The 68,053-nt window shown below is 35.2% G+C and overlaps 11 protein-coding genes across 20 annotated transcripts in view; 6 read left to right on the top strand and 5 right to left on the bottom strand.

Moving 5' to 3' along the window:
• The window catches only part of LOC133670054 (zinc finger protein GAI-ASSOCIATED FACTOR 1-like), a 3,594-nt gene extending 2,864 nt beyond the window's left edge, over positions 1-730 (top strand). The window contains exon 3 of the mRNA XM_062090472.1: positions 1-730. This exon is cut by the window's left edge and continues 468 nt beyond it. Coding sequence (XP_061946456.1) covers positions 1-493 — 493 coding nt within the window. The 3' untranslated portion in view covers positions 494-730.
• Positions 731-2,944: 2,214 nt separating this feature from the next.
• Positions 2,945-9,787, bottom strand: LOC133669744 (E3 ubiquitin-protein ligase JMJ24-like). Of its 6 annotated transcripts, none has more exons than XM_062089998.1 (14): positions 9,536-9,787; positions 8,296-8,922; positions 8,046-8,188; positions 7,871-7,964; positions 7,611-7,743; positions 7,460-7,514; positions 6,580-7,270; positions 6,125-6,454; positions 5,229-5,693; positions 5,055-5,127; positions 4,541-4,626; positions 3,752-3,871; positions 3,526-3,596; positions 2,945-3,240 (listed from the first exon to the last, which is right to left on the bottom strand). In XM_062089998.1, exons 2-14 carry the CDS (start codon positions 8,848-8,850, stop codon positions 3,141-3,143), a joined length of 2,916 nt encoding a protein of 971 aa, XP_061945982.1. In that variant the 5' UTR covers positions 8,851-8,922; positions 9,536-9,787; the 3' UTR covers positions 2,945-3,140. The 6 variants fall into 6 exon arrangements, with proteins under 6 accessions (XP_061945982.1, XP_061945981.1, XP_061945983.1 ...); XM_062089997.1 differs by having other exon boundaries at positions 7,865-7,964; positions 9,536-9,786; XM_062089999.1 differs by having other exon boundaries at positions 7,865-7,964; positions 8,314-8,922; positions 9,536-9,786.
• A 3,089-nt stretch (positions 9,788-12,876) lies between these two features.
• On the top strand, positions 12,877-20,594 carry LOC133669797 (acyl-CoA-binding domain-containing protein 4-like). Of its 3 annotated transcripts, none has more exons than XM_062090086.1 (18): positions 12,877-13,204; positions 13,639-13,709; positions 14,326-14,389; positions 14,477-14,557; positions 15,513-15,707; positions 15,820-15,897; positions 16,177-16,287; positions 16,435-16,501; positions 16,582-16,643; positions 16,865-17,004; positions 17,365-17,491; positions 17,572-17,686; positions 18,011-18,099; positions 18,680-18,763; positions 18,847-19,056; positions 19,146-19,295; positions 19,482-19,541; positions 19,996-20,073. In XM_062090086.1, the coding sequence occupies exons 1-18, from the start codon at positions 13,046-13,048 to the stop codon at positions 20,002-20,004; spliced, it is 1,872 nt and encodes a 623-aa protein (XP_061946070.1). In that variant the 5' UTR covers positions 12,877-13,045; the 3' UTR covers positions 20,005-20,073. The 3 variants fall into 3 exon arrangements, with proteins under 3 accessions (XP_061946070.1, XP_061946066.1, XP_061946067.1); XM_062090082.1 differs by lacking the exon at positions 19,996-20,073 and adding an exon at positions 20,088-20,594 and having other exon boundaries at positions 12,878-13,204; XM_062090083.1 differs by lacking the exon at positions 19,996-20,073 and adding an exon at positions 20,088-20,594 and having other exon boundaries at positions 12,879-13,204; positions 18,847-19,035.
• Positions 20,595-21,227: 633 nt separating this feature from the next.
• LOC133669796 (PWWP domain-containing protein 1-like) lies at positions 21,228-26,368 on the top strand. The gene is made up of 2 exons (XM_062090081.1): positions 21,228-22,468; positions 23,639-26,368. Exons 1-2 carry the CDS (start codon positions 21,499-21,501, stop codon positions 26,002-26,004), a joined length of 3,336 nt encoding a protein of 1,111 aa, XP_061946065.1. The 5' UTR covers positions 21,228-21,498; the 3' UTR covers positions 26,005-26,368.
• A 1,470-nt stretch (positions 26,369-27,838) lies between these two features.
• Positions 27,839-29,019, top strand: LOC133670157 (protein SRC2 homolog). The gene has a single exon (XM_062090651.1). The coding sequence runs from the start codon at positions 28,048-28,050 to the stop codon at positions 28,909-28,911; it is 864 nt and encodes a 287-aa protein (XP_061946635.1). The 5' UTR covers positions 27,839-28,047; the 3' UTR covers positions 28,912-29,019.
• A 6,909-nt stretch (positions 29,020-35,928) lies between these two features.
• Positions 35,929-38,958, top strand: LOC133669319 (autophagy-related protein 18a-like). The gene is made up of 4 exons (XM_062089411.1): positions 35,929-36,705; positions 37,328-37,535; positions 37,873-37,999; positions 38,700-38,958. The coding sequence occupies exons 1-4, from the start codon at positions 35,983-35,985 to the stop codon at positions 38,785-38,787; spliced, it is 1,146 nt and encodes a 381-aa protein (XP_061945395.1). The 5' UTR covers positions 35,929-35,982; the 3' UTR covers positions 38,788-38,958.
• A 984-nt stretch (positions 38,959-39,942) lies between these two features.
• Positions 39,943-44,292, bottom strand: LOC133669421 (putative protease Do-like 14). 2 transcript variants are annotated; one of them, XM_062089546.1, is made up of 11 exons: positions 44,160-44,292; positions 43,951-44,065; positions 43,768-43,869; positions 43,487-43,675; positions 43,190-43,317; positions 42,264-42,475; positions 41,992-42,073; positions 41,650-41,792; positions 41,163-41,283; positions 40,561-40,653; positions 39,943-40,286 (listed from the first exon to the last, which is right to left on the bottom strand). In XM_062089546.1, the coding sequence occupies exons 1-11, from the start codon at positions 44,172-44,174 to the stop codon at positions 40,170-40,172; spliced, it is 1,317 nt and encodes a 438-aa protein (XP_061945530.1). In that variant the 5' UTR covers positions 44,175-44,292; the 3' UTR covers positions 39,943-40,169. The 2 variants fall into 2 exon arrangements, with proteins under 2 accessions (XP_061945530.1, XP_061945531.1); XM_062089547.1 differs by having other exon boundaries at positions 43,487-43,666; positions 44,160-44,291.
• A 433-nt stretch (positions 44,293-44,725) lies between these two features.
• LOC133669591 (probable histone H2A.5) lies at positions 44,726-45,801 on the bottom strand. Its single transcript, XM_062089790.1, has 2 exons — positions 45,493-45,801; positions 44,726-45,162 (listed from the first exon to the last, which is right to left on the bottom strand). Exons 1-2 carry the CDS (start codon positions 45,697-45,699, stop codon positions 44,932-44,934), a joined length of 438 nt encoding a protein of 145 aa, XP_061945774.1. The 5' UTR covers positions 45,700-45,801; the 3' UTR covers positions 44,726-44,931.
• A 4,176-nt stretch (positions 45,802-49,977) lies between these two features.
• LOC133669249 (agamous-like MADS-box protein AGL80) lies at positions 49,978-50,673 on the top strand. Its single transcript, XM_062089311.1, has one exon. It carries the CDS (start codon positions 49,978-49,980, stop codon positions 50,671-50,673), a length of 696 nt encoding a protein of 231 aa, XP_061945295.1.
• A 6,453-nt stretch (positions 50,674-57,126) lies between these two features.
• On the bottom strand, positions 57,127-60,555 carry LOC133669655 (luminal-binding protein 4-like). The gene is made up of 7 exons (XM_062089877.1): positions 60,429-60,555; positions 59,755-60,025; positions 59,431-59,642; positions 58,620-59,342; positions 58,353-58,507; positions 58,189-58,271; positions 57,127-57,745 (listed from the first exon to the last, which is right to left on the bottom strand). The coding sequence occupies exons 1-7, from the start codon at positions 60,478-60,480 to the stop codon at positions 57,259-57,261; spliced, it is 1,983 nt and encodes a 660-aa protein (XP_061945861.1). The 5' UTR covers positions 60,481-60,555; the 3' UTR covers positions 57,127-57,258.
• Positions 60,556-61,841: 1,286 nt separating this feature from the next.
• LOC133669388 (formin-like protein 11) lies at positions 61,842-66,200 on the bottom strand. 2 transcript variants are annotated; one of them, XM_062089497.1, is made up of 5 exons: positions 64,164-66,200; positions 63,920-64,115; positions 63,653-63,843; positions 62,890-63,125; positions 61,842-62,795 (listed from the first exon to the last, which is right to left on the bottom strand). In XM_062089497.1, exons 1-5 carry the CDS (start codon positions 65,662-65,664, stop codon positions 62,067-62,069), a joined length of 2,853 nt encoding a protein of 950 aa, XP_061945481.1. In that variant the 5' UTR covers positions 65,665-66,200; the 3' UTR covers positions 61,842-62,066. The 2 variants fall into 2 exon arrangements, with proteins under 2 accessions (XP_061945481.1, XP_061945480.1); XM_062089496.1 differs by having other exon boundaries at positions 63,920-66,200.
• Between the last annotated feature and the right edge of the window lie 1,853 nt (positions 66,201-68,053).

Genomic DNA, 68,053 nt, shown 5'->3' with positions numbered 1-68,053 from the left:
AAAGAGCTTTGTCACAAGCATGGCACCCCCAACTTTTGGTACGATGCATACCCAAAATGACCAATCTCATGTGATAGGTGGTGACGATGGATATGCTAACCAGTTTTTCAGTGCGAATGGTGGGGTTGAGAACTCAGTATTGAATGACATGGGGATTTTCAGTGCAGTTTTAGATCAAAACAATTCATTATTTAAGACTATGGAGCATGCTAGTAGCAACAATGAGAATGTTTTTCAAGGTGCAAATTCAAATCCTGGTTTAAGTAGTCCAACAAGTACTGGAGCTAATCCAAGTGGTTTATCAAGATTTAGTACTGGGGATGTAATGACTGTTGATTTCTTGGGGTTGGGAGGATCTAGACAAAGGAATCTGCATCAACAGCATAATCATCAAGAAATGGAGTTTACTAGAGGAATTAGTCATCCAAGAATGCAAGGGCTGAACCACTTTGAGCAAGCAACAGCACTAAAGAAACCCATGTGGGATGTTTGAAAAAGAATAAACAAAATTTCTTTTTCTCCTACAGGCTACATCTAGGTACTACTTGTAATGATTTCTATCTTCACTTCTTTAATTAGCTCTCTCTCTCTCTCTCTTCAAGTTACTGCTTCAAGCAAGGGAAGAACCTCAAGTGTTTCGCTAAAGAGCAAGCAAAGGTGTTGAGGATTTTTGGCCCAACATTAGCAACTTTGATATGAGTAGAAGATCAAATAGATTTTCTTTCCAAAACTCTTATTTATCCTGTGAATTCTGTAGGTTACTGAAATTAATGCCTGGCCTAATTATTATATTTATACTCTAAACATTATTATATTAACAAGGTATAGTAGGTACGTAGGTGCTCCTAACAAAAATAGATATGAATTGGTCTAATCATGGACGTCTAGCTAGAAGAATAAGAAAATTTTTGTTCGGTTCTGAAAATTGAGCTGTAGACACCCACCAATATATTGGCCTCTGAAATCCCCAATTACCTGTTCATCACATTTTCATATACACATTCTTTTTTGGATTTAGGAATCACAGAGTCAAAAGTGAAGAATTTGTTTATTTTTAGCCATTAGATTTGAAACTCAAGCTGTTAGCAAGAAGAAAAAAATGAAATCCAGTGGCTAAAAAAACTATAGATGTGTATACAAAAAGGTGGTGATTTTAGTCAAATCCTCGAAGGTAAGGCATCCAATCCAATTGGATAGTTGAAAAGGTCAGCAGAACTGGAGTGTGAGCCCAGATCAACTTTTAGACCATCAAATATTCAAATTAAGGGAGCCCACAAAAGGGTTTCAGCTTTTTTCCATGACCAGAATAGGTATACTTTATGCATGGACCAGTGCGCCACCACAGGTCCATACCCATAGCATTTCCACACATTAGAGGCTGGACTGGGAAATTTGTATGGCTCTGGAGTATTTCCTTGTAAGCATGCAAAATGGAAACCACCAAAAATTTAATGGCATCATCACTGTCAACGGGCAAGTCTTCCTTCCTCTCCCACTCTCTCCAAGTCTCAACTTGCACTACTCCCAATCAAACAATACCTGGTACGCCCAAAAAGGTGATGGGAACAACCTTAAAAGTTAATGAGCTAGCTACGGTGCTGCACAGCTGGAATAGCATAGACAATGGCATTGGAGCGTTACTTTCTAGCATGCAAAAAGATCTCCATCCTCAAGATTTACATGACTCGAACATCTGGGGATAGGAAAGAGAGTGTTTTCGAGGGGTGCCTAGGCCTCCAGCCAATTTACACATTTGGCATTGACATCTCAGAGGCCGCTACTAGTTGATGTTGGTTCAGCTTCTCTGGTAGCAGTTGGTGCAAATTTTGGTGGGATTACAAGTTTTCTTCTCGGATCATCATTGCCGCAATGTGGTCGAACTCTTGCTTTGCTTTATCAATTGGAGGGTATAACCGATGGATCGAAAAAAATGAAGGATTTGGTTGGGAGGTTCTGTTATATGAATTTGTCACTGAAGTTTTTTTGTTTAACATGATTTCTCGCTTACCTGTAAAATTGATGTGTTCTTCTAACACTATGAATGATTTTTTTAAAAGTAATTCATATACCCAGAAACTTAGGTTGGAGATCAAAGGCTACTTTATCGAGCAGCTGAGGAAACGAGAATATGAGAGAGATCATTTGATCCACCTCCACTGATTAGTGGGAAATCTGGTGATTGTCAGCGCAAGAATGTGAATGCACCGGTTGGGCCCCCGGGTTCATGAGGTGAAGTCAATGTTGTCATTGTTTCACCGGCCCCTCTGGGCTGTTCAACCTATAGACAAGTGATGCTAATATCCAAGCTTTCAAAATTAGAGGTCGCATATCATGCTTTCTAGCGAGCAATAACCTCAATCAGTGTGCAAGGAAGATTCGTCTTTGATTGTGTAGGATTGAAGCATTTGGAGGGCCAAAGGAGGTGGGAGAAGCTGTTGTTCGGACAATCACAGGACCACACCCAGATATGAAAGGAACTTTGACAGAATCAAGTTTACGAGAGGATTCTATCAAGGCAGGTTAATTACTACAGGCTGGAATTCAGAGTTGAGAGCCCCACATTTTGGCGGCATAAAGTAGCAGTTCGTTGTGCTCGTGATGGTAGAGTATACACCCTAAATGCACAAACACCAGAATCAGCATGGCCAATTGTGAAAACAGACTCCTATAGGATCGCAGATTCATTTCAAGGCAGCTAGTCCAGGAGCATTATCAAACGTATTAACAGAGGAACATGAGGTCATCCTTTGTGCGATTGGCTTCAAAAGTACACAGGCTATTCTACATTACTGTGGCAACAAGTTAAAGCTTTTGTTTATACTGAATTCATCTGCTGGTTCGGTAAAGAAAAGGAGGAAAACGCTAAGACCAGAGGAACTTGAATTTCAAGATCATTTATTGAAAAGAGTGAACAGCTTGCAATTCAACATCAATCAAACAGAAATGACTTAAAACTAGTTAGCTTTCACTCAAACTTTGCATATTACAACTGCCATGATATGTCAAACACTGAGGCACTAATCATAATGACTAAGATTACATACAAATACATTTATGCATTTAAATTCCCTTAGGCAGCATGTCGGCCACCTAAACAAAATAATTTTTCTATATCTAAATTACAAGTAATGTACACCAATTTAAGAACAGCTTATCTGTCTTGGCTTAGCACCTTTCTCCAAGTTCTCAGCAACTGCTGCAGTTAAATTGCGATCCTCGAATCCAATTTCAGCACCAAGTCTGCAAAAAAACTTGTATGATTCTTAACGTTCAAAGTAAAGAGAAAAGGATGGGACAAGGCAGCCATTCTATAAATGTCCAAGAAACTCCAGAAAAATACAGCAAGAATCATGTATGATTAATATTAGGGAAAATTTGAGCACACTCCACTGTCTTGTCTCAAACCTTGCTCCAAATGTCAACCCACAAATGGTAATTTCACTTTCATTTGTCTTCAGAAAGATATGAAATTTCAAAACAATGACAATAAGCAATAAATATAAAAATTTAAGCTGTTTTGCTTACTTAGGATCAAGCACCAATTTCTGGACTTCTTTAATGGCTGAACTAGCAGCATAGAGTGACATCTTACCCACCTGTATGAAAACCCAATAGAAGATTAAGAAATTCACTGACAGGAAAACCAAAGAATTGGTGGCTGGATGACAAAAGAACAAGAAAAAAAATAGTGAAAGAATTTCAAGGAAAAAAAAGCATTGAATGTTATTGAAGAAAGATTCCAGAGCCTGACCTCCAAAACTTGAAGTTTTGCTTCATGGTCATTTGGAAGACAGCGAATTTCTTCTGCCAATCTAGCAGACACCCCCAGACTTTCAGGAGATAAGAAATCAAGGCCCAACTGAACATTGGACTGCAAATTTACAAGAAGAAAAAAAAAGAAACAATTATAATGCATAATTTTACTTAATTCAAGCAAGTAATTTTCGAACCACTCTAAATATAAATATCTTTGGTTCAGGAAACTTTTAGTTTTATAAAATTTTGAAAATCAGCAACACTTAAGACTTCAAAAATTGGGGAAGAAAGAACGAAAGAAAACCAACTATATTACTGGCTATTGGCGGGTGTTGTTTTTTCTAGCATGTGCCTTTCCCCCAAACTACTAAAGCACCCTTTTTATCACATTGTTCGATGATAAATATATCCCTAACCTGAAGAGGGCCTAAAACATTCCTTTGTAGAGGAAAGAAGCAGCCCTATTGCAACAACATTAGTTGGAACCCACAATTAAAATCATCTCCTCAAGGAAGAACTTTTTTTTCCTTTTTGAGTTTCAATGGATAAGGATGAATTTATTGCAACTTTGGAGTGTTAATGAAACTTGATCTAATTAGGGCAAAATCATAGACCATACATTCACACTATCAGTTAACATCCCAACCATTTGAAAATCAAATTAAAAAAAAAAACATGTTTTCATCATTGTAGTCTAAATGTTTTAACATTGTCTTTACAATTAGAAGTTCTGGAGACATGTATTTATCCAACTTTGAAATCTAATTAATCACAACAAGTTTACCTGAAGATTCCTCGCTTGGAAAGGGCATCCAGCTGGGACGAATACAGCTTGCCCCAAATGTTGTTCAAATGACCATGGTTCAACTCCTGAGGAGAAATATAATTTTCATCTTAAAAATGCATATAAGGAAAGCATAAAAAAGGAAATATACAAATTAAGTGCACTCCCCACCAAAGCAGTATTCCTGGTGTCTCTTGGGGTATGCAAAAGGGGATAAGATCAAATACAGTCAGAGAGAACTAATTATTGGCCGTTAAGACTTTTCAACAGTGCAATTCATGGTATTCACCCATTCACAGCATATGAATACACATGCAAATCAAGGAGGAAAGTCGAATACACCATACATTAACAAAATAAACAGTAGAAAGGTCTATGAAGACAAAAAAAAATGGTTAGAAGCTCAGATGCCTCACTATGTTAACAGAAAAACCATAAACATGCAGGAAGATCAAAGAGCTGACTCCTAAATCTGTTCTATTTTAAAAACTAAAGAAATGCTAATGTTACTCACCAAACTCTTCCTTCAATTGTCTCTTATGAAACGCATTTAGGAAAACTGTTCCGTCATAAAGGGGATCTGTGACCTGAGATCCCAATAATAAGATCAGCAGCATGCAAGTTACATAAGCCATTTGGCTTAACTAAAATACAAGGTAGATTTCCAAAGCTCAGTAGGTGAACTTACAAAATCATTCACCATGTTGTCAGGCTTCCAAAGGTCCTTATAGCATGTTCTCAAATAATCAATTAACTTTGGAATATCCTGCCGACGAAAGACATCCCAACTAACTCCTGGACAAATCTCTACAGGGATATCTTCACTATCTTTCTTAAACTGCTGATCCTCCATTCCCTCAACCTCTTCCACTCTGGTGGTTTCCAATCTTTCAACCTCTTGAACACCTGTGGTTCTTTCAGCCCCATGATCCTCAATTCTGTCAATGTCTTCAATACTAGTGGTATTAGCAACCTCTTGATCCTCCATTTTCTCATCCTTATCTGCAGCTGTCTTCACTTCATCCTGTATATCATGTCCATCGAGTGATATATCAGGCAACCTTCCATCATCCAAGCTTTTTTCTGGGTCAATTGAGCTACTCTCCTGGCTACCTTTTGTCTTTGCTTCGCATGTATGCACCAATAGATACACCTGCATGTGCCTCAGCAATGTCAATCCATATTAATTCCTGTCACCTTGGACAAGTGAAATTGCAGAGAATATAACAAACAACCACTAAATAATCCATGTGGGCTCTCTATACAAGGCATGGCCACAGCAGCACTTGGGCACTCAAAACCAGCTGAATTTGTAAAATAATTGCTTCGAAAAAATGTTAGAAATACAAATAATTTATTTGTGAACCATAAATATTAAATTTAGGATATCAATGAGATTAAGAAGATATCTGTTCTAAAGACACCTCACATGCAATATTTTAATTCAAAGCTTGAATACCATAAATGCTAAATTACAAAAGAGGAGCCAGATTTTAAATCTCCAATATGAATTTCAAGAAGGAACAGTAGTACCATGCAAGTTGAAAGTGTTACAATACCTATTTAATAACAAATAAAACTTACCATGTCACGCGTTTTGAAATGAAGTTTGATTACAGAATCACCCCCACCGAGCTCCTCATGGCTCCCATAAGATATACAAATCTTGGGTCCTACATCATTCTGCAAAGAGTAATGAGGCAACTTTGCAGCAACATTTAGAACACCCACCCTTGAATGGATAAATTCAAGGAAAGGCAGTTTACTGATAGATTCAGGTCTCTGGTATAATAAGAACTCTTCAGAAGCACTGGGGGAAGGCCAATCCTTCAACTTCAACATCTCTGGTGAACCATTTTCCCTGATTCGTCCCTCTGAGTATCCTCGGATAAACTGATCAAGATCAATATCAACCTGTCACACAGAAAACCACTTGTCAAGACAATCAAAGAGATTAACACAACATCAAATTATTTACTGACGTTAAGAAGAAAGAAGAGCCATACACCTGATATAAGCAAAAGTTAAGGAAAACACACCTCAGACCAGTGTAAGCAATCTATGGCCTTCACTGTTCGGTTTTCACCTTTCTTTTTCTCATCTGATGTTTCCCGGATCCCCCTCCAAATAGCCACTGGATCCCAGCTTGATATGGATGAGCTGTCAAATACCTGCTTCACAATAACAGGTTCACCCCGAACCCAGTGTTTTCTAAACTTGTTTATCCCATCAGCTTTTACATCTTCAGATAAGGGGCAATATAAGAAATTATCATCACTGTCCTCTCTGTGAGCATACTGGCAGAGTGTGGAATCATTCAACCTGGATTTCTGTGGGGTGCCAGCATCATAAACCTTACAGCCACTGACCATTTCCTCCACATTTTTCACAAGTTTTGCTGCCCAATTCATCTTGAAAATACGGCTTAGGTTCAATGATGAGTAATTACAACCACCGTGCTCCTTCGGAGGGCATGGAATACTGCCATCATTGTTTGCCTTCCAGCCTTGGTACTTATCTGATAACTTTAGTCTTACTTGTGGTTCTCTCACTGGTTCTAATGGAGTCTCATTGTCTTGACTTCTCCCATCAATCTGATTATCATCCATTTCATTTTCAACACCTTGTTTAGATGCTCCTCGAAGATCTTGACAGCAATGAAGGCACAGATCATAAGAGCAATTTGCACAATGCCGATGATAATCAATAATGGGTATCCTACATATATTGCTGCAAAAGGACAAATAAATTACAATGAACAACAATTCTTGAAATGAAGAAGCGTGTGTTGTGGCTCATCAAATTGTAAGACTTGTTTTTAAAACAAATAAAGACCAAGGTCCTGACTTCATTTCATATACAAAGTAAAGAAGAAAGTGACAGAAACTGGTTAAGCAGAGCATAAGTTTTCTACGATACCAGCACATCTGTTCATCTGCATTCAATTTGGCCCGGACAAGATCTATATCAGTTCCTGGATAATTAATATCCCAATTAGTCACAGAACAGGGAAAAAGTCATACAGAAAGTTTAAATTCCGGATGCCACTAAATCATCAAAAGCATCTTACCACGCAGCCTTTGTTCAAGCTCTACTTCAAAGCATTGTTCTTGATGGATCTGCTTAACTATAGGAAGCACTGAAGATAATAGGCAGTGGAGATATTGCAACTTGTCAAGAACAGGTATTTCCCGTATTCTTACCTAAAAACATAGGGGGGAAATCATCATTGAATAAGGCAATCCCAACACAATTTGTTCATGAAACATAAGAAACTTAACAGTGTAACAAAAACAAGGTCCCTTCAATCCATGAGTGAAATACCTTTACCATATTATCTCCTCGTAAGCAGCCCCTGCAATTGCAGATCCCGCGACATGCAGGACAAACCTTCTCAATTTCTTCTAATGGAATGTCTGAGTACCTAGAAGTAAAGAATACATCATTGACTAAGCTTATAAGTTGGAAATATAACTGCACTTTCCCCACAGAGCTCAGCCCTCACCATTCTGAGATACAGCTATCACAAAAACCTCTCTTGTCACATTTGAGACACCAAGTAACACTATTTCTGTCATTCCTCCGGCACTGATGACAAGTTTGCCCACCAGTGTCTTCAGAAGCATCGGTGCTTGCATCTGAGTATTCCTGAAAACAAGGTGTTCTTTTCAATATCTACATATTGAAGCAGAAGAGAAAGCAACCATACAAAATATAACTGAACAATATAGTAATAGCAACAACACTTCACGTACTGTGACAGTTTCACTCACTGTCATAGCACTGGCATCAAAACTCCTTTGTGATCTACTCCTGGATGATTCCATTGCTGAACGAGGTGTCGTCTTATATGACCTCCAATTCTCTTCAAACTCGAAATCTCTTTGGGAATCATCGTTTAGTTTTAGAGAATTCTGACCACGCAAGCTCCTTATAAGTGTTTCTGGAGAATAGCGAGACTGACTTTTAGGTACTTTCTCCTTGTACCTCTTTGATGAGACCGAAAGTGGCTGATCCTCCTCAACTTTCATGTTCCTGAGTGGCATGTCAAAATCATCACTCTTACTCTCCAAGTAGATATCGCTTTCACCTATTGATTTCCTTTTGGCTTTCTTCAGACTGGCTCTTAACGCAGAATTAGCTGCCCTCTTCTTTGCCTGGATATAATGCTTCTCACAAACAGTTTTATCTGGCATAGACATGGCAGTACATCTCCACTGCTTCCCATCCGACCTCTTGCAGCGCAAGTCATCAGGAATCCCACCACCATTTTCCTCACCAATCGCTGAGGATGATCTTAGGTGATCCATTATAGTTGTGTCACAGAGAAATTCAACAGGAACAAGACACTCAACTCACAAGCATATGCTCATAACACCAATCTGGAATAGGACATTACAAACCAAAAGATCCACAAAAAGTCAACAACATATCACCATAAAGTCATTGAAAATACACAGGTTGTGATGCTCCAGCACATGACATTCATATGCAATCCACATGTGGAAACCCTAACACAGTACAACAGAGCATTACACTGGATGTACTAAAAATTATAAAGTTTTCCCATAAAAGATATGCCAAAAAAACTACAATGCTCAGTATCAAAATTTAACTTAATTAATCAAATAAATTGCAAGACGCGGAAAAAATAGTCAATAAATCGACATCCCATGAGCCAAACTTTCAATCCAAACACAAACAACACATTGAAGAAACACAGCAACAATAATAACATAAACGCTTACAAGTGAGAAATTGTTAACAGGAAGAGAAAGTAAAATTCAATAAAAGAATCAGAAACCACAATTAAGTTAAGAAAGGAAAACATAATACACTATTATAAAAATAAAAACAATTCAAGAATTGGGTAGTTCTTAGAGAAAAAACAAGCCAGGGAATCACACATTGCAAGCAAACCCAGATCAGCAAAAACGATCAGGAACCCATGTCAAGAGAAAAAAAAAAGCGAGTGAGGGGGAGAGGAAAGGGTACCTGAGGGAGACTAGGGTTTTTGGTGGGGAAATAATAATGTATTGAAAGACAGGAAAAGCAAGTTAGAAGTCGTAGAAGTACTGGTCCTGGTCTTCATGTTTTTTTTTTTATTATTTTAGGAATTATAGTAAAAGGCTAAGGAAGAGTTAGTATAGCAGATTTTAATGGACGGCCTGTGTTGCTCTGTTTTTAATAGTTTTGCTTTCACAGTCCAGACCAGACACAACAGTGCCACTGTTTTGCCTTGCTGGTTTTTTTTTTCCCCTCTCTTTCTGGTTCTGTTTTTAAGGTTCAGACAACTGTGTTTGTGAAGTTTACCAGAACTGGAACTCAAACCGGTTACGCGTTAACTCTGATATTGACTTTTTTTAAGACTTTTTTAATTGCATTTTTTAATAAATAAATAGATTTTTTTATAATATAATTACTTTTCGAATTTTTATTTTACATGCTGTCGATCTTTTTTCCTGTTCGACCATGATTTTGGTGTAGAAAAAAAAAAAGAGATAGGAATGATAGTGTGAATCATAGTTCACACCGACGTGGATTAATGAGTTATTTAGTCAACTCTTATATTATTAAGTTTGTTCAAATTAATTAATTGTATTAAAATAATATTATTTTATTATCTTTTAAAAATATTCTTGAAATTAATTAACTCAATCAATTTAACTTAATCATTATAAATTTAATTAAACTAAATTTTACAATTCAATATTTAAAAAAAAAAACTAAAACCCTAATGTCCGTTTCAACATGATTAATTTTTTTTATTGAATGAATCCCATTGGTTTTTTATTTTCATTTTTTCACTTGATATAAAAAAATTGTTATTCGACAATTTGTTTGGAAGAAATACACAGCACATGAAACCTTCAGATGGTGGTAGTTTTTACATTTTAGGTGAAATTCATTTTAATTAATTTCTTACAAAAATTTTGCAAAAAAAACAAGTCTTGTAATGGATTGCAGTGATATATATTATTAATAAGAAATAAATAATTTATATATTGATCATTTTCGGATTAATGTGGTTGTTAATTATTAGTCTTGGTAAATATAAGACGCCACAACTCAAAATCGAATCCTAATTTATAAGTTAAATAAATAAATTCAATAAAATGTCGCAAATTATATGGTACTTGGTCGGTAATCGGATCGGACCCATGCTTAGGCCTGTATTTTTGTTGTCTCCAGTACGGGCTAAATGCCCATGATGTCCAGCCATAGACGATGAATATGGGCCTTGTACCCATTTATCTCCTATAATTTTCAATCTGGGCCTCGGGCCTCTTTTTTATTCGCTTTTGCTTGCGAGTCGTTTGATTTTGTTGAAACCTCTTTTTACAGGGTAAGCAAATTTACAGAATTATTACAAATGTGTATAAAAATCAATTTGAAAATAATTAAATTGAATTATTTTTTTAGTTAATTGAATAATTTCAATTAAAAAAATGATTCAATTTTTTTAAATATTTTATAAACTAAAATTACAACCCCAACAGAAAATCAAACCAAACCAAATTAAAAAAAAAACTTATTATAAACTAAAGATTCATTAAATCAAAGTTTGTTAAAAATAACCGGCATGATAATTCAAATTAAACTCATTTAATTTTAACAAGTGTAAAACTAAGTTGATTGATTTAGTTTTTTTTATTCGGATCAATTTAGTTTAATTTTTTAAAAACAAAATTGAATTGGCTCGATTTTTTTTTCCTAAACCTAGCCATTTGAACGCTCTTACTCTCTTGAAAAGATTGAAGTCAACAATCATCACAATCCATAACACTGGAATTCTCTTTAAAAAATCGATTTGCAAATCATTTTCTTAATCTTCTATGTTGATGATATCCCACTTGCAACTAATGATAGAGATATGCTATATGACACTAAGCAATTTATTTCAAAGAACTTTGAAATAAAGGATTTGAATGAAACCTTTTGTATTATTGACATAAAGATTTACAGAGACAGGTCTCAAGAAATATTAGGATTGTTTCATAAAGCTTATATTGAAAAAGTTTTAAAAAAATTCAAGACAAATAAATGTAAAGTAAATGCAACGCTTATGTTGAGGAATGACATTCAATTTAAGTCAATGTTCAAAATATATCTTAAAAATAAAAAAAAAAATTGAAAAACATTCATTTTGCATTTGCAATTGGTAGTTTGATGCATGTTCAGGTTTATAATAGGCTTGACATAACATTTACCGTATGAATTCTTGATAGATATTAAATTAATTCAAGGATTAATTATTAGAAAGTCACCAAAAAGGTTATGAGATATCTATAAGAAATCAAGAATTATATTCTATATTATACGCATGTTGACAATCTAGGAGTAGTTGAATATTCAAATTCAAATCTTTTTAGATGTCAAGATTTAAGAAAATCTACTTTAAAATATGTCTTTATGCTAGCTAATGATGTGAGAGTATATGCATAATTTGAAGTAACTTCATATGTGAGATGATTAAAGAATTCACCACATAGCTCCAAGTTATAAATTCACCAGATATGCGAGATGGTTTTTTATGATTAAAAAATTCAATTTTTTTAAAAAAATTATTTTTGACATCAGCACATCAAAACAATTCAAAATATAAAAATTATATTAAACTTTAACCAAAAAAATTTAATTTTTTGAGAATGCGATTTGCACCGCGTTCCCAAACGCATTCCTGATCTGAATTTCTTAATTTATATAATAAGGTGTCATGTGAGTTAGATGAAAGAATGTTAATGTTGATTCACATTCTACATGAGTTTTTTTTATTTAAATATATTAAATAATATAAATATTAATCTTGTTTAAAATTATCAAGTTACATCCACTTTAATAAAAGGAAAGTGATTAAAATTTTATGAGTAGATATGGATTGTTACTGGAATATTTGGTTAAGGCAAAATGTATTTTTCTTAAAAAAAATAGAAAAACAATCTCTAAAAACTATAGTTGTGAAACCTAGGGTAAGGTGTAGATTATAATTTGAAAGGTTGCCTTTCATTTTAATTTAATTAAAAACAATTAAAATGATATTATTTTAATATATATTTTAAAAAAATCAACGAATTAAAAACTTAGATTTTGACATAGTCAAGCCTGAATCAACCTAAATAATAGATTAATCTGAGTTTTTAACTGGTCAATTAAGTTTTTTTTTTCATTTTTTTTTGAATTTAGATTGATTAAAAACCTAATTTAGCTGTATCTTAGGTAGAGTGTGGCTGAATTTTACAACTATAATCGATACATTAAAAAAATAAAAAAAGCACATCAAGTAATCCGAAACAAGATAAAAAAATAAAACCACATTATTACAAAACCCCACCAAACATGCCTATTACACTACAAGCACTCCCCCTCCAAAACCGATCCCAAACATTTTTTTTTTCCTCCTTTCTTAATATTTCTCTCATTCATTCATTCCCTTCCAATCTCACTCAAAATAAATTCAAATTTTACAACAACACACACACACGCAGAGAGTAATTATCGTAAGAAATGGCGATGGCGAGGGCAAGCTCTGGCCCCGCATACCCCGAGCGATTCTATGCGGCTGCAGCATACGCTGGATTTGATGGATCTCACAATTCCACCAGTACCGTCTCTTCTAAATTCCAAAACGACACCGCTTTGCTCCTCTACGCTCTCTACCAGCAGGTTCCCTCTCCAATTCTCCATTTCCATTCCCCGATCCAATGCCTTTCTTTCTAATTGAATTGAATTCACCATATTATTCTCCCTGATTCGTGGCTGCATTGTTCTGGCGCCAATTTTAATTTCATTTTCCATTATTTTTATTAATTGTTAGGCTCAATTTTGCATTATAATTTGTGTGCGTGACTTGTTTCTATGCGATTTATGAGTTTTCTAGTGCTAATTTTTCTGTCTTTGGAGATGTAGTGCGTTTTGTGTGTGTAATTTTGGTGGATCTAGCGTGAGTTTGAAATATTGAAGGTGATTTAAGTAGATACTGTATTTTTGCCATGCTAATTTTGTACTGCAATTTTTCTTATGATGACTATGACCGTCAAGCGGATCGTGACGGTGTAAATATGTTAGTGAATTTATTTTTCTTTGGAATGTGATTGCAGGCGACAGTTGGACCGTGTAATGTGCCGAAACCTAGCAGTTGGAAGGCTGTAGAACAAAGCAAATGGAAAAGGTTTGTTTGGTTATCATCGGCCTTACCTTTTCTTTTCGATCCTTCTCTCATGTGATTGTCTATGTATTTAATCCAGCCTCGGTGCATCATTGATGAAATATGAAGTTTTGTGAACTTGGAGCAAATGATGTGAAGAAATTGGGAATGAAACTTGTTAGGATAAAGCAACGTGTAACACGGAGAATCTTACTGTGTTGGTGGAGATCAGGATAGATTTAGAATTTAGGAGGAATGTAGAGGAACGTTTTTGGTTTATTGCATAATGAGGAGGATAGTGTTCAGTTCCTGAACTCCTATATGATTGATCCACCTTGCGGGGTAGGATACTACTATAGTATATATGCTTGTTCCGAACATGTGATATGGAGAGCCGGGCAATATTGTTTTGTTTTGTGTTGTGTATACATGTTTGTATATGTGTCTAGATTGGTTTCTTTTCATTTTCTTGTTTCAAGCAAGAAGCTTCCAGAGTCCCAAAAGCAATGCCGTTGGATGATATAGATAGTGCATTGTCTTCATTTTATTACTCAGTTGCTAGTTATGTATTCTATTTTTATTATCATAAATCTGCTTAAATGAATGGATGGAACCGCTCTTCTATTTTTTTTTTGTGCAGCTGGCAGGGGCTTGGAAATATGGCCTCTACAGAAGCAATGCGTCTCTTTGTGAAAATATTGGAGGTAATTGCAATGGGATTTTCAGGTTCATGTTTCATGAATGATTTTTAAGTTGAGTTAATTATTATTATTTTTTATTCTCTTGGGCAGGAAGATGATCCAAGTTGGTACTATAGAGCATCTAACTCTATCTCAGAAATCTCAGAGTCTGTTGTAGACACACAAGTGAATGTGAGTCCATTAAGAATTATAGGGTGGAGTTTATTTTCATTTCTTCCACGCCGCATCTTTTATCTTCAAACAATGAATTATTTGTATATGTTTTTAGTGACATTGATATTTTTTGCTGGTTAACATAATATCAAAGTATATATCTGAACTAATGTCTTTGTTAATAGTCCCAAAGGATCTGTTGTTTAGTTTGGTGTGTGCATGGCCTTTGCTGCAGAATGTGAATTATTTCTGTGGAATTCACATACGATACCAGTGTCACATGACATGAGGGACACCTTTTAGGACTTTAGTGGTGATCTATTTAAGGTTTCCGAATTCAAGTTTAGCATGATAAAAGTATTGCTTGGCAATTAATTTGTGCCCATTGAATGCGTCATCAATGATTCTTTAAGGAAACAGAAATGAAGCAAAGGATAAAATAAGTGGAATTTTGAAAGGAAAATCTTGATGCAACAACCAAGTAGCCATCTGAAGCATCATTACAGCTGCTGTCATTATGTACCACCACCTACCTCTATCCAAGCCATCCTGCACCATAATCTATTGCTGCTGCTCCGCTACCTCAATTTCATCATGTACCACAAGCACCTCCACTCAACAACTTTCAAATTGCATAACTAATTCCACTTCTGCACTCACTTAAGTACACTTTTACTTGAACAGATCCAATGAAAGTGTACACTTATGTCTTGTTTGTAGGCAGAGGCTTGTTCATGCATCTCTTGCTTGTATGTGCATGTGTGTGATAGTTTCTAGTGAGTTGCATTTGTTTGTTCAGGAAACTTTCTTTTTCCTCAATTCTACTTTAAATCCAAAATGGGAGAGAGAAAGAACTGAAGGAGACAATGCTCATCATGGCCTTGAATGTGATAATTGTCCCCTGGTTCTGCATTTTTTTCTCATTAATTTCTTCTCCCCAAATCTTGTACTCACTAAATATTGCTTGCTGTAGCATTACTCAAAAGATGAGCCTATCATCAAGAATGGGAACTCTTTCCCAGAGACAAAGACCATTTCTACTGAGAATGGGACTCTTGTAGAAACACAGGATAAAGATGTTGTCTCAGAAGATGTCAGTACAGTTGCTGTCTATGATCAATGGATTGCACCTTCAATAACTGGCCAACCCCCAAAAGCCCGATATGAGGTACGACTACCTTTTAAAATTTCAATTGCACTCATTCCTTTTTTTCTTTTGTTTATTCTTATTTTCACTGCTTTCCTATCATTTTCTGAATGAAATCTTTCTTATTTTTCAGCATGGAGCAGCAATTGTTCAAGATAAGATGTATGTATATGGGGGAAATCACAATGGCCGCTATCTCAATGATCTTCATGTAAGCAAACCATAGATGGGAATGTTAGTTTGGAAAATGAAACTGAACTAATCCCGCAAATATTTATTGTTTCTGTGTACGTGAAATTCAATTTTTTTTTGGAATATTCTAAATATCAAATTTCATGGCCCTGTGTTTTTAAACTATATTTTTTCTCTTATATGGTCTACTATATTTGTAATTTTCTTTTACGTTTAATTGATAACCGTTGAAAATGGCTATCAGCTATGTTAACGTAACCTTTTACAATCCTTTCTCAAAACTCGTTGCACAATGCAGGTGCTGGATTTGAGAAGCCGGGCCTGGTCAAAGGTCAATTTTAAGGCCGAGAATGAGTCACAGGAGGGACAGTCTCCAGCTAAATTAACTCCCTGTGCTGGCCATTCCTTGGTTAGTATAAAACCAAATTTCCTTTTATACAATTTCTAAAGCAAGTTTCTTGCAAATCCATGCTGATCTATCTGCAGACAAGTGTGCAGTGGTATTGGATATCCTCACATTTTGATGAATAGGACAATGTATATTCTGTTTCTGCAGATACCATGGGAGAATAAGCTTCTATCAGTTGCTGGACATACAAAGGATCCTTCTGAAACTATCCAGAGTATATAATATACTATCATTAATGTGGTTTTGTGATTTAAACCCACATTGCTTTTATAGTTGATTTATTTTCTCTTACAGTCAAGGTATTTCATCTTCAATCTTGTACTTGGTCAACCTTAAAGACTTATGGGAAAGCACCGGTATGTACTTTTCTCTCTCTCTCTCTCTCTCTCTCATCTACTGCATTTCCTACAAAACAGAAGCACTTAATCACTGTATTATTTAACGTTCAAAGCAGGAGTCTGCTGAGTCCCAGCACAAAGAAAGGAATGCTTGTGCTCAACGGTGTTCCATCCTGACTCTTTAATGATATCGATTACTTATACAATGTATAAACTGTTATATATTTTATGCATTGCAGGTCTCACGTGGTGGTCAATCAGTCACCCTTGTTGGGACAAGCTTAGTGATTTTTGGTGGACAAGATGCAAAGAGATCTCTCTTGAATGATCTGCATATTCTTGACCTAGAAACCATGACCTGGGATGAAATTGATGCCGTGTAAGATCAATTCTTGCAATTTAGAAGCTAGCCTCTTTGTTTATCTTTTGTTAATCTTATTGGTCATTTTTTATGGTTGTGGAATATGGAGGATTTAATAGCTGTTTGTTAATTGACAATCTCTCAGTTTGCCAGGAATTAGAGCAATTTGATATTTGTTTCTTACCTCCAAAGATATCAAGAACTATATATGAAAAATTTGAATTCTCTCCATTTTAGCACCCGTAGATCCAATGCCACTTTGAGCCACTTATGATTTTCATTACTGACCACGACAATATCTCATGTTTCTAGCTCATGTCCAATTCTGATATTTGAGCATTTGTGGTCGAGGATTGACTTATTTTTACTATTTTACAGTGGTGTGCCTCCTTCTCCAAGATCTGATCACGCTGCTGCAGTACATGCTGAGCGTTACCTTCTTATTTTTGGTGGAGGCTCGCATGCTACTTGTTTCAATGATCTGCATGTGCTTGATTTGCAAACTGTAAGATAGCTAATCTCAATGTTTTTTGTTCTTGCACAATAGGACTGTTAGTAATATCTTCCATGTACATGGATTTTTAGATGGAATGGACTAGACCCACACAACAGGGTGAGATACCAACTTCCCGGGCTGGACATGCAGGTGTAACAGTTGGTGAGAATTGGTTTATTGTTGGTGGTGGCGACAACAAGTCTGGTATATATTTTACAACTTGGAGCTTATGCATTTAGCATTACCTACAAAATCCATTTATATTTTCCATCAAACCTAACAAAGTAAACTTGCAAACAGAAAGAAAAAAGGGAAATTTTTTTGCCTGGAAATTCCTTGTTTATTTTAGTGAAAAATGACTCTAATAAGTGACCAACCGATGTATTGGTTCCGGTTAGAATGAGTTTTTGCATTCAATTAGTCAAATAGTTTTATTTGGAAGAAATTAGGCAGGATTCTTAATTTGATTTAAATTCTTCTCCGGCTTCATAAACTTCTCACATATTCCTTTCTGTCAACTTTGTGTAGGGGTCTCTGAAACTGCAGTCCTGAACATGTCTACACTTGTATGGTCTGTCGTAACTTCTGTTCATGGGCGTGTTCCTCTTGCCAGTGAGGTATTATACTTAACATAATTGTGAACTTTATTAAGCTGCACGTAATTTTATTGGAAAGTTGTACTATTCCTTGAGCTGTGTAAATTTTATTGCAACTATCAAAATCGATGTGGAGTGCAAAATTTTGACCAGGCATCTTGAAATTTAACATTTTTGCTCTGAATTTTTTTAATCCGAATAGAGTTTTAACAAGGAGCAGCATTTATAAATTATCAACAGTTCAGTTGTTATGACCAATCAAAAAATATGTACCTGAGTGCTGTAGATATTGCAGTGCTGTGATGTAATTAAGGCAACTGGGAAGGAATGTGGTTTAAATGCATCTAAACTGTTGAGTTTATTTCTGCCTTTGCAATCGAGTTTGAAATTATCATGCTACTATTATTATTGTAAATTTTTATTATTTGATGCTGTTTTCTTTCTCAAGTATTGATAGTCAGCCTAGAATTGGTCTTATCAATTCCATCATAACTACAGAGAGGGTGACATGCTGTTGAAGATAGTCGTGGTTTTCTTTGACTGTCTGGTTTTTTTCTGCAGGAATCCATAGTAGAATCAGTCTGACTGTCTTTTATTGCAGGGTTTGAGTTTAGTCTTGAGCTCTTATAATGGTGAAGATGTTCTTGTATCTTTTGGAGGATATAATGGGCGTTACAGCAATGAAGTTAGTACCAATTTTAACTCACTTTCTTGTAGGTTCACCCTCCTTTGCTCTTTTTCCCCTTTCTGATTTTGTTCTGTTGTCAGGTCAATGTTCTAAAACCAAGCCACAAATCAACCTTGCAATCGAAAATAACAGAGACCCCTGTGCCAGACAGTGTTTCTGCTGTCCATAATGTCACAAACCCCACCAGAGATGTGGACTCTGAGTTGGAAGTGGGGCAAGAAGGCAAAATCAGGGAAATTGTTATGGATAACATTGACCGAGAGTCCTGGGTATGGAAAATTTCAAAACAGGTTCCTTCTGGACAGAATATATATAAATTCACATTATTTTGCTGTATTGTCATCTTGGATTCACCCTTGAGATTTTGAATTCCATGCAGAAATCTAGAGGTGAGGGAACTAGTCTTATAGCCACTTTAAAGGCTGAGAGAGAAGAACTGGATTCTTCACTTAGCAAGGAGAAGTTGCAGACTCTCCATTTAAAGCAAGAGTTAGCTGATGCCGAGACTCGTAACACTGACCTTTACAAGGTAATCACTTGACATACAGGTTTAGTTGTCTTTTGAGCACATCTTCTGATGTACCTTGTACAAGAGGTGCATGCTTTCTCAAAATATACCCTATGATAGTTTTCCACTTGTCAAATTTCTTTTAGCTCATAAGATGCCCTTTCTTTCCATCAAATTCCCCTTAATTTTGTTTTATCGGTGTCGTAGGAGCTCCAATCTGTACGTGGTCAACTTGCTGCTGAGCAGTCAAGATGTTTCAAACTAGAGGTATTTCCTAGTTACTTTCTCTTAATATTCTTTTTTCCCATTCATGGGTGTTGAGCGGGTGCAATTATTTGATGATGCTTGGAAATTCTATGAAGAACAATCTTTTTCTGTTGATTTCTCATATTAGCATGCTGGCTCCTTTGAAGTTTTTTTTTGGTTAAAGCCATAAATTGTCACTAGTTCAATAACCCAACCTAGAAATGAAGATACGGATAATATGATCTTATGTCTACATATCAGGGAAAGGAAACTCTGTTTGGTTTGTCACAACTAAAGTAAAAAAAAATAGAATGAAGAATTTCCAGATAAAATATTCTAACTCGTTGCTACAAGAAGTAAGGCGATTTATGTTAATTGAAAGCCTCTAGCTTCTTTTACTCTCACCTCTCCCCACTCCGCAAAAAAGAAAGAAAGAGAAAAAAAATGAAAATCTCCACCCGCCTCCTATGTACAGGTACAGTAATGAGCAAAATCTCCCAAAATAGCACCAGTTCTTTCTCCATATCAAATAGTTGTATGCGAGTTAATCACTCCTTGAGCTAACAGGTTGATGTTGCGGAACTACGACAAAAGCTTCAAACAATGGAGACTCTGCAAAAAGAACTTGAACTCCTGCAACGGCAGAAGGCTGCCTCTGAACAGGCCTTAGATGCAAATCATAGGCAGGGATCAGGTGGTGTGTGGGGCTGGCTTGCTGGAACGCCTGGCGGCCAGAAAGGAGACGATGCCTAAATTTTTGTCGAATCCTCGTTAAGTAGCGATTGCTTAGATTTGTTTCTCATTGATCCACTACCTATCATATATTTTCTTTTCGCAATGGTAAGAAAGATATCGAGTTATTGTTGGTCACCGTGAAACCCCCTTCCGGGTTTTTGAAGGAATACACCCAGTAGTTTGCAGTTTCATATGGTCATTATATATTTTTATGTCTTCAGATTTTTACAGGGTTTGTATTGGAAGTAAAAAAAACTGTTACTTCTTGAAAGTATAGAATTCATTATTTGCCAACAAAATTGGCCAACATTCTTTTGTTATAGTAATTTTAAGCTTCAATACTTGAGCCGTTATTATCTACAGAAATTGTTGCTTTCGTGAGCTGCTACAATTTTGAACATGGATTTTGCTGTGCAGAATAGCCCCTTCCTCTCCCTCAGATTTTACCCAAATCTTTTTTATTATGGCTGATGCTAATAAAACTGAGTGGAGGACGAATGCAATTTGCACGGGAGTTTCTCAAGGCCAATCAAATTCGTCGGGCTAACAGAATATGCTCGGAAGGTGCATTTCTTGTGCTCTTGCTTTAATCTTTCATGTGAAGCTTGTTAATGAAAATTATCCTTTAAGATTTCACATGGAACGCGAGAGTTTATTTTATTTTATTTTTTTGTTTTTAAATGAAATAATTTTTTAAATCTAATTTAAAGTAAAATCCAATCCAATCATGCCAAAAATCAAATAAAAAAGTCACTAGATTGATTGCAAGTCGTGACAAGTTTCATCACTCCCAAACAAGCAAATCAACTTGATTTCCCAAGCCACACATTTCTCTTATTTTTTATATCTTCCTCAAAATTCACTTTTAATGAAGAAAAAACGTTGATGGGGACATGGCAAAATTTCTTCAAATATTGAATAACATCATGATTTCCATCAAACGGTCAGAATCCACTTTAAGAAAAGGCTCCACATTAGAGGGGCACCATCGAAAACCTTCCACAACCCCGCTCTTCACGCCCCGCCCAGTTCCATCAGATAAAAATCCCTAATTACTATAAAATCCCTCCATATTTTCTCTCCATCCAAACACGCCCTTATCTCCCTTCCTACAAAAAAACCCAAAGTTTTACACGAACCAAACAGACCCCTAATCTCTCTCCATAGAAAGGATAACTATTTTAGCCTTCAATCAAGACTCCCATCTTTCCAGTGTTCACTCTTTCAATTTCACCTCTTGCAAATGATATATGCTGACTTACACACAAAAAATTCGAATGGAGAGGAAGAAGAACCTAGGGTTTCATCAATCGAGAGTGAGCAACAAGAAGCTAACAATGCTAGGGTTTCTAAGATTGAAGAAGAGGAAGAACCAGAAGAAGAAGAATCTAGGGTTTCTGAAGTGAGAAGTGAAAGAAGTTTTGACTTTGCTGTTAAAGATGAAGAGAGGCAAGATAGGTTAGCGTTAGGAGATTATAGATCTTTATGGAGTGAATTTGATGATTTTGTTGCTAATGAGGATAATGGAGCAATGACTGGTACGTCTAGGGCGTTGATTTATGGTTTTGAAGTCGGTGATATGGTTTGGGGGAAAGTGAAATCGCATCCGCGGTGGCCGGGGCATATATTTAATGAGGCGTTTGCTTCCTCGTCAGTAAGGCGGACGAGGAGGGAAGGTCATGTGTTGGTTGCTTTTTTCGGGGATAGTAGTTATGGTTGGTTTGATCCGGCGGAGCTTATTCAGTTTGATGTGAATTTCGCAGAGAAATCGCAGCAAACAAATTCCAGGACTTTCATTAAGGCAGTGGAGGAGGCAACGGATGAGGCGAGTAGGAGGAGTGCACTTGGCTTGGCTTGTAAGTGTAGGAATAAGTTTAATTTTAGGCCTGCAAATGTGCCAGGGTATTATGTGGTGGATGTGTCGGGTTATGAGCCTGGAGGGGTTTATTCGGCGAGTCAGATTATGAAGGCAAGAGATGGGTTTAAGCCGGGGGAGACTCTTGCTTTTGTGAAGCAGTTGGCTGTCGGGCCTCATGGATGTGATCAGGAGAGTTTTGAATTTATTAAGAATAAGGCGAGGGCTTTTGCCTTTCGCAATGCTGTTTTTGAAGAGTTTGATGAGACCTATGCACAGGCATTTGCAGTTCAGAGTTCACGGCCTTCTAATGATACCGCTAAGGTACCAAATCAGCTTGCTAAAGAGCCAACTCGAGGTATTGTTTTCTTGGTAAATGTTTTGTGCTTGTTTGCAATGTTCGGTTTGCTTAGGTCTTAAAGGTTTGATTTGTGCATTGGAAATAGTGTCTTGATGCTACTGCCCCATGATGTTGGGTGCCCATGCTTCTTCCTGTACTCCTTTTTGTTTCTATTAGATGCCTTCTCACATTGCTTCTTGAATAATGACAAGTAGTTTGAATTATCTCGCTATGTTTTTACTTGTGCACTGACTGCTTTCACTTCTCTAATGCAACACAAGCATGTCCCTTGAGATTTATAGTGAAGGTATAAGAGTTAAGGTCTTGCTCTGTTTTATAATATAAGATAGAGCATACATGGTTATCAAATGGTTAAATCTTCAACTCATTGAGAATAGTTGCTTTATGCTTGCGCCATGCACTTGGAGGGATAAATAAAGTGTAAGGTAGTCAATGCATCACCAGAAGTTTTGAGGATGCATGCACAACCTTGTTGAAACTCTTAATATAGCAAACATTCACATTTCTTTTATGTATTTTTTAAAAAATTTTAACATGCGTGTATTTCTGAGTATCGCCTCAGAGCATGTTTGCTAGCATCCTTTTATTTGGCTCAATCTTTTTCCAAATAGAGGTCGCTAATCTTTGTGCCTTGTCTGCCTTTGAGAACTAATTGGCCCCTTTTATCTATTTGCATGTTATTGAATTTGAAATATGATTCACAGGGCAGTTTCCAAATAAATTACTACACCAAAATTGAATTTGTCCAATTTCATGTCTAATAAATGTTGTCTTAAGAGTTCTAGCCTGAATTTTTGAAAGCTAAAAATTTTCTGCTTTAATTGAAAGTGAAATATATGTAAGAAACTTGGCACATTTTTTGAGTAAGATTCATTGCACCAAGTAATTCTATATATTGTAATTTCAGAGATTTTATAGAACATGATGAGCTTTTTCATCCGAAAAATTCTTAGCACCTCTAATCTCTTGCATATGTGGTATAAGATTTGGTTCTTTTATTATCACAGATCATAGGCGAGAGCCTGCACTTTCTTCCTTTAATAGTTTGTGTTTCATAAATTTGCCTGGATAGACCTTTCATTTTTTTCTCCTTTCTGTTGGCTATTTTTTATTCTATGTTTGAACACGTTTTCTTTCTATTCTCATTTGGTTGTTGCTCTCCCCCAGCTCCTTTGAGTGGTCCATTGGTGATAGCTGAAGCTCCAGGTGGCGAGAAGAGCTCAAAAAAACCTATAAAAGTCAAGGACCATTCAAAAAAAGGCAATTATCTCCTTAAGCGAAGAGATGAACCAAGTGAGCTGAGAGCTTTTGAAATTGTCCAAAGGCAAGCAGGTTCCTCATCCCTAGCAGTTTATGTGGAGGCTGGTTCATCAGCAGTGGAAGCTGGTGATTTTGTGTTGCAGAAAAGAGCTTCAACCCCCCATATTTCAGCAAAACACGAGCAGTCTGTGCTTATAAGCAAAGAAGATGCGGATTCTAGTGAAGATGGAGCTGGCAAAGCAGCGTTAGTCTTAGATCATGCTCCAGGAGATGCAAATGTGTCTCTTGATAAGAAGGGTGCTATGCAAGAAATAAAAGGTGAACCAGGATCAGATGTGGCTGTGGGTCTGATGAGTACAGCGTGGTCTGACTTACCTGGGAAGGAGCAGCTTAAGGGTGTGTCAGATTGTACATATGAAGAGAGTGCAAAAGCATCAGGATCAAATCAAGTTTCTCAGCAAAATGAACTGAGCTTTTCTGCAAGAGCAGAGGTAGACAGTGGATTGAGTAAACTTCAGGATGGTGAGCCAGGTTCACTTCTTTCACCACTTAATGCCACACAATCTGTTGGAACAAGTACTGGTAGTGGAGTAAAAAAGGTCAAAGTCATTAAACGGCCTGTTGGGGACACCAGTTCGCAGAAGTCTATTATGGGGGGGAAAAAGAAGAAAGAGATACGAGCAGAAACTAATCCTGATCGTCCAAAGAAGCGATTGGCCACTGGAAAAGGTGAGGAAGTGAGAATCTCATTAGGAAAATCCACCCATATCAGTTTTTCTCCTGGAGAGGATTCTCAGCTTAACAGTCAAAAGAAAGATGGTATTGAGTTTGAGCTACCACAGCTACTTAGTGATTTCCTTGCTCTAGCTCTCGATCCTTTCCATGTTGCAGAAAGAAATAGCCATTCAGTTACAATGCATTTCTTCTTGCGATTCCGGTCCCTCGTTTTCCAGAAAAGCTTGGTTTTGTCACCACCATCCGAGACTGAGGCTGTTGAAGTTCGGGGCACTAAATCCTTGTCCAGTATTGGGGCTTCTGACTATTCTGCCAGTGAGGACACCAGAGGTTTGATACCTTCAAAACCAGCAAAACTCCTTGTCAGGCCTAATGATCCAACAAAGGCTGGACGGAAGCGTTTGCCATCTGATCGCCAGGAAGAAATTGCAGCAAAAAGGCTAAAAAAAATTATTCAGTTGAAGTCATTGGCTGCAGAGAAGAAGGCTCAGAGAACTTTGGATACCCTTGGAGCTGAAGGGAAAGAAACAGTGGCTAGGCAGCGAGCAGAAGGGAAACAGACTGCCGCTACCCATCGGGTGGAAGGAAAACAGCCAGTGGCGCAACCTCCACGAAAGTCAGTCAAACCAGATTCTTTCAAAAAAATGGAGCCTCCAGTTAGAGCTATTGAGCCCACTATGTTGGTGCTGAGGTTCCCTCCTGAGACATCTCTTCCATCTGCCGCGCAGCTGAAGGCAAGGTTTGCTCGATTTGGGTCAATAGATCAGTCTGCAATCCGTGTCTTTTGGAAGTCATCACAATGCCGTGTTGTGTTTCGTCGAAAGCTTGATGCACAGGCAGCTCTTAAATATGCTCTTGGGAACAAATCCTTGTTTGGCGATGTGAATGTAAGGTACAACATTCGGGAAGTAGGAGCTCCTGCTTCAGAGGCACCTGAATCTGACAAGAGCAGAGATGACACTGTTGTTGATGCAGCACAGGCTGAGGATCCTCTTGCTGATTGGCAAGCTGTAGCATTTGCACACCAACCTCCTTCACAGTCAACAGTACAGCTGAAATCTATATTGAAGAGACCAAACGGTGATGAAGCAGCACCAGTAACTGGTGGTAATGGTAGTAGAGGAAATCGTGTAAAATTCGTGTTGGGTGGGGAGGAAACTAATAGTGGAGAGCAAATGATGGTTGGTAATAGAAACAACTTCAACAACAATGCTAGTTTTGCTGATGGTGATGCACCTACTACTTCTGTTGCTATGGGTTTTAGTAGTAAGAACATTCAAAAGGTTTTTCCTCCATCTCCATTGCCTATTCTTCCCCTCCCTACTCAATTTGCAAAAGCCCCACTTAATTATTCACAACATCATACCGAAGTAGCACCCAGAAACTCGCACAATTTCAACACCCCTCCTCCAAGTGCCGGACCCAGTACACCAAGCATAGATATTTCGCAGCAGATGCTGAGCCTTTTGACCACTTGCAACGATGTTGTCACCTCCGTGTCAGGCTTGTTAGGCTATGTGCCTTACCACCCTCTTTGACAATCAATATGGGCCAATACACAAAACCCTCATCGAAGGATTGGACTCCATGAATTGGGACAAAAAAGCCAGCCAACTCCTCCAAGGCTGGTCTTGGGTGTGCACTGTGCATCGATTGGGGCAATATCAATATGGCTGCAAAAAATATTTCTCGTGAAAAGGCAGCAACTGATATAAACACAAGGACACGGGGTCTTCCTTGCCGGGCGTCAATGTCAATCCAGCAAATCCATCATGACTAAGTTTGGTGTAAAATTATGAAGCATGGGAGTGGATTACTCCAAAAATGTACCCATAAGATAGCACCATCCTCTTCTTTCCTCCATTTCCATTAGTTATACCTACTCATGGCATTTCCATTCCATCTTGTGCCTGATCTGATCTGCATGTGGTGAGAAAATTTGCTCATACCATATATTTTTTACTAGTTTCCTGTTGGATTAGCAAAACTCATGAAGACCCATCAATGGCATCACGTCTATATATATATATATATATATATATATATATATATAAAGTGTTTTTAAACAAAATTGAATTTTTTTTAAAGTTAATATTTTTTTTATTATTTTTAAATTATTTTAATACTTAAAAATAATTTTTAAAAAATAAAAAATATTATTTTAATATATTTTTAAATAAAAAATATTTGTAATCTAACCTCTCAAACACAAACACAGATTTTCACAATGACTCTGAACTCCCAAGAATCTTTTATTTGAAGAGAGTAACGTTGACATGGGCATTGGTTGTATTTACAATTATGTCCTCAGTTGTGGACCCTTTAAAGCCGGCAAATGGACGTGATTGATGATGGCAATGCTACACGTGCAGCTTCAAGGAAATGGGTGGCTCCACGTGTCAACGTCATTCCTAGCCTATCCCTTCTCGAAGAATATAGATGAGGACATTTTATTCTTCAGTGGGAAGGAGAAGGCAAATATCAATAATTATTAAGTTTTACTAGGCAAAAAGTTTACTTTTCATATATTTAAATACAAACACGCCCTCTACGCGTATTTCATTTATTTATCCGAGACCAAAATAATAATACATACATTACACGCTGTATACACGGATTTACTACTACTATTAATAATGACAAATCATTATTTAGCTAATGTATTTTTTAAAAATACTTGTTAAGAGTTATTTACTATTTTTAATCAATTATCATATTTTTAATTTTTAATCTTTTTTAAATACAAATGAATAATAAATAATATTTAATGTATGCCTATTCGTTAGATTTTTTTTGATAAATCAATTTGTAGATTTGAATTTTAAACTTTATTATATAATTTGTTAGAAAATACTTTAATATTTTTATCGATTATGAAAATTTATCAAATTTCATAATTCAACTTTGTAGGGAATGATTTTGTTAAAAATGAAATTTAATGAATACCAAATGAATAAAACAAATCTACTTATCTAATCCAATTTGATACTCAATTTGATCTAATCCAATTTGATTCCCAATTGTTGTATGTTGTTCAAATTAAATGTGGACATGTGATAATATTTTTTAGATATATTTATTTTAAAAAAATTAAATTAATAATTTTTAATAAGTTTAATATATTAAATTAAAAAATCTAAAAAAAAAACTCAGACACAACACCACTATACCAAACAAGCACGAACATCTCCTCTATCCCTCTTGTAAAAATAAAAGCTATAATAGAAAAAAAAAATCAATCTATTATAAATAACTACTATTCCTTTTTTCTTTTTCTTTTTTTCTAAAAACAATAGGAAAACGCGTGGGGTCCTATTCATATTCCTAAAGACTCTAAAACTGTAAAACCACGTTGACCTCTCCCATTAAATTCCTAAAGAATCTAAATTCGGGTGATCACAGCTCACGAATTTTCCTACCACTTTCCTTGAAATCAAACAAAAACTATCCTTTAGTATATATATTTATAGCCATCGTTTTCTCAGCGAAACCCCAAAAAGCCAATCTTTCTTTCAAAAAATTTAGTTCTCTCTCCTAACTCTTCATAGCAATTTTCTTGGTTGATCAAAGCTTTCATCATTATGGAGTGCAGGCCATTAGAGATCACGGTTGCCTCAGGCAAAGATCTCAAAGATGTGAACGTTTTCGGCAAGATGGATCTCTTTTGTGTTGTTTCCATCAAAGGAGATCCACACAAGTCTAAGCAGAAGCAGAAAACCCACGTTCATAAAGATTGTGGGCCTAACCCTCTTTGGAATTTCCCCATGAAATTCAACATCGACGAAGCCGCTGCTCAACAAAATCGCTTGCAAATCAAGTTCAAGCTTTTAGCTGAGCGAATGATGGGAGATAAAGAAGTTGGGGTGGTTTCTGTGCCTGTCAAGGAATTACTGGATTCTAAAGATGGAAAAGGTGGTCTCATGAGCTATGCTGTCAAGACCCCATCTGGGAAGATGAAAGGAACGTTGAGTTTCTCCTTTAATTTTGGTGAGAAAGTCAGTGCTCCTGCGCCGGAGAAGGCGAAAAAGACGGGCGAGCATGTTGCTGCTTCTCCTGCAAAGGGATATCATGAGCCCGTCACTGCCTACCCTGCAACGGGATATCAGGGTGCTCCTGGTTCAAGTTCTGCCTACCCAGCGCCACCGCCTCAAGCGGCTCCTTATCCATATCCTTATCCTTATCAGTATCCTCCACCACCCCAACATGGTTATGGTGGATACCCACCTGCACCCGGACATGGGTACCCCGGTTATCCACCACAACCCGGTTATGGTGGGTATCCACCAGTGATGCAACAACAGAAGCCCAAGAAAAGTGGTAAAGGAAATATGGCTTTGGGATTGGGAGCTGGATTGCTTGGTGGATTGCTGGTTGGTGAAATGATTTCCGATGTTGGTGAGATGGCTGCCTATGACGATGGCTTTTCTGATGGACTTGATTTTTAGGGTTTTTTTTTTTTGTTGGCATTGTAATAATTTCTTTCCTTTGGTGTGTAATTAACCATGGATTTGAGTGACTATTTTATATGAATAATTAAGCTTCTTTATATTAAATTGATGGGTTTTTGTTTGGATTTTACCATTTGTTTTAAGAATATATTCTTTTTGAGAAAACTGGAGAAATAATCGATTTATTTTTGTTTGGAACTTATTTTTGCAGAAATTGTTTTTAAAAATATATTAGAATAATATTATTTTATTTTTAAAAAATTAATTTTAGCATGTCCGCACCATTGTTTAAAAGTGTGGTTGGGGTTGTATTTTTAAAAAAAATTTGTCCTGAAATATATTAAAATGATATCTTTTTATTTTTTAAAAATTATTTTTAAAATCAGCATATTAAAACGATTCAAAACATATAAAACAATTAAATTTTTTTTGAAAACCCAGCTTTCACCGCATTTCCAAATAGTGATATATATATATATATAAGTTTGACAAACAGCTTTCATGATCATGCACAAACGGGGATGTCAAAGCAGACATTGTTTAATTAAGGAATTGAGCGACTTTTTATATGAATATTTTACCTTTTTTTTTATAATGTTATATATTGCTTAATTGTGATTAATAGTGTTGGTGTGTAGTGTGCTTGGAATTTACTTCATAATTAAGGTGTTCCTTGATGACACAATATAAAATTCTATACAATTCAATAAGTAATTAGTGGTACATTAATAGTTAGTTCTTAGATTCATTTTAAACAAAAAAAAAATATAAAAATGAGAGAAAATTATATATTTATCTTGAATTTATTTATTTATTTATAAATAAATCCAAAAAATAATAAGAACGGGGGCGGGCGGGCTTATCTCCACTGAGCATCATAAATTTTTTACAAGAAAACGTGGAAAAATGTAAATAAATATGCTAGACTTTTTCTTAAAAAGAAGCTGTTTTGCGCAATCCAATTAATCCTGCTGTTATTTTTCATTGAGAGGCTGCTTACAAATTTGAACAACTCAAAATAATATTGTTGAATAAAAATAGTATTGGGGAATGTTCCTATATATATATATATATATATATATATATTCAATGCCCTAGCTAGTGGGTCATCTTTTAATCCCCTTTCCAGCACAAATTCAACCGTTGCAAATTGACCTTTGCATAAATCATTGGCCACCATGACTCAAGTTGAGTGGGGAATATACCACGAAGGAGCATTTCTCTAGCTAGGAACATGGCCTTCACTAATTTTATTTATGTTGACTCATTGGGAGTGGTGCCTTCTTCTGTCAAGTAATGCAACTTTGAGGAATATCCTCTCTCTGCGGCTTGACCATCCAAATTCTTATCAGAATTGAATTTTAATTTGAATTAGGCACCGTTTGGGAACGCGGCTGCGGCCGCGTTCCCAAAAAATTTGAAAATTTTTTGTTTTTTTTTTTGTTAAAATTTAATATGGTTTGTACGTTTTGGATTGTTTTGATGTGCTGATGTCAAAAATGATTTTTAAAAAATAAAAAAACATCGTTGGCATGCATTTTGACACGAAAAGTTATTTGAAAAGCACCCGCAACCACACTGCCAAACACGCTCTTAATCTCTTACAATGACTTAGTCAAAACCAGTTGATTTTTAGTTAAACACGGTCTAAAGGTTAACACTAAGAATTTTTTTATAAAATAATATTATTTTAATAAATAAAAAAATGATTTGATTTCAGATCTAATAATTATATATGCTCACCAAGATAAGGTGGTTGATCATGAACATGTATTCACTAGTAAAGAAATGAAGGAATTCACGTGTAGTTAGTTTGAGGTCTGAAGGCATGTGTGCTTATAATTTAGCAAACTAGGATGGATAGCTGCTCTATGTTTATATATTTTGTTTCAAAAATTGCAAAACTTCACTAAAAAATCACTAGCTCCAAGCAGATTCGCAGGTCAGAGACAGCTGCAAGTCTCAAGCCTTGCGTGTATTAGAGCTTGAGCTTGACGCCATCTCTGAAGAAGTCAGTACTCTCCAATCTCCATCACCCTACAACTGAGTAAAAAACGACAGCATTAAGGAAGTGATCACTTCATACATTTGAGTTGACATACAAACAACTGCATTGGTAAGAAAATAAGCCCAGGGAAACAATACATACCATCTCCTCGAACAATTACTTTTGTACAGTGGAATAAAGGTCGTCCTCCCAGTATCCATGACTGGCCTCCAAGTCTTCTGTTAGTACAATTTCCAGCTTTGGTGTGAATATGACTGCGTGCGAAAAGATTTTCATTTCTGGGCATTTATTTATGACTACCACCTCCGAAGATGGAGATGAAAAGGCATGATCATTCCCCGAGCAGAGGGTTTAGGCTTATGAACACAGGAGAATATGAATCGTTTTTGTCCTGCAGTTTCCTTGCTCACCACTGTTTCTTTGATGTTTCTCCATTCTGTTGTGCTCAATCTCATGAGTTGCACGAGATGTTTAGCAGCAGAGATCAGGAAGCTATCGAGCTTACTAGCCCATCACATTTGACACTCCTAGGTTATGAAAAATTAATCCGTGAATCTTGCAGTGATATATGGATGAGTTTAGGAAATTCAATTTTGTTTTTTAATTTTATTATTTAATATTTTATTTATTAATTGAGAATTAAATTTTATAATTATATTTTATTCATTAATTGCATATGAAATAAGCATAATGATACGTTAATTGGCAATTATTATCTATGTCATAGATTAAGATTGAGCTAGATTGTTTTAGTAATAACCAAGGAATAAAAATCTTAATTTTCAAATATCTTAATAAATAAAAAACTATATATTCCTACAATATCCGCGATGATCATTACATTTAAGAGACGAGGAAAATAATCTTTTAAAAAGAGAATTTAAACTTTTGAACTTGTTTAAGGAACTGGTAAACACAGAGATGCTACAATAAAAAAATCAAAAGAATTCTCAACCATTAAATTTTTCTAAAAAATATTTTTTGTGAGAAAATACAAATTTTGAAAATGCTCAATAAATAAAAAAAGCAACTCAAATATTTAAATTCAAATAAGTAAATAAAAAGATTCCAAAATTCGCAGCTATTAAATCTTTTATCAAAATAAAATATTAAAATTACAAAAACATCCAAGATAAAAAAAAACTTGGAAATTTATTGATAATTAAAATTTTAAAAACCATATTATTAATAAAATTATAATTTTTAAAAATATAAAAAAAACATTTCAAATAATTTTGATTCTTATTATTTCATTGGTTTTTTTCAAAACTTTCAACGTTTGGGAATTTTTCAAAAGTTTATATTTTTTTCAAAAAAAAAAACTAGCCTTCTTATCTCATAAATATTTTCAAAATCCTAAGTTTTTTTTTAAAAAAATTGTATTTCAAGACATTTTAGCTGGTAAAAAATAAAATGCAATGAACAAGGCCACTTTTTACGTGGTCCTGACCTTGATATTAATGAGTTTAGGCAGGAAAATAAACTATCATTTTATCTGCACTGATATTTGGTGTGAAAAATGAAATAAAACTATTTCCCACATTTTCAAGTTGTTTAGTGATTTTGTTTAAAAAATAAAATAACAAAAAATAATTCCAATTTCTTGAATATCGTTTTTATATATATATAGGATTCATTTTTTGACAAGCAAAAAGGCTTTAATATGTTCACAATCAATCAACACTTCAAGCACTGTGTGTGGTTGCAGTGAACTATCAAAAGTTGATGCCATGAAATTGCCGACAGCATAGAGCGTCTCTGGACCCCTTCAAGCGGATTCCCCTTGTTTCATTTACTTATATGCCCTTCTCTATCAACTCTCGTACACAGATAGAGCTGTATATATAGTAAAGAGGTAGAACTGGGCCAAGAGGCAATGCATTTCCCTTTAGATTATTCGTGTTGGAAGTCGCAATAAAAAGCCCAAATTCAGCCTGTTGAAAGCCCATTTTCATAACGAACAAAGAATGATTTGCTATTAAATGCATATAATCAATCACATGCTCATGTTGTGGAACAATAACTATCGATTATTTTCCCTAGCTCGAATGTAATTAAATTATCTTTTACAATTTTCCACTTTGATACTTTAGTGCTATATATATATATATATATATATATATATAGAGAGAGAGAGAGAGAGAGAGTATAGACTATAGACATTGTTTATTTATTGACGAACAAAAACTCCTCTCCAAGTATATATATATATAAATGTTTTAGTTTTGAATAATATATATGAACCTAGGCTACTCTTGATCAATATCACTAGCTTGTTGTTCTCTACCTGGACATAAATTCTGGCATTACGAGGATTCCTCTTTCATTTTCATATCATCACATAGCACTTAAGAACCCTAATTCTTTTGGGCACGCAAAACCAAATCTCTCCCATCAAATAACTCCAAAAAACAAAACAAAAAACTTTCTCGACCACACCTTCTTTTCCTTCAAAAGTCACAACGATGGATTGCAGAACTGATCTTGACATGCTTGGAAGGCCTTAAACCGTCAAAATTGTTCTCCAAAACCCGTGCTGTGGTCTCCATCGTGGGTGATTCTTTGATCTCTAGGCAAGAAACAACGGTCCGCGTGCAAAGGAAACAACCCAACTTGGGATTATCCGATGAGATCTTACCTAGAAGATTCAATGTTACAACAAAATCATTTGACTGTGTTGTGTTTCAAATCTGGTGCACCCCAATATTATCATGTCCCTTTTGGATAATTGGACAGAGGACAAGCAAACAAAAGAGGGTTTTTATCAAGTAGTGATCACTCCATCAGGAAAGCAACGAGGTTGCTTCGTTTTGAGGTATAATGTTGGGCATGAATCATGATACTATAAGGGGTGCTCCTAGGAAGGATGACGAGAATCTCATCAGGACTTCTCAACATGGTCATGGCAGTTGCTACAATCTAGACCTCCATATATCAAGACAGCACCATGGAGAATGTCTTCGACTAAGAATTTCTTTGGAAACGCGGTACAAATTATATTCCTTTAAATTTTAATTTTTTTTGCTTTAAATAAAAAAATAATTATATTTTCAAATCGTTTTGATATGCTAATATTAAAACTAATTTTTAAAAAATAAAAAAATTTCATTTTAATGTATTTTTAAATAAAAAATACTTTAAATCGTCACCACTACTACAATCCTAAACACACCCTAAAAACACCTAAGTCACTACCATGTAATCCAGCTTATTATCGACCACCATTATCAGCACCGCCAATTAATCTTGTATGGTTAAACTTGTAACAATGATTGGACTCTATTGAATATATATATTTTTTAATGTTTTATCGGTGATTTTTACGTTAATGTGTCAAGAATTTTAAAAAAATATATTTCAATATGTTTAAAAAACAAAACACCACAAAAAATATCATGCATGGGAACAGATAGTGAAATTTTAAAATTCCATATCCTGATATGAAACGGCAAAAGGATGTCTATCTTCCAAGACAAACTGTCTCTGCTTTTTTCAAAGAGCACTAACTTCTAATCGGGTGTTGTGTGATTCGATAGTAAATTTCCCAGGAGCTTCATTGTCATGTGCCCAGGAGTCATTACAAGCCATGCTGATTCCTCGAAGCTTCGCAAGTCATACTAAAATACAACACTCTTTTGTTGCTTTTCTCTTCGATTTCGACACTTTACCAAGAGGTTAGGTACATTTAAATTTCCTTTAATCCGTTCTCCGTTTGCAAGAAAAAAACCTGGCAAAACACAGGAATTAAACCTGGCTCAGCTCGGGTAACGATCATGTTAGTATCATGGTTTGAACGAGTTAATTATAATTGATTTAGCTCAATATTTAAAATCATATAAAATTAAAAATTAATTTAAATCTTGACTGATAGTTCATTTATAATTATTAACTTTTATTTTAGCACGTGGATTGAATTATAAGATAGATTTATCGAGTCGTGAACTATACTATGAACAACAAAATAGGGTTTGATAACCGTTGGCAGAAGGGCTACATGAAGCGGTTGAACTTAAAAAATTACTAGAAAATGAATAGAAGGAGACGATGGACGAGGAGTATACTCCTCTGTGTTGAGACCTGTTAACATCATGACGTGGCAACACTTACCAGCCAATGGCATAATTGTATAGAAGGAATGATCAAGCAATAACCAAGTTAAAGACTCGAAGTAATATAGTTCTTGTCCACTACATATTATTACCTTGTAATAGAAGAATCTCCTTTTTCTTTCTCCTACTAGAATTATTCGTTTAGGGGGGACTTGCCCTTGAAAGTCTCTCCTCGAGAATAAATGTCAATTGTTTTTAATAAAATGATTTTAGGAAGAAATATATGTGTTTTCAAATATTTTTTAATAATTTTAACATAATAATATGAAAAATTAAAATAATATAAAAAACCATCTTGATATATTTTCATTTAAAAATATATTTTTATAAGAACACCATATATAACATCACAAAACATATAGTATAAGTGTGTTTGATATTGTAATTATGGTTGTTTTTCAAAGTACTTTTTACTAGAAAATATATCTAAATAATATATTTTTATTTTTTAAAATTTACACATAAAAACAAACTAAAAAAATTAAAAAAAATCATAAAATAAAATTTTCTTAGTTATTAAATATATAATCTTTTCTAAAATTCTCGATGTAATATAGCATCGTTGGTTCCAAACTATAAAAAAATAAATAATGGTCTGATATTATTTTTTTATTAATAAAAAATCCAAACTAGTACTATGAGATTAAATAGTGAGTAAATTAACATCTCCAATTTTTACTTAGCAACTAACGGCTTTAAACCGCATTTACTTTTATATATTTATTCTTATATGTTCAAAAGTAAAGGAATGAAAGTGTACTTTATCTTACTTTCTAAGGACTAACTTAGACTTTACCATCCTGGTGGGACCCTAACTCTCACACAAATCCACATGCCAAGTGTCATCATCAACTATATAAAGTATAAACCCAACCGAAAACTATCTCCTCCCAAGTCCCAACACTCCTCTCTCTCGCAAGTTCTCCTCCAAACCTCAACCCCTCCTCTCTCATGGCGACCCGAACCGAATCCGACTCCGGACCCGATAACCACACCACAACCACCACCACCATAACCAACAACCCAACCCAAGTAGCAACCCCTCCAACCTATCACCTGTCCTTTAACCAAAACCACACCTGCTTCTCAGTTGGACTCCAAAACGGGTTCCGGGTCTTTGACACGGACCCGTTCAAACCCTCGTTCCGCCGCGAATTAGACACACACGGCGGCATCGGATTGGTCGCCATGCTTTACCGCTGCAACCTCTTCTGCCTAGTTGGTGGCGGACCCGACCCGATTTACCCCAGCAACAAAGTGATGATTTGGGACGACCATGTTTCCCGGTGTATAGGAGAATTATCATTCAGGTCAGAGGTCAGGAACGTAAAACTTCGCCGCGATATGATCGTTGTGGTATTGAACCAAAAGATATTTGTTTACAATTTCTTGGACTTGAAGTTATTGCTTCAAATAGAGACGGTTTTGAACCCTAATGGGTTGTGTGAGATTTCGCAGAATTCTTCGCCAATGGTTTTGGTTAGTCTAGGGTTGCAAAAGGGTCAAATTAGGGTGGAGAATTTTGGGTCGAAGAAGAGTAAGTTTGTTATGGCTCATGATTCAAGAGTTGTTTGCATGAGTTTAACTCAAGATGGGGGGAGGTTAGCGACCGCGAGCTCGAAAGGGACTTTGATTAGAGTATTTAATACTTTGGATGGGACTTTGTTACAAGAGGTATGGTAATTAGTAAGCTGATTAGTGTGATCCTAGTTTTTTATTCTGTAAATCTTAATGTGTGGTGATTCTGGTGTTTTTGGAGCCTGTTATGATCCTAATTGGTGTTAGAACTTTGTTGAGTTAAGTTAATGTGGCTGGAAGTAGGAAAGGATTTTGACTTTTTGTGTGCGGGCATGTGTCTGTTTAGCAAGGTGATTTTCTCAGTGTTTTTGTTAATGGATATATTATAGCCAAATTGATCATGTTGGACAAGTGAGTGTCTGTTCATGCAAGCACTCCTGTCGATTGAAAGATTTAGCTCTTCTCTTTTATAAGGAAAGGCGCCGTCTTGTGTAAATTGAAGGATTGTGAAGAGATTGATAACAGGGTTTTTAAGCAAAGAGCATAATAACATCTTGAGGTTTAAAGAAAAAAGACAAAAGGATCTCTAAGTTTAACTGCTTTATGACATCAAATTTCAAATTTGTTTCTTTTTGGATGCATAATGAACATTTTGTGTGCAATTTTCAATTTTCTTTGGTTAAGCATGTTTTTGTGTAGCTAGAAACACTTAATTTCCTGTCTGTGGTTTGTTGATGCTATTTACTGATGTTGAATGATTTCTTGTGTCCCATGCTAGGTTAGGAGAGGTGCAGATAGAGCAGATATCTACAGCCTAGTATTTTCATCCAATGCTCAGTTCTTAGCTGTCTCAAGCGATAAGGGAACTGTACATATCTTTAGTCTCAAGGTTGATTCAGGGTCCTTGGCCTCACTGACAAATGACAGATCTCACATTGCATCTGAACCAATTCATTCTAGACTTTCATCTCTTTGCCTATTCAAAGGTAATTTCCCTACTCATTGTCACTTAGTCTTTGAACTATAAATACTACTATGCTAGTTTGTTGCCTCAATGAAATCTCGAGGAGTTAGTGTTAGCAGTTATTGGAAGGCTATAGGATCCGGTAAATTTTAATATTTAGTAGCTGAGCATGTTAAAAATAAGTTTATAATCTTGCATAGGCTAAGATATGACTTCTAAGTTCTAACTCTAGTTCATTAGCTTGCATAAGTCAGAGAACTGATTGTCATTGGTTAGTGTACAAGCCTGCTAGATAATGCCCCTTTAGGGGTTCACTGTTTTAAAGCGAAGCTTATCTTGGGTTTCTCTCATTATTGAAGGTGTGTTGCCAAAGTATTTCAGCTCAGAGTGGTCAGTAGCCCAGTTTCGATTACCTGAAGGTTTGCAGTACTTTGTTGGGTTTGGCCAGCAGAAGAACACTATTGTCATCATCGGCATGGATGGAAGGTAATGAAAAGTCAGATCATGCTGGTTGTTTTTTACTTGGTCATTTTGTTACGTTATGGGTTGAGGCAATTGAATCAAATCCCTAATGCACGATGAGTTAGCCTCTGGCATGTTTTCTTCCCAGCACTTGCATGATTCCCTGGGCCACCAAGGTGTGCTAGTAGGCTATTCCCAAGGCCGATAGGGAAACTGTCTTTGGAAAAATAACAAAAATCATAAGACTGCAGTTATGTTCATTCTCATTATGCTTAGTTCTTATGCCTCGTTTAGTGGCTCCTTGGCTTCCATGGGAATATGCTTTAGATTGGTCTGATCCCTGCTTCTAGTAAAAACCATTATTGGTTTTTGCTACGCGGAGCAGTAGATGAACAATCTCTTAGAAGCAGAAGTGTTGCTGATATCATTGTCATTCCATATGCATAACAAGTTGAGCTGTTTTTTCTCGGTGTTGGGTTTGGATTCCCATCAAACTTGGACTCTGCAAATTAGTTGATGGATTCAGGAGTTAATGATAAATTATCCTTGGCAATCATATAAAGCACTTACCATATGCCCATTATTGCTTGTATGTTCATGTTTTGATCATGATTATATTATTGAAGTTCATGGATGGATCATTGTTGAATACATGGTGCACAGTTTTTTTTTTCTAATGATCATATAGAATCTTAATGGATTTGCTTATTGGATGGTTTTGCAGCTTCTATAGATGTGAGTTTGATCCAGTGGCTGGTGGGGAGATGATCCAGCTTGAATATCACAATTTCCTAAACGCGGAGAATTTCTGATACTTATCCGAATCCAATGTAAATAGATTATTTTCAGTTTTGTGTGGCAAATATTGTTAATATTATTACTTGCTCAGGAGACTGGAATTAGTTCTACTTCTACATATTAACACGAGTACTTAATTTCAGCCAGTTGTTTATCCCATTGCATACGGCTGTTGTTTGTAAAAAGAGTTTTGTCTGTTGCATGCTGTTTGTTAATATTGGTACCCTGTACATTCATGTTAATAATAACCTTGACCGTGAACATGAACATGATGAAAAAGGACAGGAACATTTCTTGAGTGTTCAATTGGCAAATCAATGAAGGTTAGAATGGTTTTGTACGTTGATGTTGGGTTTCTTGGCGACTGGAAAGTTCGGTAATGACTCGAGTAGCAATTGTTGCTTCTGGTGATTGTAAATGGTTACACTCTTCTCGAACCACTCGTTGGGCTTGGGGATCTCTGCGTGATCTTCCCATGGAATGTTCCCATCTTGGTTATTAAGAAAACAATACATGATAGAAAAAACTACACTGTAACCTTAGAGACTAGTCCTTAATCAGTCCTCCAATGTTGTCATAACCTGAACCTTTTTGACGGGAGACGCATCGAAGAACAACATCCACGTCGAAGTCCGAAGAATACATCTCTGATCTTTTCAAATGCAAGGGAGCTTTCGATGGCTGAAAATGGATTTAGAGGCTCTATTCCTTCTTTGTTTGGACATATGAGCTCTATAGGCTATTTGGATTTAGCCTACAATTGTTTGGAGCTATACCAGAACAGTCAGTTGACCTCATCGTTACTGTTTCTTAAGCTGTCAAATGTAGACTGCCCTCTTGTTTTGCCAATTTAACTTTCAAGGCAACTGATGAAAACTTTTCTTCCCTAATTGTTCTTTCATTTAAATACATCAATAAAGCAAAATTCTTATCAATGGGTTTGGCAGAAGTAGATGATCAGTAATATGATGCCAAACATGAGCACTGGGAAATCATTGTAGACTGAAGTTGTGCACTGTACAGTCAAAGACAAAATAAAAACTCCTACACTTACAAAGGTGATATTCTTAATTTTTCATGTCTGGTATGGTCCTATCTTGCAACAGATTCAAAAGTGCAATCCCCCCAGAAACTGGAAACTTGATTTAATTGGATTAAATACCGTGACATCCAAAACAAGGTTTTCTATTCTATATTTCTTTTTCACAAACTGCAAGTTCATATTTAGAAGATTTTTGTACAGAAAAAGATGAATTTAAACACTTGGTTAATTTGAGAAGGGGTTTCTATTACATCAAGATGTTGCGAAGCACGGATTGATTCTCAGGTATGCTTATTTCCTATTTGAGATTCAATATGAAGAGAAGATATCTTCACCAAAAAAAATTAATGTCTTTCACATATCTGGATTTGCCTCCTCTGGAATAACAGTCAAATTCACCACCACATCATTTGGTCTTTTCAGAACTACCTCCAAGGGTTTGCCAACTCTGTCTCCCATAATTTCAATGATCTGCCATGCATTCATGAATTATATGGAACATCAGCACATAGAAGTACAACGAAACATCAAAAATTGTAATGAAACTTTGATTTTCCAAGATTTATTTCTACAAGTAAATACAGGAACCAGTCACTAACGACCAGAATCATTTTTACAAATCATGGGGTACTCAAAGTGGCAGCCCTCAAGTATTTTGCTGTGTAATGTTTCGCGGCTGCAAATATGCACCTGACAAACCTCCTTCATAGAACCCACCCCAAAAGAAAGAGAGAGTCAAACATACCTCCTTGATGCTTCGAACAGGCTTCCCATCAAATTTGATGACAACATCACCAGGGTGGAATCCAGCACGATCAGCTGGAGAGCCAGGAGTTACCTGGAGAAAAAATTAAGAAAACCATCAAACATGGAAAAGGGAAAAGGGAAACTAACGGAAAAGGCTAACACCTTATATTTACACCAAGATTATTACTTGTGAATCACATGTGCCTATTACCAAGGGGCATTTTTCTTATGATAGCTTATTTCTAAATTCATCTATGATAGTATATTCTTCGAAGGTTAGAATGGTTTCTAAAAAAAAATGTGTTAGATACAAAATTTCCAAATAACAAAACCTCTAAGAGATCTTCTTTCTGACAATAGCCACATTTCCTAACTCGATATCTTCTTTTCCATTCAAGAGGGAAATAAAAGCATTTCATTATAAAGTTAATATCCAGGATTAAATCATTTTTGTAGACAATATGCATCAACTACAATTGCAAATACACAATTTTACATGCAAGCATCTCATAAGACATGGAAGAAAAGTGTCAATAACATGCAAATTATATGATATTACGAATGCAAAAGGAAAGTGGAATGAGCATTTAGGTTACTTACCATAGGTACAAGAACACCTTCTTTAACATTAGGGAATTTGGGATCTCGCTCTTTAAGTTGAGTGATAATCATCTCATTAAGATCAATCATTTTCAAGCCAAGCCAAGGCCGAATGACTCTCCTGCAAAATATCACCTCCTATTTAAATTGCATGCACATGGATAATTAGCAAGGGTCATTGTGATCTTTATTGTTCTTCTTTGACCTCAAATAAGCATTGTTAATTAATTTATTTTTCACTGTCATGATACTCGAAATATTTGTCTTGCCTAAATTGAGTTTTATGTATCCCTTCTGTTACCCTCCAAAAATTGTAAATTAAATTTCCTTTTAACAATAAAGCATATCAATCTTAACAAACAGAAACTAAACCTTCATAAGCTTACTCTCTCGGTTCATTCTAGAATGGAATGGAAGAAAAATGGTAGAGTGGGCTACAATCACATCTACTTCTATGTACTGATTGCCAAAAAAAAAAATTGCTTACCCACTCCTTTTGAAATGCTCCATAATTTTGGCAATTGAATCAATTGGTACAGCAAAACTTAATCCATCTGCAGCCAGTACTTTCATTATATTAACACCAACAACTTCTCCATCAACATTAATGAGCGGCCCACCAGAATTTCCCTATGCCATTAAAGTAGAAAACATATACTTAAATATAGCCACGGGTAAAACACACATGCAAAAGCTGATGAATGAACAAAACATGTTTGTGCTACTTGAGCATGAGCATGTTTACCCCTTCATAAATGAAGACATTATCAGCAGTATAGGAGGGGTCAAAAAACTATGTTTCTGGGGTGAGTTGGAGAGAAAGAACTACCATATTGATTGCACAATCTGTCTGTAAATACTCTCTTCGCATTCCTCCAAGACCCAAGTCACTGCTTTTACGATCAACACAGCTACATCCCAGGGGATGGTCATTTAAACAGCAATGAGAAATTCAATAATCAAACAGGAACTATATTCTACTAGTGTGATGAAAAATTAAAACTGAAAGAACATACACAAAATCAATACTAAAACAAGTTTCTATTTTTATGGCAGCCAAAAATAAAAGGTTTCTCTGTTAATCTTAAGTATTCTTGATACCTAACAATGCCAGCTGTCACGGTATTTTGAAGGGAAAGTGGACAGCCCATAGCTACCACCCAGTCCCCTGGGCGAAGCTTGCTTGATGAACCAAGTTTTGCAGTTGGCAGTGGGGTTTTAGACTTTATCTTTACAATAGCAATATCAGAATGTAAATCAGCATTGACCACTGTACCCTCAAATGTCCGACCATCTTGCAAAGTCACATCAACCTGCAAGGGTTCATTACACATCAGATCATCAGGAGTTAAAGATCAAATAGATAAGAGGGAATTGATACGCTAAAGTATAAACGGGCTTGCATTTATGAACATCATAACCACGAATTGAAGAGGGAAATAATTTTCTACAGCAAAAGCAGGTAATTATGACCATCATAACAACAATGAGAAAAAAGACTCAGAACTTTGTTTCCCTAGATATGATAATTCTGCATCAACCAAATTAATCAATACGAGACATTCACTACTGAAGGCATTCATTCTAGCATGCCATTATCAAAGAGCAAAGAATTAATGGCATTCGAGTTAACACCTGAGTTAAAGAGCATGCAAAGCCTAAAGATGACAAAAGCTTCGTTTGCAAATTAAGCTCAGTTAAACCGAAGAACAGCACATGCTTCAGAAATACTGAGCCTAGCTTTCAAAATCTATCATATGGAAATTTAACAGAAAAAAATTTAAATAATTGATCATGAGCACACAATTATGGAAATTCACACCACTTGACACACTATTAACTCATTTTACAATGCCTTCATTATATGCAACCACATTCCAGTAGATCTCATCCCATTGAAAGAGACACTTTTAGGGTGGCCAAGGAAAGTTTTTGCACAAATTTAATTGTCCTTGAAACAAAAATGAAATTAGTATACGAACACATTACTATAAGCTTAATATTTAAGTGCCTCCATAATCACTAACCTTTCCTTTGGATGAATCTCTCATGTCTTGAAAATCGACCACAACATGAGCACAAGTCAAGATCGTACCATTTGAATCAATGATTGTGCCAGACCCTATACTCTTTCCAGTAGTAATCCCATAGAATCCTACAAAACAAAAGGGAAAACTTCACCAATACCTTCCTATCAATACATCAAGTCCCTTTATCCCCAAAAAAGGGCCCGTGCTCGACTCCTTAATTGTTTATCAGTTAAATAGTATTTTATGGCCAGACAATGCGTTGAGGGTAGTTCTAACCAAGCCAAACACACCTACCCTTTGGAACAGATAGATTAACAACAGCAGGACCAACCCTAGCAGCCGCATTTGCGATGGTATCTCTGCCTAAACATCCACAACTGGGTTTTGGACTCTCTCCAACAACCCCTGGATTTTCATTCTTTATATCACCAGATGGAACAGGACTGATTCTAGAAGAGAATAACGGGAGATTTCCTACAAAATCTAGCTTAAATCAATAACCCCATAACATAAAATAACAATCATTAAACCATCCAATTAATTCAGAAATGGGCAATAAAAAGAGTGCTACAAACCAAAGTGCCAACTATGCTGGGTCAAGTCCAGTGGTGTTCGCCATGGAAGTAGCAAAGATTCATGCAAAGATTCAGCACGAAATGAAAGTGATATCCTTGTATCTGAGAAGTTGCAAACATGTCATCAACAATTCCTTAACGTGCCAAATCAAAAGGAATGTCTTCCAAAAACGGAAATCTCACCGGAATCACGGTGCTTGCTGTTTGCATACAAGAGACCGGACCCACCAGCAGCAGCAGCAGCAATGGCAATGACTGGAATGCGAATGTATTTACTAGTACATGTTGAAACCTTTCTCTGCCCAGCAGGAAACAACAAATTTTAACTAAAAAATGCGATAGCAAGTGATTTAAAAGAAAACAATAACAGCCGGAGACGGTAGTGTCATTACCAGTAAATAATCCATAATAGGATCATAGGTAAGATTGAATTTTTTGGGAGTCTCTTAAATTCCTAAAACCCTCCTTGTTAGTCAACTTTCTACAACTTGCTGGGGCTTTCCTTTTAGTCCTGTTCATATTACTTTGCTGGGCTTACTACATATCTAATTGAATGATAGACCAACTAGCCAGAACCCGAAGCCCGTCTCTCCTTTTATTCACGATCTAGGCCCAAATGGACAACTCAATTGATCATTCATGAGCCAATACACAAAGGTCACCATCTCAGTTTTTTTATGGATCTTATCTGTGATTTGCATTTGCAATTATTCATTAAAATCAAACAACATTTGCATCAGTAAATTCAGTTTCATAATATCAAATAGAACGAGCCTATTTAAAAAATTATAGTTGTTAAATTCAACAATTGTCCAAATCAACCCAAACTCTTTTCCCATAGTAGATGTGATAAAAATATGATTTTAAGGTATTCTCATGAGCAAAGCTTTGAATCTCAAACTCAAATCCCTTTGGAGAAATCAAAGCCTCGATGAATTGACCAGTCTTTTTACACAAATTTAGCAGAAAGGTAACAAAACAAGCAGCAGCTTGCTTTCCATTATAGATCGATCAACATGAGAGAGCTACAACCATTTTTTGTGCAAAACATAAGACAACTATTTCCTTAAAACAAAATCTAAACTGCGTATCTAAATTCCTACTACATTGGACGATACCTCCTAGACTTTTTTTACAACAAAATAAAAACAAAGAGCCAATGGCTTAGGCCTTTTTAGGAGATTTGGGCTCGGATCCAGAAGATTTCTCACTGCTTGCACTTTTCTTGGGTAAAAGAACTGGGTTAATGTTAGGCAACACTCCTCCGCTTGCGATTGTAACGCCCTGCAGCAATTTTCCCAGTTCTTCATCGTTTCTTATAGCCAACAAGACGTGTCTTGGGTTTATTCTGTTTTTCTTGTTGTCTCTTGCTGCGTTTCCGGCCAATTCCAACACCTTAAAACACACAGATATAAATCAAATCAGGTTCTAAATAAAAAACAATAGGAAACAAAACAAAAACTAAACAAAAAATCCTAATCCCAGATTAATCGGGGGGGAAAATAAGGGGTTATTTTGTGGATCAAAATTAATTAATTAATAAAAAAAATAGGAGATTAATTTTTTAAAAAATCCCCATAAAAATCCAGATACAAAATTTAAAGAGCAATAGGATATAAACAAAGGGAAAAAAAAAGATCTCAAAATATTTTAACGTTGTAAATTATCAGACATTTTTCTTTTTAAAGAAAAGAAACAAGATGTAAAAGACCACAACTGTTATACCTCAGCAGCGAGATATTCAAGAACAGCAGCCATGTAAATAGGAGCACCAGAACCAACACGTTGAGCGTAACGACCTTTCTTCAAGAACCTAGCGATACGACCCACAGGGAACTGAAGACCAGCTTTAGTTGACTTCGAAACTGACTTCTTTCGTTCTCCTCCTCTCCTTCCTCCTGCACCTTTCGTTGCCTTTGTCGTTGCCTCCATTGTTACACAGATTCAATAACCAAAAGATCTTAAGATTTGTTGAAGGTGATTGCGTTTTTTTAGAGGGAAATGAAAATTCAGAGAGAGCGGGATTTGACAGGTGTGGTGCGGTGGTTATGGTTTTTTATAGCGGTGGGTGACACGTTGGCGATCCGTGTACGATTTGTTTTTTTTTTACATTTGAATGGAGGGCAGGAGTTGTGACAGGTTGGCGATTCTGAGTTTTTGAAATTGGCCAATGAGAGAGGGGAGTTTGTTTTGTGGAGAAAAAATCAATATTTTATTAGCATTACTCTTGTGGTTTCTTAAAGAAAAAAATAATTAAGATATTTTTGAAACAAACCATCTGTAAAAAAAAAAAAGGTTTTTTATATTATTGGTTGAAAAGTAAATCATTTGACTAATAAAAAAATAAAAATAGAATGAGAAAAAAAATCTATTTAATTTCTTATCTGATCTAAATTTAAAATAAATTATATAAAAGTTATATCAACCAATTATGACATTATGGCACGACATATCATTTTAAAAATCTAATAAATATAGTAAAAACAAAATGTTTCTTTATCATGTCGAGTAGGAGCAGCATTGAAAGTTATAGAAAACTACAAGACTAACATTTAAATATTTTAAACTTGCGTTTTGTTTGGCTGAGGACTGATAGGTTTATTATTATTATTATTATTAATATAGAGTGTCTGAGTTAATTTACACACACCTTGATTAATTATCATAGTTTTTAAAATTAACGACCAGGTAAGTCTCTAAAAGTCATTATTATTGGCAATTACAATACTCGAATCTAAAAATATAGAGAGAACAAACATCTTAATCTCAAACTCTTATCACTTGACCATCTACTAGATAATTAGGACTGCCATGTTTAAAATTTATCTTTGTGAGATGCTAAGGTGGTGATCATAACCCTCCAATTTGGTGTTTAATTTAAAGTGTAAAATTACCATGTTTTTTTTTATCCTCTCCTACATTTTTTTAATCTCACCGGTAATTACTTATAATTTCATTATTTTCTATATCTTTCCATTGATGTGTTATACTATATATAATTTTACTAGAGCAACAAAAATTCTTAAAAAAAAATATATTTGAAACATCTTTAAACAATTTTTGCAGCAATTTACCCTTCTTCTTTAACTTCGTGTGAAAAACCACCTATATCATAGTGTTTGGTCATGAAAAAATTGGTTGCATGGTATAACCACAATTATTTTTTAATAGCGTTTCAAGTGCTATTCCAGGATAGTCAAAATGAAGATAGTTAGAATATGTTACTTTATATTTTTAAATAATAAAAAATCAATTTAATATTGTAGTAAAGATATATTTAATTATATGTATTTATCTTTTTTTAACTATATATATATATATATATATATAAAGAAACGCAATTGTAAAGTCACGGTACACTCTAAAATCAACACCGAAAAACCAATTACACCGCAACGCAATGTATGTTGCTTAACTGTAACAGTACCATGCATGCCTTTGATGCGTTTAGATTTCAGAACTGCTAAGGTATCGTGATGAAACATATAATTTGAAGTTACTAGGATAAATCAAACAATTCTATTAATATTTTGAAGATAAACAAGGTCTGTATTGAAAAAATGGGACATGCTATTGTTCACATAATACTAATAATAATAATAAAAAAAACAATAACTCTTCTAGCAATAATATGTTTTATTTATAGGACTCAAAGTCAGAACTTTGTTTAAAAACTACATAAATAATGAACCACTTGAATCAAATACGGTTTGTAGTATCTAAGTCCGCTAAATAAGAACAAGTAAACAGAGAAAATATAAAAATTTATTTCAAAGGGAATAAAACCTATCTAAAAAATTAAAAATTATTATTATTAAATATATAAGAAAATATAATAATCCATATATGTTGATATCCTTATTTAGCTAGTCGTTAATTTCAGGACCCGTGGGAATTAATTGAGGTATGCGCAAACTGATCCGAACACCCCCACGTAAATAAAATAAAATAAAAAACTAATATACATCCACTTAAATACTACATTATGGGAAATTAAAAGATTTGACATTTATAAAAAAATTAAAAAAAATCAAACATTCAATTATCAAAATTATATAAACACACGAACTCAAAATCAGTTTATTTCTTTTAGATATTGATTCATATTTCATCATAATTTTTTTTTTGTAATTTTTACCTCAGATTCAACTTTAACATATTTTATATTTAACAAATTTAGTGGTGTAAACTAAAATGTTTTGCATTTAATTTTTCTACTAAAAAAACCATTTTATTAAAATAATAAATGGTTGTTCAATTTCATAGATTGGTACAAATGAGTTCATAAGATCATCAGACTTGCGAAACCTATGAATTAACCGTGGTGTACTTGTGTGAAATTTCTTTGTGATGGTCTATGCATATCTGAGATTAGTCGGGAGATTAGTCAGGTCTTAGCCTGAATACCTAAAATTAATTAAAAATAAATAAATAGAAGTATTAGATGCATATAATAAAAAGAAGAAAGGTCTCATATTTTTTAAAAAATATAAAATGACCATAAACTACCGTGAAAATTACCGTCCACTCCCAGAAATATCTTTGAGATGTGAGAGGGGTTGATTGAGATTTTCTTAAAATACATCAAAATTGATTAAATAAAAATATTTTTTTAGAAGAAATCGATGATGGACTTAAAACTCAAAAAAAAAAAAAATTGAAATTTACACTCTGAGACATGATTAATATTTTTGGAGTAATATGTTCATCATTACCTTTCCGATAAAAAAAATTTGACTGCTGAGTTTGGTCTAATAACTATGCTATAATTTTAAAAGTAAAAAAAAATAATTGTTCTTCTCATCATGATTTATTTCCTGAACAAGACAAGAACCATTAAAAATTCAAAATTATGCTGTTTCTGATTTTAATGTGGCCTTTGCCACTCCCATCTCCTTGCAATGGCAATCTCCATATTTATTTTTTCAAGTGAACTTGCATGGATGATTGGATTTGCAGACCTGTGCCTTTGTATTCCAAGTATTTGTAAGAATGTCTGAGTGAACCATCATATGAGAACGTACACCATACACTCACTTGATATAATTTTTAACAATCTTTTCTTTATTTCTTTTGATCTTGGAAGAACCCTTTAAGATTTTGGTTCTGGAACACAATGCAGGTAGTGTAAAATGATCTGAGGATGGTGCAGTGACAAGGAGAAAACATGCACATATGATAAAGTGCAAGACGACAGTGAGCAGGGAGAGATATTTGGTTGACTGCACATTAAATTTGGTTGATTGTATTTGCTTAAGTAAGAAAATCATCTAATATTAGATAATCAGAATTATTCATCAACATTGAAGTTATATAATGTCTGTAAAAATGGAATCACATGCATTAAGTTTTCTCATTTTCTTGCTCATGAATGCTCGAGCAATGCATGATCTTCTCAGCAATGCATTTGTTGAACCTGAAATTTATGGTATATTTTTCATAAGATTTTTCTTGAATAGAATATCCCGTTACCTCTTGACAGTAGACTTGTTGAAATGTTTACCTGAATAACACAGAACAAGCATCACTGGGCACTTGACAGAATATAGCATTAGGTTTAGGGTTCTACCAGGAAATGGGACGGAAACAATCGGATTATACCTTATTTGAAAAGGATGAACCGGTGTGTTACGACAATTTTAAATGCTATGTTTAGCATATTTGGATCCTGTTGACTTTGCTGCCAGAAGAAGTAATAGAAATCCATCTGCGGTCAGCCGTTAGCAAAGAATTCAATGCTCAGGGGGTGTCTGGTTGGTGCTTCCCATATAAATCCACGCCATATCTTGAAGGAGGATTTAACAACTCTGTATTCTTACTGTCTTGTAAACATCGGTATCTGGCCTGATCTGGATTGAACTTCTCCCACGGCAACTCCTAATTAGATGATGAATGGTATCAGTGAAATCTAGGACCATAATTGGCTTAATTCTTTTCGTATCAATGGTCATTAATTACTGATAAGAAGTCACATTTTGGATTGTAGACCATAATTTATTACTGATAAGGTGGTGCCAAATCAACGGTTTGGATATGTAAATGTGTGGTGGTGATGGTATAAGATTAGATTTTATGAATCCGGCCTTTTGCGTTAGGTAGAAACATGAAGAGAGCCTAATTCGTCCAGGCCTATGCAGTATATATAGCCTATAGACTGGAACAAAAATACTCACCCATCCTCCAAATTATGTTCTTGCTTTCTTAGCCATCATGACTAGAAAGAAGGTTAAGCTTGCATACATTACTAATGATTCTGCAAGAAAAGCAACCTTCAAGAAAAGGAAGAAGGGTCTAATGAAGAAGGTAAGTGAGCTAAGCACCCTTTGTGGGATTGAAGCTTGTGCGATAATTTGTAGCCCATATGACACTCAACCTGAGGTTTGGCCCTCTCCTCTCGGGGTCCAGCGTGTGCTAAGCCAGTTCCAGAGATTGCCTGAGATGGAACAATGCAAGAAGATGGTGAATCAGGAAAGTTTCCTTAGGCAAAGAATCACAAAAGCCAATGAGCATCTCAAGAAACAGCGAAAGGACAACCGTGAGAAGGAAGTGACGCATGCCATGTTCCAGTGCTTGACTGGGAAGAGCTTGCAAAACCTGAACCTGATGGATTTGAATGATCTGGGATGGATGGTTGACCGAAACTTGAAGGAAATTAGCAAGAGGTCTGACTCACTTAAGAATGTGACCAATTCCCAAATGGCAGCAGGACCTAGTGGAGAGCATCCATCACAGAGGGCAGAAGTGCCGGTTTTTGAGGTGAACAATGATAACATGCATAGGCAGCAGTGGTTCATGGATTTGCTGACCCCACAAGAGCCTCTGGGATTTGGTGGGTCGGATGAGATGATGCTGCCATTCGTGGATAACAACCAAAATCCTCCTTGGTCTAATACCTTTTTCCCTTGAGGTTTGGCTTATTTACGAATCATGGTGTTTTAGCTGGCTGGAGTTGGAGCACAGTATTGCTATAACCCTCCTAGAATCCATTTCGGTATTTTAGCTTGCTGGAGTAGGAACACATATTTCTATACCCCTCCTAGAATCCACTGTACCTAAATAAGTCCTCCTCGGTTAAGCTATATCATGTTCAAGATATTTCGCTTAGTTTGCATTCTCTGATTTTCAAATATTTCATTTTGATGTATCTGATATGTCGATGGGCATCACTGTCTGTTGTTTAATAAAAGCGAATGAGATCTTTGCCAATTGCTTCATTTAAATTCTTCAGTTATTACAGTCATGGTGTCTCTTGTTTGGTCCCGACGCATAATCTTGCAATTTCTCAACAAGATAACACGATTTATGTGTGGACTTCTCCGACGACATTTTCCAAATCAGATTGAAACCATTGCCTTGCTTTTGATGCTTATGGCAATTTAGTATTATAGCGGTTTCTTTTTTCTTGTTTCATTCCATAACACTTATCGTAAAACTGCTTCATTTCCTGAGAAATTCTGGCACTTCTTTTTATTTTTTAACTGTAGATGAAGATTGGAAGAATAATGTTCGAATCACAGTGTCATCTCCAAGAGAAGGTCTAAATTTCATAGACAGAATTGCTCAAATACTACAATCAAGCATAAATGTCTTTGGTGGTCTTGGAGCAAGTGTAAGCAAGTGTGCATGTTCTGGCTATAGACCAAAAGGATATTGCTGGATTAACTGGGGCTGATATAAACTGGAAATGTGCTGATCTGCTTGTTGAATAACATATATCACCTTGCATTAACTGGATGCTTAGCTAATGATCATGGATGATTTGTTATAGACGATGATGATGATTTTAGCCAAGTTTTAGTGTCGAGTCGTTAGCCATTCTGGAGAAGGCTTCCGAATATTTGTTTCTTTCTGCACTACAAAATCGAAGTCTGGTATCTTAATATGTTCGCTAGGTGCATTGGCTTGTTGCAGATCCCTCCTTTTAGCCATTCTGCTATGATTTGAGGCCCTTCATTACCTCAAATAACAAGTAGCTTGTTACTAGTTTGGATGGCAAAACTTTTTATCCCAACATTAGATGTCGATTTATTTATCAGATCATTTTTTGTGTGGAATTGTTCCTCTCTGCTACAAAGTGGGTCTAAATTTACAATCCAAATTCAAACCAATGTTCGAAGCCATAGAAGTTAAGAGATGGACAAGAGCTCAGTATTGAAGTCTGAAAGATATCTTGAAGATTCATCTTGAAGATTCCAAGCCTCGAGAGGCCAAAACAACTTAACAAGAAAGTGGGTTCAGGTCTGGTCCGGAAGATAGTAGTTAGCAGAGTCCTTCAATGAGTAAATCTAATAGATGCTGGAGTATCTTTCTTTGAAAAAAGAGATTGTGATAATCATTGCCCTCGATTAATAAGAAGGTTTATTCCCTTTCTTGATTTTCTAAATTCAAATCTTGGTGTCGACGTCTAGAAACAATTATTAAAAATCTTCCAAGTATTGTCTTTAGAATAGTATGGAGAGAAAGCCAAATTAATACAAAGATACTGTAATACAGGAGATTTATTACAAATAGATATTTTTTATTATCGCGCTTTTATATTTTTTTTTAAAGAATATTTTGGCACCGTTTGGGAACGCGGCTGCGGCCGCGTTCCCAAAAAATTTGAATTTTTTTTTGTTAAAATTTAATATGGTTTGTACGTTTTGGATCGTTTTGATGTGCTGATGTCAAAAATAATTTTTAAAAAATGAAAAAACATCGTTGGCATGCATTTTGGCACGAAAAGTTATTTGAAAAGCACCCGCAACCACACTGCCAAACACACTCTTTATCTAGTTTATTTTTTAATATTGGATATTATTAGGGTTTTGTAGTTTTTTTTATGCAAAGATTTATAATAATTTTTTTTGGTGTAGAGGGTTTTACTAATAAAAAACTCTTTTATTCTTTATTTTCATCTGCGTCAACTGATATTAAATCTCAATAATTTTTTATAGTTATTTTATTTTATTGTTTATTGCATAATAACTATGGCTAAAAAAGTCAAATGATCTTTAGTGATTGTTTTGGTTAGTTATGTGCTATAAAATATCTATAGTTAAAAAAAATTACAGAACATAACTTTAATTGAAGATAGAACTCGAGGACAGGTTCTTTCAACTTAGGTTTACAAAGAAATAGATATTTTTTATTTTTATTTTTCAATTCTTTATTATGATGCTTTTCTAGTTTTTTTTCTATTTAAAAGAAATATTTTTCATAGTTTAAATTTTTTCTATTAAATATTATTAGGATTTTCTAGTTTTCTGTTTTCTATATAAAAAGTTATATTAATCTTTTGACAAGAAGATACATATGATTATTATTATTATTTATACATGCCCCAAAGTATAAACTAGTTTTTATTGTCTCATTAAACTAGTTGCAATCACATTATGAACATCATTCTTTAAGATGGTATGGTTTGCATGATTTTATGAATGTGACATAACATCAATTAAAATCTCATTATGAAAAAAATTTGGATGACGATTAAATTATGTAAATGCGTGATTATCTTGAGAATCTTGAGAATTTCTATTTATATAGTTATGTAATGTCATTGATATAACTGCAATTTGAACTTGTATTTTGTAATGATAAGCAAACATGTTTTATAAAATTATTCATCTCTTTTTCCACACGTCAAATGTAGTTCCATCACATTGTGTATTGATGAGTATGCATGTTTGAATACTTCTTCTCGATTTTTTGGTTATCTTCCACGTCGAAAATCTAGTAATAGATATCTTTCATCTTTATATGGACCTAAAAATTCATATTTATTTTGATATTCAACATCTAACAATAATATTTTTCTACGATAACAAGTAATGCATTTGTAAGAGTTATTACACGAAGAAAGATTATCCATAAAAATAGTAAAAATAACCACTTTAGTTTTCTCATTCAATTATCTTCAAGTGATTTTGAAAAATTTATATGGGGATTGTCAATTATTTCTAGAAAAATAAGTGTTTCATGTTTATATCTGACCAAAATCTTTTAAATAACAAAATTGGCTAAGTACGCGAGACTCATATAATAAAACTATGCTTAGATTTTCTTAAGTTAAATAACAAAAGTATTCATTCTTTAAGTTAAATAAGAAAAAAAATACCTTTAAATAAAAGAAAAAGAAAATATTTTATTTTTTCAAATTACAAGGGGAAAAATACATAAAATAAAATAAAATAAAAACAACAAGATAGGAGCTTAGGCCTGCTAGCCAAGGCCCAATGCGTCTAGGCGTTAACAAAAAAAAAACTTAGGCATGTGGCCAATCAAGCCCAAGCCCAAGAAAACTTAGGCATGTGACCAATCAATCCAATCCAATCATGTGGCCAATCAAGTTCAAGCCCGTATACTTTGATTTATTTTTTTAAAAAGGACCGTGAATGATATTGTCTATAATACTAGATTTTAACAACTAGAGGGTCGTTGAAAAATCTAGTCAGTGATGTTTTATACTCAAAAACTATTTTTTAGGTTTTTTACTTAAAAATACCTAAAAAAACAATTTAAAGACCTAGGTAAATCTATATATTCCTTCAAGCAACTCAAAATTCGATCAAAAAACAAGAAAAAAAATTCAAATATTTTTTTTTTGATAACTGATCCACTTTTTCAAGCAATTTCAAGGTGAAAGAACATAATGAAACTTATCTCGCCTATTGGAACTGTTGACATCAAAATGTATTATTTTAATGGTTAAGATCAATGTTAGCTGAGATTTTTCATCTTTATTACCAAAATTCGACTATTCTTTCTCTTTTTTATCTCAAATTATGAACTAAAAAAATTAAAAAAAAAAGCTTTTGAATCAAGATTAAATTTTAAAAAACTATAGAATCTAAAAATCGATCAGAAAATCAAAGTTAATTTTTTCATATGAATTTTGAGAAAGCCACTTAGTTTCTCAGTTTTTTTTCTCACTTCGTTTCCCTAACTTTCAATCCCGCCCATCATCAACAAGTTAGAAGTTATTGGTCTTCAACTTGGACATAAAAAGATTAAATTCTAAAAAAAAGTTCTATTACCGAAATGAAAAAAAATCACCATGTAAATTCAGTGAAATGTTAGAGGCTACACTGCATTCATGTAGAGTATGAATCCCAGTCCTCAATTCTTCTATTTGATGGGCTGAAGCCTCTGAAGTCTGAACCAGTTTTCCTATGAATGAAATGAAATATTTTCATTATGTTAAAAAAATTAACCAAATCCGCCAAAGATATTATCTGCAATAGATCACATAATATATATTTTTTTATGAGGATCACACAATATCCTCCTTAAGGATATACACAATTAATATTGTAATTATAAAAAAATTAATAACGCAATCTCCAAATTAAGAAATTTTACAATATACTTTCACCATGATGCCATTTTAATTTTCCCATGAAAATGTACCAAAGAAAATATCCTCTAAAAAGGCTTTTTTTTTTCTCAAGGGGACAGTGAAAACACTTATGAGAATATTAAAATATTGCAAATGTAATCTTGAAAAAAATCTTTTAATATAAAAGCCAATTATGTTTCTATAAAAAATAAAATTATTTTGCCCATGTATATAAACTCAGAACATGCACCACATTTTTGAACTAAAGTCTGATTTCCTTAAAACCTGGTCTGGTAATAGAAAAATAATGGGTCTAAGTTGTCTATGAACTAATCACATCCTCCAAATTTGGAATAGGTTGTTGTTCATGCCATTTCAGAAAGTGATCATTCCTCGGATCATTCCTTTGGCAAGGTAAGATTTTAAGACATGAAACACTTTTACATCTTTATTTTGTCAGAATGGATAGATTTGCTTGCCATGTTGATGCTTTCAAATTAATACGTTGATTCAACTACTCTTAACAATGATGTTTTTCTTTCTTCCTTTTTGTTATAATTGTTTTGGTACTTTAGTTATAGGACCTAACTCCAAAATCAACCCATAAGTTATTATTATTATTAATGTGAGTGTTTGGATTAGTTTATGCGCGTCTCGTTTAATCCCATGAGCTTTAAAATTAACAATCATGTAAACTTTCAGTGACTCTAAGGTTTGTGGGACTCAAACTCGTGATTTCTAGAGAGTAAACCTAGAACCTAATCAACTGAGTTAAGCCACTCAGAAAATTTTTGATGAGATATTATGTGGTCAGTAGTTCAATTAAAGTTAGTGATGAGTTAAAATAATATTATTTTAATAAAAAAATTAATTAGAAGTAAAACATGATCTGAGCCAAACTCTAAATTGGTTACCAAAGTTTTTTTTTTTTTTTGACATGCACTATATTTTCAGCAACAATCATCCTTTGACCTGCAAGCCAGTCGCAAGCTTTTCCTTTTATTTTCTTGCATTTCTTCTATGGATATTGCAAGTTCTTGATCAAAAATACATGACACCACCCAATTTGCTTTTGTTAATTTATCTTAATCCATCCAAATACAACGTTAAAAAAAACATATTTAATATCTTTCCTTGTAATTTCCTTTATAAATTTGTATCTGGCCAAAATAAAATTATTTCCTTACGGTGTTTTCCTTCTTATTTTTATATTTCCATAACTGTTACACATCCCCCATCCATGTCTAAATGTTTTTCTCAATGTAGTGATCGAGCATTTTCCATTCCTGTTAAATCTCTTCTCCATTTCTCTTCAATATTGTATAAACTCCATGCAATTCCCTCTTTTCATTCGCACATATTCCTCAATAAACTTTCCTTGACAATATATATTTGAGTAAAAGAAAGCAAATTATAGCATCAAAGGTCGAGAAATGCTGTGACTGTTTCTGGTGGATGGTGTGCTTACTTCTCTGTTAATAATGCTGCTATTTGTCTTGCTGCCATAATCTTCTTCACATATGCAGGCGCACATCACTACGTCCACTTTTGATATATTTTTTTTCTTTTTTTTAGGCCTCATGCGATAAGATGCACGAGACTTGAAGAGGTTAGGAGAGGAAGTAGAACACTTGAAAAAATTGCTGTTGAGATGGACATCACAAACGCATCCGAAGAGGTTGTTGATGTTCCTCTCAAGGAAGAGGGGCGATAAGAAGCTGGAAAATTCTGAGAGAGTGGAGGGCCCTGCATACAACAACCGATCGTTACTTCTTTCTTCGATGAGGGATTTATCATCAATGTGTAGACCTTAAAAGGTTGCCTCGGTTGAAGAAACAAAGTCATGGTGGCTTGTAAAAGCATTTGACATTTTCATCCTTGGATATGGTGACGGACTCCATGAAATTAGGCAAAATTGCACATGTATTTGAGTGCGTTTTAAAAATACATTTGATTTTAAAAGATATCAAATTAATAATGTCTTTTAATAATTTTGATTTTTAATAATTTTGATGTTTAGATATCAAAAATAAAATAAAAAACATTATGGTCTTCGAACATCAATCTCTTCATTAGCAACAAAGGCTAACTAACACCAAATTGTTTTCATAGATGGTGGGAAGAGGAGGTATGGATGTGTTTTATAAACCTGCTGCAAACTTTGAAGCGGTTTACAATTCATCATTTGGTTCCTCGTATTCAGAATCAGCTGAACTTCCACTCTTTTCATAAACTTGTTTTATGACAGGATCACAAACTTCTTCCACCTCCTTCAACTTCTCTTCATAATCATCTTTCTCTGCATTTTGGTTATCGTCCAACCATTCAAGTGCTTCCTTCAATGCAGTTTCGATCCTCTCCTTATCATCCGAATCGATCTTATCAGCAAGCTTGTCTTTATCATTGATTGTACTTCTCATGTTGTAGATGTAAGTCTCCAATTTGTTCCTAGCATCAATCTTCTCCCTAACCTTCTTATCCTCCTCAGCCATTTCCTCAGCCTCCTTCACCATCCTATCAATCTCTTCTTGGCTTAGACGCCCTTTATCGTTGGTGATGGTTATAGATTGAGACTTCTTTGCTGCTTTGTCCTCAGCTTTCACATGCAGAATACCATTGGCATCAACCTCAAATGTGACCTCAATCTGGGGCACTCCCCTGCAAAAATATTATAATCAGCAATGAGAGTTGCACACCCTACTTCTCTACATTAAACTGTATCAAACTATAAGTCAGTCTATTAAAGAACCATCTCAACTCAATAACTTAAGCTTTTAGGTAAGGTTCTAGAATATGATTTATATTATTCTTTAACACACCCCCTCAAGTGAAAGCCCTTTGGACTTGAAACTTGCACAGGTCCACTTTACCTTGTGCTTAATTTTTATCAAATAAATAGGGGTGATGAGACTCGAACTCGTGACCGTTTGGTTATCAAGGCTCTGATACCATGTCAAAGAACCATCTCAACCCAATAGCTTAAGCTTTTAAGTAAAGTTCTAGAATATGATTTATATTATTCTTTAACATAGTCGTGGGTCGTCAGATTCCAAAATCCCAAAATGTTCATGGCATTCCTCTTGTTTACAATGACAGCTTACCTTGGAGCTGGAGGAATGCCGGATAGATCAAATCTTCCAAGCTCACGGCAATCCTTTGTTAAGCTTCTTTCACCTTCATAAACCTGAAATTTCAAGAACGAATAAGCCCGACGACGTATACACAAGTACAGATAATGATCAGTAGCATTAGGTATTTCACATACCTTAATAGACACTGTGGTTTGCTGGTCTTGGTAGGTGGTGAAGATTTGGGACTTCTTAGTCGGTATAACAGTGTTCCTTGGGATCAATTTTGTCATTACGCCCCCAACTGTCTCAATACCGAGGCTCAGAGGAGTAACATCAAGTAGAAGAAGGCCTGGAACAAATAAAAAGAATCCTATTAGGCATTTCCGGAACATAAATAGCTTCTTTATCTGATAGTATCACATCCAAACAGAAGCACAGAAAAATATGAGCTAAGTAGCAACCTTTGGTTTCCTCTCCGCCTTCGCCACTAAGAATTCCACCTTGAACAGCAGCACCATAGGCAACAGCCTCATCTGGATTCACGCCCTTGTTAGGTTCCTTCCCATCAAAATATTCTTTCAACATTTCTTGCACTTTGGGAATTCTGGTACTTCCACCAACAAGCACAATCTCCTTGATATCAGCCTTCTTTAATCCCGCATCATCCATAGCCTTCTTCACTATCCCCAGTGTCTTCTTAAATAAGTCCATGTTCAACTCTTCGAATCTTGCCCTTGTTATTGGCTCTGAGAAATCAATGCCATCAATGAGTGATTCAATCTCTACTCGAACTTGGTGTTGACTACTCAACGCCCTCTTAGCTCTCTCACATTCCCTTCGAAGCTTCCCAAGAGCCTTCTTATCTTTACTTATGTCTTTGTTGTACTTCTTCTTGACCAACTTGATGAAATAGTCCATCAATCTCTGATCAAAGTCCTCTCCTCCCAAGTGGGTGTCTCCACTAGTAGAAAGAACCTCAAAAACACCATTATCAATAGTCAAGATGCTAACATCAAATGTACCACCACCAAGATCATAAACCAAAATGTTCATATCTCCTCCTTTCTTGTCCAAGCCATAGGCAATAGCTGCAGCTGTTGGCTCATTGATTATCCGAGGCACATTTAGCCCGGCAATGATGCCTGCATCCTTCGTCGCTTGCCTTTGAGCATCATTGAAGTAAGCTACAACAAAGAACAAAAGGAAACTCCGTCAGACAATATTCAAACATAAAATCTGAATAAGAACCAAAGAAAAAGGTTTGAAATGTACCAGGAACAGTGACAACTGCGTTTTTAATCTTCTTCCCCAAGTAAGACTCGGCTGTTTCTTTCATCTTTCCCAATATCATAGCACTGATTTCCTCGGGGCTAAACACCTTAGTCTCTCCTTTCACCTTCACCTGTATATAAGACTTGCCATCCTTGTTCACAACCTTATAAGGTAAGAACTTTATATCTCTTTGAACTTCTGGATCATCAAACCTACACCAAACAATACGAAATGAGCACCAACCGAGTTCAATTCACTACCGCAATTACAAAATATATTCAAATTACGACAATGCGAAAGACTTTAAAAGTGGCTTCTTCTTACTTTCTTCCAATGAGACGCTTAACACCAAATATTGTGCGTTCAGGATTCATAGGAGCCTGATTCTTTGCAGCCTCTCCAATCAAACGCTCGGTATCGGTGAAGGCCACCCATGAAGGAGTTACTCTATTACCTTGATCATTGGCTATAATCTCTACGTGGCCGTCCCGAGAGACAGCCACGCAAGAGTAAGTAGTCCCAAGATCAATGCCAATCACAGTCCCTAGCTTTGGTCCATCATCTGCTGCCACTACTAATCCTAGAAAGTAGTATTCTTCAAAAGAAGCAAAAAATGGAACCTTTTAAGACAAATTGCAAAGATGAAAGATTGTGTTGAAGTGAATTAAGAACACTTAATATACTTTCTATCTTACTTTTCAATTCTATAGAAGCAATAGAAATGAAAGCACACATAATATTTCTCACATTTTCTTGCATTTTCTATCTTTGAAACAACTCATATTATTATTCCCTCAAAACCCTGTTTGGTTTCCATGAAAATAATACCCCAACAAAGAAACTACAATGATCAAGTACGTAAACTATCAAATTTTGTTGATTTATCAACCTTCTAAGCTAATTTCTCATCAGCAAAAACTGAGCACTAACCATAAAACCCAACAAGCTTATAACCAAAAACAAATTTCAAAAACATTTCCTTTAACATTTCTACTTACCTGAAACAAAGAGAAACAAAAAGGCAAAAGCTGCTTTATGCTTGACCCTCATCGTTCTTGCTTTTATTACAGTGAAAATCTATATAAAAAAAAAAAAACAGAACAAGCTTTCTCTGTTTTCTTGAAGTGAAGCTCTAGAGGCACTTCGAAGCTGGTTATTATTTATAAGGGGTTAAAGTAACGGTGGCTGTATAGTTTGATAGTGTTCAACCCAATAGAAATGATCCACGTAAGTCCTTTCTTTTTGTTGATTGTGCCCTTCAAGCTCTAGCACGTTATCGGTCCAATAGAAACCTTACATGTGGATATTCGCGGGTTCCGTCTTGAAGGTTCTTGATTTTTGAAGAGAGTTGTGGCGGGTTTAGCTGTTTTAGGAGTATTTATATATATAAAAAAAAGGGGCTATTTTCTTTTAAAAAACGATGTCTTTATTGATTTTATCCTGAATTTCCATCAGTATTATTAAGTCAGTCCAGATAATTCAATCTAAAATCTAATCGATTTGTATCCTATCTCAAGCTTGATTTTAAAACAAATTAATCTCAAGTTAACTTTCATCCATCTTCTACATATTAAAATTTCAAAAAGTTTGACTTATGACTCAAGCTTTTTATAATTAAAATATTAAATTTATCAGGTATGAGACTAAATTAAATTAAAAAATACAGTACAAATATATTTCATGGTTCTTACTTTAATACTCTTCTAACTAATGATATTTTAAGTAATTTTTATATTATTTTTAAAAAATATCATTTGGATGAAAGATATTTGAAGTAAATTATATAGAAAAAAAAAATTAAAGGCTAAATATAAATACTAGGAAGTTCTCTAAAAAAACAATTCAAATTCATCAAGGAAGCAAATGATCAAAGTCATTTTCTTTATCAAATAAAATCAAGAAAAAAATTATCAAACTTTTTTTTTTATCAAATCAAATCAAATTAAAATCTTACATGATTAAAAGCTTTTGAATTCATATAAAAAATTCTTCACTCTTTGTTTTCATCAAATCAAATCAAGTGAATATCTCATATAATTAAATTTTTCAGCTCGTGTAAATATTTTTTTGTTCAAAGTAAAATTTAAATTTAACTGCTAATTAAAAAATTCATGTATGTGAAGAACACTTTAAGAGAGTTTTTAATTTTTTTTATAATTAAATTTATTATTATAATTTTTATATTATTTTTAGTATATTTTTAATATGTGAATTCTTGTATGTACACACCTGGCGAAAACTCATTTTCTTTTTTTAGTTATTCTTTTTTAAATGAACTTTTATATCAAATGGGAAATTTCGAGAAAAATTGTATAATTTATGTGGCTGATTTAGGGTTTTCTTGCTTCTTTTATGTCTTAACAATTGTTTAGCACTTAGCATTTTATCTGAAAATCTGATCTGACTTGGGATGATTAATACATTGACTGTCATTGCAAATCCTTTTATGCAATCAATTCAGTCTAACTTAGCTCACTTAACAAAGCCTTGATCCCACAGCTACTTGGGATTACAAGGCCAATCAAACTAAACAAGCCAAAACCCTAGATGAAATTCACAAAAAAATAAGGCTACATTCAAGTTGGTGATTGGATGATAATCCTATAAAGTATAAACACACAATGCAATTGTCCAATCTACCTAAATGGAGCAAGAGGGTTTGGAATGCTAGGGACTTTGAGGCTCCTAAGTTCTTTACAGACATGATCTAGCATTCCCAGAAAGTCTCTTACAATCACGAAAATACGAAGTGGGTTGACTTCATCTTTGCTTACGTTTCCATGGAAGTATTCAGTAATTTCCCTAACGTGCAATAGGACTCTATCTTCGTCTTCGCGCAACTCTTTTAGATTCCTTGCTGCATAATTTAGGAAGGTTTTCATTGTGTGCACAAAGTTTATGCTCTTTTTGTCGGTTGATAAGTCTTTGTTTACTAGATGTTGTAATTTATCAATCCCATCTGAGAGGTTTGAGACTGAACTTGCAAGAACATCTAAGTCAATTGTAGCTGTTTTCTTGACATTGTAGAGTTCTGTGCTTAGACCTGAAACAAGGTCTAGTCCCATTCTTCTGTAATCTTCTTCCCTTTCTTCGACGGTTTTGGTTTTGTTTTTCTGATTGATCATCCCCATAATGCTATCTGATACTCGAATCCCTTCTGACCGGATTATTTCTTGGACAACGAAATGGAGTAAGGTAGTCTTACCATCTGTTCCTTTTACATCAGAAAGTTTAAGGAGTGCATCGAGCTTGAATGCTTTAGCACCTCCTCTGATTGTTCCCACATTCATTCGGTTTCCTGTTTTGAGCACTGCTTCAAGCAACTTTAGGAAGAGTCTGCTTGACCTGAGTTCTTTGCAAGCCTCCTGGCATCAAATAAGAATTAGAAAGAAAGGTATAAGTTGTGTTGAAATATTGTTTCGATGAAAAGTTGCTCTGTTGTATGGTTTTGATGGTTACCTCTAGCATTGAAAAAGAGTTTCTCAGATGAACCACCTCATCTTCAAAAGTTTCTCTATAAAGCATTGCTTCAACTCGTTCAAAGGCAAACGGTATGCTAAGAACTACTCGAACAAACTTCTCTGCAGACCCCAACTCATTGATGTCTCCTTTATAACCGAATAGCTTAGCCTCTTCTTCCTTAGTAGGCACCATCTTCGCCAGTGCCTCGAGTTGCTGTAAACACAAGCCATTCCCTGATGTCCACAGTATTAGTTGGTTGTTATAGCATGCATGCGCTGTATATAATATTTGTGCATAGCACTCATTTCTAATGTTAAGTATCAAAAGAATTTAGTTAAAGTGTCCTTGGACAAAAGGGATGGATGCAGAAGGGAATAGAAACGTGAATGGTTGGAGTGATGGAGATAAAGACATGAATTAAATGGACAATTTTGGAGTAAATTTCAGTCATTTTAAAATAGAAAAGACAGGGAAATATATTTCCTTGGTCGCATTGTTTTTGTCTCTTCTATCTCGAGATGTTAGTTTATTTATAACGTAAGACATCTATCAAGATTTCATTTGCAGGAGGAGATGAATTCTCTTTATTGAAATTTCTAACTTTGATTCTAAGAGGATGTACTGTCTGCATTTGCAATCTTTAAAATTCTGTTCAGCTTTGCTGTTCAAAATTATTCAAGGATGAGACATTTTGGGGTCTTGACCATAACCTCCTAGGAATTAGTGCTTCACATAAATGTTCAATTTTACAAAAACGTACCTCTCATTAGTGCTTCACATACTTGCTCAGCAGTTGCATTTATGGCTTTCGAGAGGATAGTGATATTCTGCAGCCTCTTTGGCTCAAGTACATGCTTGCTTGGTGAAGGAGTTTTGCTCTTCGCTTCGTCATTCTTCGTTGTGCTTTGTAAATTGTATCCAAAAAGCGATTCGATCATCTCTTCGTCTAATCTGTTAAGAAACCTCATGTTAATAACTCCTAGTAGAAAATTGGAACTATATAGTAAATACGAACACAAAAACTTACTCAAATGAGCTTGATCTTATCTTGTCCCACACCATGCTTTGGTCTGGTGCTGCTCTAACTTTGTCCCAATGAAGTGGCTTCAATTTTGCCAGTGGTACTCCATCTTTTCCTAATGGTGTATATTGAGGAAGTTGAGATGGTGGAGGAGGTGGGCCACTATTTCCTTTCAGAAATGGAGGTGGACATGGTGGAGGAGGTGGGCCACTATTTCCTTTCAGAAATGGAGGTGGACATGGTGGAGGAGGTGGGCCTTTGGCAGAGCCATTATTTCCTTTTAGAAATGGAGGTGGGCATGGGGGAGGAGGAATACTCGACAGCGCTCGTAAAGGTTTGGGAGACCTTTGAGGTGAAGGCGGTAAGTCATTTCGAGGTGTTTGGTTTGATCCTGAAGAAGCATCTGACTTCCTAGGAGGTGATAAATTTGGTAATGAAGAAGAACTTGAAGCTTCAGATGCAATTCTGCTTGATCGCGAAGGTGTGCGTGAAGAAGGTATGCACACTCTTGGTGCCAGAGCAGGTGGCGGTGGCGGGGGTGGGGGGGCTGTGAAATTCTTATCCTGAACTTGTGTTGCTTCTAGAATGTCTAAATTTGTAGGCGGTGGTGAAGGAGATGGTATTATCTGTGGCACATTTGAGGGGGGAATTTCTGAAATATCACCAAGACTACCAGCCGAAGCATTAGAAAGCCGAACATTAGATGAATGTGAATCAACAAAAGAGTGAAAAGACTCATCATCTGATGAATGGCATTCAGTGGGAATAATTTTATCCCCAGATGAAGAGTTACCGCCATCAGATTCATATTTTACCGATTCCCCATCACCATGAACAGACGTGATCTCCCTTGTGGAAGAACTACTAGCATTGTCAGAATCTGACTTTATTATCAATTCTTGCTTTGATTCCTGCCTCTCATGCATTGAAGACTTTGGAGTGCTATGATTTGATAATGTGTTTACAGTTTCAGGAGTTTGCTTAAGATAAGTAGTTTGTTGCTCCAAATCCTTTTCTAATGAATTAAGATACAAGAGATCAAGGGCAGGATTTAAGCTCACCTTGCTTGCCGACTTTTGAGAACTAACAAACTTTGATTTACCTCTGGTTCTTCCTTTTTTCCTGTGCACCGACATTATTCTTGCAGATTTTTTCCTATGCTCCCTGAATTTTCCAGAGAACCAAATGAGCCCAAGAGCACAAACCAAGAAGGCAGCTCCTGCAGACACTAGAACTGCTACAAGAATTCTTTTAAGTTGACTTTTATCTTTGTGCTCTTTCTGAATCTTGTGTGGTGGTGGGGCTAGATGTTTGTGATGCAGAGGAGAATAAGAATGTACATGAATTGGCAACCTTGGAGGAGCAGGAGCAGGAGCAGGAGCAGGAGCAAAAGCAGGAGGCTCAGCTTCCATGGTGGCTGATGTAGAAGGTGCTCGTGACACAAACTCAGTTGATGAGCTTCTTGTTTTGGAACTCTTTAGTCCAAGTAAAGCTCTAAACTTCTGAGCTATCAGTGTTTCTTTTTCTTCATTCTCATCTTCTCCAGAGACTTTTTCAATCTGCTTCTCATTATTAACATCTCCAGTACTTTCCTTTATGAAATTCACCTTTGGTAGGCCAGGAGCTTGGAAGTACCCTTCTGCATCCACTGAAGCATCATCGGAAATAAAAACGTGGGCACTTTGTAATAATATGAGCATGAATATAGTGATGATGAAGATCATGTGGAGAATCTGAGGAGCACAACCCATGTTCCTCAACCAGAAATCATAAAAGCATAAATTCTCAGCTTCTGCTTATAAATCTAGTACATTCTTTTCTTATATTCTTTTATTTTATTGAAAAAACATTTATTTTTGGGTGGTGTAGGTGCTGTAACAGTGAAGAAGATGCAATGCAGCAATGCAGTGTCTTTAATGCTACTCCAAGGAACCCCTGAGCCTTGGCAGTTGTGGTTGTAATGGGCCTTCTTTACTTCTCCCTTCAAAGATTCTTATCTCTGCTCACCTCAATAAATTCCCTGAAAACTTCGTTAAATGTGTGTTACACTTTGTCTTTAGGGCACTGTCATCAATCCTCAATTCTTAATTTGTTTTCCCATTCTCATGTTTAACTTTCTTTTTATTCTCTTTGTTACAGAAAAGCTGACCGTCTGAAATATGTTTTTTGTCCCTGTTCTTCATCAAATCATGACACTTCATCATTTCCTCAGTCTAAAAGTTCTACTAAAACCTTTAGCATCTGAAGTTTAGCCATGAGGTTTTGCAGTTGAGCAGAGCTTTTTAGTTGCTAAAAGCCTCAAAATCAGACCATGAAAAAGTTTCCTAGGTGGGTCCCTGTTTGCAGTTGGAATTGGCTAACCTTCCAAGAGGGTGCTGGTGCAAGTTTTCTCCTCCAACCCCTCATAATTGATGGAAGAGAGAGGGGAGGGGATAGAGCTGTGTGGCCCATTACTTTCTTGTGTGAGTGCGTGAGCTTTTCTTCGAGAGGCTAAAAAACATCATCTTAGGTTGTACAATCTCTTAATGTTGAATTATGGGATGCTAAAAGGGTTGCTGCCATCAAGCAGGAGTCCCTTTCCCACACTTTCCAATGGCTCTACTAGCAGGTAGGTTATTGCTGCTGCTCTCAGGCTCACGATGTGGTGCCATGGTTTGGTAGGACAGAAGCTGATTTCTAAGATATCTTTAGGTTATTAGCTTCCAGTTGTCTGTCTCTGACCTAACCACAGAAGAGAGAGGGAGAGGTCCAGCACCAACTACAAGTGTGTTTGACAGTGTGGTTGCGGGTGCTTTTCAAATAACTTTTCGTGCCAAAATGCATGCCAACGATGTTTTTTCATTTTTTAAAAATTATTTTTGACATCAGCACATCAAAACGATCCAAAACGTACAAACCATATTAAATTTTAACAAAAAAAAAAAACAAAAAATTTTTAAATTTTTTGGGAACGCGGCCGCAGCCGCGTTCCCAAACGGTCAAGCATCGTCAGCATGTAATAGCAGCAACTGGCTTGGAAGTCTTAAGCTGGGTGTCACTTGAACCAATATGCCATCCACCATGAGGGATCGATCTCTTTGTGAAATCATTTGAAAATTAGGGTTAATAAAGGCTTTTTAGCCCAGATAAGGCAGAAATCAAGTTTCTTGTTTCTACTCTAGAAAAGGGGTACCAGACTGTTTTGTTAGCCACTAAACCATACATGAAATAAACAAAGTGTCGAGCCACCCCCCAAAAAGCAGATGAAAACAAACCGGCCTGGCTACATAACAAAAAGTCGTAAAGAACAATCCTTTTCATTCATAATTTAAGGGCATTTGGGTTTAGAGTAAAAGTTGTTTTTTAAAATAATTTTTTTGAATGAAAATATATTAAAATTAAAAAATATAATTTTTTTTATTTTTAATATTAACACCTTAAAAAACACTATAAAAATAATTAATTTAATATTTTTTTTAAATTAAAAATATTTTTAAAAAGCTATTGAAATATAAGTAGAAGTTATGTCAAATATCCCTTTTTAAAATCATTATCATTGCATTTACATCGAACATAAAACGACATGAATATATTTTTTATAGAGGATATTTTTTATTCAATCACTTTTATCCTTTTTCTGTCTCTGAAATAATAATTGAACGTGAGTAGCAGATAATAATTAATCTTTCCTCCAAGTCAATTAAGGGATGTGTTTCATTTTAACAACTATTTTGGATTCTGGCTTCAACTAATCAAGCCAAACAAAATCTTTTTATTTTTTTTTTATTTTTTTTTAGGAAAGACTTCTGCAGCAATGCTTCCCTAAATCAAGAAGCATGGATGACATTGTTGGACATTAGCCAAATACACAAAAAAGACAAAGGCTTTTAATGTCGCTGATGAAATCATTATTTTATTTTATTTTCAACCAAATTCATGAAAATGGATTTTCCAAGAAAAGGTATTGGTGGACAAAATCTTATAGTATAAAGAAATATATTATCTGGGCACAAATGATTCTGATCTTAAAGGCTTTGGAGAAGGAATATGTCCACACTCCAACTCCATAAAAGTCCAAACAAGATGCTGGTGGCCATCTTATAGTACTGTCAGTTCTTCGCCACAGGAGCACAAGAATTACTTGCATTGAAGACATTTCAC

The sequence above is a fragment of the Populus nigra genome, chromosome 12, assembly GCF_951802175.1.
Source record: "Populus nigra chromosome 12, ddPopNigr1.1, whole genome shotgun sequence".
Classification (NCBI taxonomy): Eukaryota; Viridiplantae; Streptophyta; class Magnoliopsida; order Malpighiales; family Salicaceae; genus Populus; species Populus nigra.
Note: the sequence above shows the minus strand (reverse complement) of the source record. Positions and strands in the feature narration are given on the sequence as shown.

Coding starts and splice junctions, on each gene's coding strand:
- LOC133669744 (XM_062089997.1), bottom strand. CDS start 8,850: ATGGATCACCTAAGATCATCCTCAGCGATTGGTGAGGAAAATGGTGGT. Junction 8,189..8,295: donor CAGTGAGTGAAACTGTCACA/GTACGTGAAGTG, acceptor CCTTGTTTTCAG/GAATACTCAGATGCAAGCAC. Junction 7,515..7,610: donor GCTTGAACAAAGGCTGCGTG/GTAAGATGCTTT, acceptor TTAATTATCCAG/GAACTGATATAGATCTTGTC.
- LOC133669797 (XM_062090082.1), top strand. CDS start 13,046: ATGGCGATGGCGAGGGCAAGCTCTGGCCCCGCATACCCCGAGCGATTC. Junction 15,898..16,176: donor GCTATCTCAATGATCTTCAT/GTAAGCAAACCA, acceptor TGCACAATGCAG/GTGCTGGATTTGAGAAGCCG. Junction 19,296..19,481: donor GTAACACTGACCTTTACAAG/GTAATCACTTGA, acceptor TCGGTGTCGTAG/GAGCTCCAATCTGTACGTGG.
- LOC133669796 (XM_062090081.1), top strand. CDS start 21,499: ATGATATATGCTGACTTACACACAAAAAATTCGAATGGAGAGGAAGAA. Junction 22,469..23,638: donor TGCTAAAGAGCCAACTCGAG/GTATTGTTTTCT, acceptor GCTCTCCCCCAG/CTCCTTTGAGTGGTCCATTG.
- LOC133670157 (XM_062090651.1), top strand. CDS start 28,048: ATGGAGTGCAGGCCATTAGAGATCACGGTTGCCTCAGGCAAAGATCTC.
- LOC133669319 (XM_062089411.1), top strand. CDS start 35,983: ATGGCGACCCGAACCGAATCCGACTCCGGACCCGATAACCACACCACA. Junction 36,706..37,327: donor ATGGGACTTTGTTACAAGAG/GTATGGTAATTA, acceptor GTCCCATGCTAG/GTTAGGAGAGGTGCAGATAG. Junction 38,000..38,699: donor ATCATCGGCATGGATGGAAG/GTAATGAAAAGT, acceptor ATGGTTTTGCAG/CTTCTATAGATGTGAGTTTG.
- LOC133669421 (XM_062089546.1), bottom strand. Junction 43,870..43,950: donor CAGCAAGCACCGTGATTCCG/GTGAGATTTCCG, acceptor GCAACTTCTCAG/ATACAAGGATATCACTTTCA. Junction 43,676..43,767: donor CCAGCATAGTTGGCACTTTG/GTTTGTAGCACT, acceptor GATTTAAGCTAG/ATTTTGTAGGAAATCTCCCG.
- LOC133669591 (XM_062089790.1), bottom strand. CDS start 45,699: ATGGAGGCAACGACAAAGGCAACGAAAGGTGCAGGAGGAAGGAGAGGA. Junction 45,163..45,492: donor TTGAATATCTCGCTGCTGAG/GTATAACAGTTG, acceptor GTGTGTTTTAAG/GTGTTGGAATTGGCCGGAAA.
- LOC133669249 (XM_062089311.1), top strand. CDS start 49,978: ATGACTAGAAAGAAGGTTAAGCTTGCATACATTACTAATGATTCTGCA.
- LOC133669655 (XM_062089877.1), bottom strand. CDS start 60,480: ATGAGGGTCAAGCATAAAGCAGCTTTTGCCTTTTTGTTTCTCTTTGTT. Junction 60,026..60,428: donor TTTGTTTCTCTTTGTTTCAG/GTAAGTAGAAAT, acceptor CTTCTTTTGAAG/AATACTACTTTCTAGGATTA. Junction 59,643..59,754: donor AAGCGTCTCATTGGAAGAAA/GTAAGAAGAAGC, acceptor TGTTTGGTGTAG/GTTTGATGATCCAGAAGTTC.
- LOC133669388 (XM_062089496.1), bottom strand. CDS start 65,664: ATGGGTTGTGCTCCTCAGATTCTCCACATGATCTTCATCATCACTATA. Junction 63,126..63,652: donor ATGTGAAGCACTAATGAGAG/GTACGTTTTTGT, acceptor TGTGGACATCAG/GGAATGGCTTGTGTTTACAG. Junction 62,796..62,889: donor ACTCTTTTTCAATGCTAGAG/GTAACCATCAAA, acceptor ATTTGATGCCAG/GAGGCTTGCAAAGAACTCAG.